This window comes from Rhineura floridana, chromosome 1 (genome assembly GCF_030035675.1).
Source record: "Rhineura floridana isolate rRhiFlo1 chromosome 1, rRhiFlo1.hap2, whole genome shotgun sequence".
Classification (NCBI taxonomy): domain Eukaryota; kingdom Metazoa; phylum Chordata; class Lepidosauria; order Squamata; family Rhineuridae; genus Rhineura; species Rhineura floridana.
The window spans coordinates 136,330,131-136,402,219 of record NC_084480.1 but is presented as its reverse complement, the minus strand read 5'-3'; the positions used below and the strand labels follow the sequence as shown (position 1 = coordinate 136,402,219).

Here is a 72,089-nt window from a genome sequence, read left to right as displayed (position 1 = left end):
TAAAGTAAATTTTGTTATTATGGCTAGATCTCGTCTATACCTTTTGACTGAAGATCTCAGAACTATCCCTTTCATCAGACTAACAGCCAAACTAGATATGACCATAGAGAGATGTCTTTAAACTATAACTTTTTGGGGGCCAGAAAATCAGCTTATAAATATAAACGTAGTTACAAATCTGTGTAAGCCTTCTGGATGATTTAGATTTTATCTTCTCTTAAAAATGACTTTATTGATTATTTAATTCTGTGTTTTTATTGTTATTTTGGATTTGAGGTTATTTTTTTAATTGTTTTTATGATATTGCCAAAACTTATCTGACCGTAAAGTTTTGCAAATAGTGGCAGCAAGGGGGTTGGCAATCCAGGTGGGAATGTGGCACTAGAGGGGAGGGAGGGTTTAACCCTTCCCTTTGGCCCATTCCTTATCTCCTCTCCCTGGCAAAGCTGTTACAGTATTTGCCTTGTTAGAGAAATGTGTGTTGCCTAATAGGTCAAATAGCAACTTGGTAGGGAAGGATAGGTTTTTTGGGAGAATATAATGAAGGGGAGGTGCTGTTAAACCCTTCCTCTCCCATGTCAGGGTCCTAATCTGGATACCCTCCTCTACCCAGCTGTTTACAAAAGTTCAGAGACCAAATAGCTATTTGTGCATCTCCATTGTTCACCTCTTGTTTTGACCTAACCCAGGGTGAAACTAGATGCAATGATGAGAGATCATTCTTTTTTTTCTTTTAAGGCTAAATGCAGCTGCTGCCCCCCCCCCCATGTAGACTGTGATGGTGGGGATAATATGATTACCAAAAACATGAGAGGTGAAAGGGTTGAACCATCCTTTCCCTAGTGCTGTGGTTCTCGATTTGGCCTGCAGAGGTGGGAGGGGGAAGGGACTCACAGTTGCCTACTGCTGGAGATCAACTCTCCCATTCTGCCTTTCTTTCTTTCTTAAGTTATATTTTCTGGATATTTCTCTGTTAGATTAATATTTCTTTTGAGTACGTTTCATGTTGTTATCTGTGAACTTTAAGTGATACAAAATAAAACTAATATTTAGAAATCGACTTCAATTGAGATGACTCTCAGAATAACTTTTTCCCTTCCAGCCCTCTAAGTACATGCGATTTTAATTGGGGTGCTAATCTTAGGTTGTTTGTTTGGCCCCATTTCTAATTGCTGTGTTTTGGGTAATTCATACATAAAAGCAGACTTCATTAGCAGACCAATGTAATGCAGTCCCATTAATTTCAGTGGCACTTAATTGCTGCATAATCACCCTAATTCAAAATTCTGCAAGGGTTCTTACACACAACTGTCTGCAGTGAAGGAGGTACCCCTGCTCTATGCGAACACTGAAGCTTTTGCATGTTTACTATAGCCTTGGAGCGGGGCTAACATGACTAAAAAAATTATACACCAATCCTAAAAAATTGCAACTAGTTTTGTCCTTTCTTCAAAAAAGAATAAAAATGAGAACAAAACTAGTTGGATATATGCTTTAAAAACAGCTGATGTCATTTTTTTTAATGCAAGCAAAATAAAAATTATTTTCTTCTGGGCTTGCATACATTAATTGTATAGCAACACTGATCCAGTAGATATGAATTCAGTAAAAATGTTTTTTGTTGCACAGGGATTTTTTTGTTAAAGTGGTGAGAAAATCTTCAGTTTGTGTGAAAGTGAGTCTATTAGATTTTTTTAAAGAACCGCCTAAAACAGCAATGATATTGAAAATTAAGTATTTATTCCACAGAGAAAACTTGAGAAAGGCTTCATTTGTGCCAGGGCTCAGCCCAGAACCTCTTTTCCGGATCAAGATATAGCGAAATGTGAAAGTAACAGAAAAATGCCTCTGAGCATGTACAATGTGCCTTTCAGTATGCCTTATGAAAAGTTGTAATCATTCCCCAGGCATCTGGAATTAGAGAGCAGGACTTCCAAGAATGAAGGTGTGGCTGGGTCAGTAAGATTTGAGCACCCATCCATTTAGAAGAGTTAACGGCTATCTTTGGAACCTGGATCCATTGTTTGTGATAGTGCAATATAGGAGAGTTGACTGTGACTGCTGTATGCTTTTATTGTATTTTTGTTATTATTTTAGCTAGACAGTCTATTTTAAAATGTTTTAATTGCATTAACTGTTGGGTAATTTAATTGCTTAATGAGTTTATTGTTGCTATTGATGTAGGCTGCTTTGAAAGGAAGGAGAAGCAGGGTACACATTTTTTTAATGCGTCTGCATTTCATCCATCACCACGGACCCACATATGCATTGCTAAGCATACCCATACATACCCTAGATGTGCTAAGATACCTTTTGTGGTTTGTTTGGTTTCATGACTATAGGCTTGATGCGAGTACGCAGAACGAAAGAAGGGAGGCAGTTTACTCTTTTCCTGCTGGGAAAATCTCATTCAGACTCTCTCACTCAAAATGGCGCCCTGGGAATTGTAGGACCAGATCAGGTGCATTGCTGGGTCTGTAGTTGCTTATGCATAGGTTTAGGGTGCTAGTTTCTTTCATAGAACTAGGTGGGGAAGTTCACTACATTTATTCCTTGGTTAGGAAAGATACGACTCGTAACAGAACGTTCATGCCTTCGCTTCCAATGAATCAATTGCCTTTTTGCCGCTGAAAGTTGTAACTGCCATCCTTTGCAACAGGCTTTGTTTTATAAAAAGTGATATTATTTATTTATGATTACAGTTGTATTGTGTTCTTCGTCTACAGGGAGCTCAGAGCAAGGAAAAAAAGGAAAAAATACACCAGGTATTCCAATCCACTACCTATTTATTGACGTCCAGGAATCTTTATGCCATCAGGGTTAAAATTACTTTATTAGCCTTAAGCATTGCATCTGTCAAAAGGCTCCATAATACTACTTACTTGGTAGTGCCTGACTGCTTAGGGTAGGCAGTTGGTTCCAGTTGATATAAATTTTGGATGCTTCTTGCAACAGTAGTCACTGTAATATCCTTTCCCAATCCTCTCCAGATGTTTTAGTCTACAACTCCCATCAGCCCCAAATAGCATAGGGCTGGGGCTGATCCTGATGGGAGTTGTTGTCCAAAACATCTAGAGAGCACTAGGTTGGGGCAGGCTGTGAAACCAGCGTTGAGAACTGCTGCTAGAAATGGTGTTTACTATCTTATGTTTGTAAGACATTTCTGTATATGTTTTAAAAGAGGTTTTTAGGTTACATTTTGAGCCTTACTAATTAGATGCAGCTGAAGCTCTGCTCACGGCTGGAGTTCGATTCCAACGGAAGGAGGAAGTCGAATCTCCGGTAAAAGGGGTCAAGGTCCACTCAGCCTTCCATCCATCCATGGTCGGTAAAATGAGTACCAGGTATATGCTGGGGGGTAAAGAAAGGCCGGGGAAGGAACTGGCAATCCCACCCCATATATACGGTCTGTCTAGTAAACGTCGCAAGACATCACCCTAAGAGTTGGAAATGACTCGCACTACAAGTGCAGGAACACCTTTACCTTTACCTCATTATTCAGAATATGTTTTTAATTTGGTTTTGTTAGATACATTTTTATTGATATATATGTTAATTCATTATAAGTTCTTGTAATTTTTCCCATAACCTTACTTGATAACTTTTAGATTACTAGAATGTATTATATATATATATATATATTTGCACTCAGTATCACATATTCAGGTTTTCCGTATCCAGTATATGAACAACATGTTCATATATTTATAGTGCCCTGGATTCCACTATGCATCCCAAAACGCATCACACTTGGAATGAAGCATATGGGCTCCTATTGGGAGGAAGGGCAGGATATAAATATAATCATTCAATCAATAAATAAAATAAAATAAAATTCCTTGTTATTGTTATTCTGCCCAGTGACTGCCCTTTCGGCTCTCCTTCAGGTAGCAAAATATCCGAGGCTGCTACTGGTTCTTTCTTTTGATTTACAATTGGTCTCAAGTTTCTATGTTACTTCATACAAAAGACAAGTTGGAACTTGTGAACATTTCTGAAGTGCAGGGAATTTGGACTCCGAGGAAGAGCACCCTTCAGTATGAATTGTTAAGCCAGGGGTGGGGAGCCTTTGGTGCTCCAGATGTTGCTGTATTACAACTCCCATCAGCCTCAGGAAGCATGGCCAATGGCTTGAGATGATGGAAGTTGTAGTTCAGCAACCTGTGGAGGGCCAAATCTGAGTGGCCAAAGATTCTCCACACTTGCTTTAAGGTGTAAAGTGGTTATCCCCTTCATAGCTTAAAAGAATCTTTGGGAGAAAGGTTGGGCTTAGTAGCCTTCAATGTTTTCAGACTAGGACATGCCTTTAAACCAAACATGCATTTGGGGACCCATTTCTTAATATTTTTCCATATATTTATACAGCTGTTGTGGCCTGGTAGTGGGTCCCTGTCAAAATCAATGGCTTAGAGTAGACCACTTGCTTCCTTTCAGCCTATCTGACTCCCATCTCTAGCCTGCTGAGGGCTCATGTCTGTATGCTGTTTTCTGCTGTAAGACTTCCCTGGCAGCAAGAGGGCAAGAGGCATGTGCACCCTTCATCTCCCACTAGATAAGATCTTTAATGGGGGCTGTACCATTGTTCCAAGACCCTGTTTGTGCATTTAAACCCTTGGAATGTCTGCATGTGGATATCCCACATAACTAACATATGGAATGAGTAGGGACTGCACCCCTGCTCGCTTTGCTTGTCAAGCCTGCCTACCCCTACCAACTCCCCTACCCATACACCTCGCCAAAGCTTCCCACCCCCTCCCTTTACTCCTGCCTACCTCCTTCTCCATTTCTCTCCTCTGCTAAATCTTCCCACCCCTCCCGCATCACACTATAGTTTGCAGCATCACCTGTCAGCAGCCATATGATGCAAACTGCAGCTGCGTGACTACAACAGTACAAATTTATGTATATAGGATATGTGTGCGTGCAAAAATCACAATATGCAGCCCTCTGTTCATCATATTATTAGAGTTTTTCTTGACAATTAAGCAGTACAAAATCTGTTAATAAAATAAATACATTTTGATATAAAGTATCTTTTACCCTCTTCGTTGTTTTGGGGACTCTTTGGGAATGTCCATCTCTTTGGTTGCTACTCATGCACAACACCACTATAGCTGGATCAGGGCCTTGATTTTTTCTTAACTCTTATTGAAGCTTAACACTGAAAATAGTAAAGGCAAGTTGACGCATGCATGTATGGCACTTGATTATGCTACACTTGTGTCTGGTTCACACATGCATATATGTCACTTGATCTGTCTGCAGTTGATTAGAGCATACACTCAATAACTGCTCAATGTGTGAACTGATTCCATTGAAAAGCATATTGTGTGGAGTGATATAGACAGTCTGTTTTATGGTATTTGATCTGCAGTGGCTCATTCATACCTGTGTCCCTAAATGCTGCAGTCATAAAATGGTGAACAAGCATGTACATGATAAGGACCAAATACAAATGTGAGTTATTGGCTTTCTTTAAATTGTACTTATTTGTAATTCCCTCTCCTTGTTCCCACTGGACAACACAGAAGTTCTTTCCTGGCCTATGAGTATTACTGCTGCTTGAGCAGCCGTTTATTGTGGAATGCTAGGCAGAAATGCAGCTTTGTGTAAGGAGTTGTTAGAGCTCCTACTACTTAAACAGCCTGAATAGAGTCACATAGACATGCTGCTCGAGCTCTGGTTATTGAAAAAGAGATTGACATTGGTATCTCCCTGCATTGGTTAATCTTTTGTATAGTAGCCTTTGGATGATCTATGTTAATCTTGTTCATTTTTGGCATTTGGTGAGGCTTTTGAGGTGATGCTCAGGATTCTCACTCTGGCTTCATTCTGCATTGCTGATAGTTTTTAAGAGGTGAAGGTGAATAACAGAGGCATTATTTCCCAATATATGCACATTAGGTTCTTTGTCCCACGGTTGACTTTGATTGAACAGGTCTTAGAAGCACCATATAATCTGGCAAAACACGTTTGACCGCAGGCAATAGTGATATGAGTGGGCAACAATCTACCATACAATTTCTACATTCTGGGAAAAACACATTATCTGTTTCTAGACTTTGTACTACTTCAAGAAGCCCTCCTGCCTGAGATGACATTATATACAGTCAAAGTACTTCAGCAAACATATGAGATCCCATCTTTTGGGTTCATTATCTGATATCTTTCACACAAGGGCACCTGGAGCTATTCAGTTCTAAAACATGTAAGCTTTTTGTCTGAATGAGTCATGCTTGCACGTAACACAGCAAAACCCTAAATCTTCACATTTCCATGTGGCTTGGTCGTTTTAAAAGGGGAAAGTATGAATATTAATGAGTATATCTTTATTGCTCAGAGCCATATACCATCACAATTTAATACAGATAGAAATACAAAATTCATATAGAAGTACAGATCATCTTAACATATTTCGTCAAACAAGCACACATACAAAAATGAACTAAAAATAATACTTTCCCTTCAAAACACAGGGCATACTGACACTCCACATAAATTAATATATGCATGCTACAAATACAATGGGGCAAAAGCACATCCCACACCCCATAGGTGACAAGTATGAAGTGCCCATATGGAACAAAGCTGTTAGTGCAGCTTCAAATAAGACCCAAAGCATGCAATGTGAAACGAGTCACTTTGGATCCTGGGTGTGAATCAAGTTTTATTGCCTTATTGAGAAATTATAGAATATTTACTCCAGAGTTTCACTTTGCAAGGCGAACCCAAGCAGTAGGACCAGATTCAAAATATGTAAGATAGCTTGCTGAGATTCAGTAGGAGACAGATATTTTGAGATGAAGCAAATTGACAAGAGCAGCAATCCTGTGGCACTTAACTTGCAGGAAAGCCCAACTGAATGCAGTGGAATTTGTGAGTAAACATGCGTAGTATTGGGCTGCATGTTGGGTGGCCTTAAATAAATAACCCCCCCCCCGAAACAGGAGACATCAACTCTTTAAAAAGGATTCCCAAGATGAATGCCGGGCTAGTGTTTGTTGATCTTGTACAAATGTCAGAGAGACAAGGATACATTTTTAAGCATGCCATCTAACAGAGGAACTCACAAAGCTCGCTATTTGCTCACAGGGCTTGTGCTGACAAAAGCAGAGAGCAAAAAAAAGGCAGAGGGGGCAGCTCTGGCTGTCCTTCTGCAAATATCACAGCTCCTATTAGAGTGATCTCCTAATGGGAGGCTAGTGACCTTTTGTCTAGTGGAGCAGTTCAGGTGCATATGAAGCATAAGCAAAACAGAGTGGGACATTTGTATTTGCACTCTAGATTTAAGCTATCTTATTGAATTATTTATTTTCTATTACTTTAAAAAAATAAAAACAACACAAAACAAAAATCCTAGTTTCACAAGGAATCTCCAAAACTGCACTGAATAAAAATTAAGAGGTCTATGCTATTTGTTGGTAGTAATCAGATGCAGTTGCCAAGCAAAGAAAAACTGAGTGATGTATATGACAAAATACGAACTAACCGCTTCTATTTTTTTTTTTAAAGCCGACACCAATTCATTTCATTTATGAATGGCTTCCTGTGAGGGATCTTGAAATGCTTTACAATACAATAAAACATACCTAAAACAATTACATACGTAAAAACAATTAAAACAGTTGCATAGCTAAGAACAATTTTTAAAATTACATATAAAAAAATTCAACAACAACATATATAAAATCAATTTGAAATCCAATACAGACAGCAACTGGGATTACAACCTCCATTTAGAAGTACTCCAAGCCATACGAAGTGCCTGCCTTTGGCAGGTGTCAATTGCTGTTGTGCAGACTGGCAGAGGGGCTGGGGTAGATAGGGAATTTAGTGGGCCCACCAGATCACCCCTGTGACTTTGTGCAAGTTGCTTAAATGTGGTGGTTGCAGTAGCACCACTTGCTTAGTTTCTGATTGTGTGCATGTGCATGCATCTGGGCTGGCTCAAAATGTTGTACTAGTCCCAGAATCCCATGTTGGGGGGCCTTCTGTTAAAAATATTTTTCTTCAAAATCATTGGGGATGATCAACACAAATCTTGGAGGTGGGGTTTTGACAAATTCTACTCTATGGCTGCAGTTCTGTTAGTCCTTTCATGATGTCCTTCACAATTTTATCCTCCTCTAGTTCTTAAGAATGACCAGAAAGATCTTCACCAACAGCAGGGAGAGGTGGAGACAACAGAATGTCAACACTGCATTTGCCAAGCTGAGGAAGCTTATTCCCACTCACCCTCCAGACAAAAAGCTCAGCAAGAATGAGACTCTTCGCTTAGCCATGAGGTACATCAACTTCCTTGTCAAAGTGCTTGGGGAGCAAGGCCTGCAGCAGCCAGGGATGAATCCACGGGGAAGGATACTAGGGCTGTTCCAGCCAAGTCCAAGTTTGGAAAGCATGGAAGAACTGACTCTCATTGAAGACTCTGAGGTCCCTTCTCCTAACACAAGCAGCAACGCCCCAGAGTGCTGGTCAGAGGCATCATCTCCATGATGAACCACCTATTGGGGTTCTAGTCCTCCTGGTAGTAATTTGATAGTTTTCCTTTATACAAGTTGTGGGTTGTCTGCCTATGTACAGTATTTATATGTATATATATAGCTCTTTTATCATGTGTATTTTGTGTAATGGTTTATTTGAAAGATGGACATTTTCAATACTTAAAAGAGGAATATTAAATCTCTGGAAGATAATTGGGATTGCAACAACCACTCGCCACAAAGAGCTTTGATTTTAAGGCCAGGGGTCTTTGACATGGCCCATAGAAAGCTACCAATGGACTATTGCTTGCCTTTACCATGGCACACTGGTGAAAGCCAGTGCTTTTTTTGGGTAGCATAATGATAATGTAAAAATGAGGTCCTGGAACTGATAGTTTGATAAACATGCTATGGGTGTCAGTACAAAATGGCTGCCAATGGCAGCAAAAAAAAAAGAGGCAATTGTACCAGTGAGTACCATCACACACACAAAAAGTACTGGTGAACACTGTTGGAGCCAGTAGCTGGTGGCTGAGCAACAATGTAACTCCCCAGTCCAATTCATACAATTATTGGGCTAATGAAGCCCTTCAAGTGATGGAATGGGCCTTCCCCCCCTGCCGGGAGTCTTGTAATGTGTGACATGAGGACTGTGTATGACTTCTGCCTTTTCTTAGAGGAACAAAAATACTTGAATTGGGCCACAGGATAGACAGCTATATGAGTGAAGTCTTAATGCCACACATTTCAGGAGGCTTGTGGTGGAAGGAAGGGCTATGTGCCCATTTCCTTACCACTGAGTAATGTATACTGAGGCCCTAATTGCCCATTTTTCTTCAGTTTCAATTGTTTTAAGAGTCAGGACAAATCTGTCCCTGAAGCGTAAAGTTGTTGCTTTTGGCAGCAAATTCCAGAGAGGCACAGTTTTCATGCCTTCAGTCTTTGTCTGTGTATTCCATTTGAAAACTGAGCCCTGGAACACAGGTTGCCATTTTAAAAAACGTTTTGTTTCAGGTGAAAAAAATACCTAAGGCTGGCACTAGCAACAGCTCCATTTCCTTGCCCTTCATCAGCCATACCAGTTATGTATTATCTTCATTACTAAGCTGTCTGCATCTTATTGCCAGTTAGTTTTTATTTTCTGTTTGCACATTATGTCAGAAATACAGTTAGATAAAATCCAACCCAAAAATATTTGGTGCATTTGCATAGTGGAAACACATGAGCGGGAGGGGATGGATCATGTCCAGTATGCCTGCTTCAGTTTTATTCAAAATTGCCAAAAGAAAGAAATTTAAAGTGGAGTTGCCTATTTAATTATTCAAATATTAGTATATTGAAATACTTGCATTCAGATGTGATTATTATTCAGAAAAAAAACTATTTAAATTGGTTTTGTACATATGGGAAAAATCTTAATTTTGGCTGTAATCGGAATGGAATAAGCATTATGTGTGTGTTTAAAAGTCCTCAGCATTAAATTTAACAAGGGGAACAAATCAAATTCCCAGAGAAGTGTTTCTTAATGGGAAGCACAGTTTAATTGAAGTACATCTGTTCCATTGCTTTTTATAAGGCAGCAGGTTGCGATTTGGATGTATCTGCAACAAAATGGAAATAAGGTCACATATATTTCACCTGCTCCCCAGAAGTTCATTGAAGGCATTGTTTCCCAAAATTTTAACTTACAGAACAATCCTAAGCATGTCTACTTAGAAGTAAGACCTATTCAATTCAGTGGCGTGTACTCCCAGGTAAGTGGAGTTTGGATTGTGGCCTGAGGTATTGGGTGGTATTCATTGCTAGTCCTATTCAGAGCAGACCTACTGAAATTAATAGACATGGCTAACTTAGGTTCATTAATTTCAATTATTTTTCAGAAACAGCAGCTATTTAAATTGGCTTTGTACATCTGGCTTTGTACATTTTTTTAATGGATTAAAACTGGAGATATAGTTCAGGGCCAAACCAGATGTGATGTTAACTATGTGACTATTTTTTTATTTACTAAAACAGCAGCTTTGGGAACCTTGAAGCAAATCAGAACTGCACTAATGGGGAAGAAAACTCTCCTTGGCACTAATGGCAGGTTTCTTTCTGGGGTAAATAGCAGCTTTTCAGATGTGGGGAGGTTGTGGCAATCCAGATTGGAATTGCAACAGTGGCAAAGGGTTAATGCTTCCCCACCCACAGTGGTCCCCTGTGCTTGCTACTTAGTAAACAAAAAATAAGTGCGCAAGCATTAACCACATAAGTAACATAACCTCTAATTTGGCCTTCATCTTGCATCCCAAAAGGTTAACTTTTCACAAAAAGAGTTAGAATCATCTGCCTATGGATGATCTCTGCCCCCTTCTCAGTATTTCTGCATGAGTGCCTAATCTGGGTGGCTTTCTGACAGGCTTTCAGGTGCAATGTGCAACCCGCTCTGAGGATGGCCGGTTTTGCTGCCACTCACATTTGCAGAGAGGGCAGTACAGTATAAACAGCCTCAGGATGAGGCTGACTGGAAGGAGGCAAGGCTGGGAGCAGTAAATTATACAAGAGGTGCAACAAGCAGCCTCCTCTATAGATGGGCACTTTGAACCCACACAGAAACCTTTGAGTATATAATTATGTTATTTCTCATGGCATAAATTTGTGTGCCCTGATGCATGCTATGGGAATGACTGAATGAAGGTGTTAACTCTTCCTCTGATGTCAATGAGATATCTAAGTATTTAATTCTTTTGAATCACATCTGCCTTTTTTTTTAAAGATAGCACACAACACTTAATGATCCTTAAGATACCCTTAAATGGGAGCTACCACTTGAAATAGAATGCTGGCAACCAATATTGTTTTCCCAATTAAAAAAACCAAACATTTAAAATCCTTATTTTGGCACAAACTCTATCACCTGCCTGCTTCTTGAGAAGTTGAAGATTCTGAGTGTTTCTCCCTTTCCTTTCTTTCACTGACTCACGAAATGCCTCAATTACTGCCTGTCTTGTTGATGTATTCTCTGTGCATACCTCATGTAACTGAAAAGCACTTCACGTCTTCACCCACTGCAAAGTGTAATTTGTTGATTACAAATGTAGCTGAAGTTGGGCATTTTCATTTCATTTATTTATTATCTAGTTGTATTTTATTGATTTTTGTTAAAAAAAATTGCTCATCTTCTCTATGAAGACGCTCACCTTCTTAACAAATATTTATAAAGTTTGAAAGCTTATTAGGGGGAAATCAATACATAATTTAATTTAATTTAACTTAATTTAATTCCAATATTTATATGCTGCTTTTCAGGGCAAAGCCCTCCAAAGGCAGCTGTCATAAACATTAAAAATAGTAAAACACATCTTATCACCACGACAAAACCTGAGAGAGGTAGTTTGAAGCAAAACTTTTTAAAGCCTGTTCAAAGGCTAATAACAATGGGTCCACATATTCTGTGGGAGGCAATTCTGCAAATAGGGGGCTACCAAGGAAAAAGCTCTGTCTCTAGTGCCTGGCAGCCTAATAGTTCTTGAAGGTGGGCCTATGAGATGTCCTCGGAGACTGATCTTGAGGCCCAGGCAGGCAGATTTACATGGGTGCAGGGCAGGCAGCCCTTTAAACAACCTGGTCCCAAACCACTCAGTTAGAGTTTCAAAGGTTGATATCAGCACATTAAATTGGCCCCAGAAACAAACAAGCAGCTATCAAAACTGGTTCAATATAGTCATTACATAATCCAAATGCCTGGCCCCAACAAGCATCCAGGTAGCGGCCTTCTGTCCTAGATGAAGTGTCTGAACCATTTTTAAAGACTGCCTTGTGTAAAATGCCCGACAATAGTCTAGTCTGGACATAACCAGGACATGGATCACTGAGGCAAGGTCTGCTTTCTCTAAAACAAGCCACAAAAATACAATTAAAAAACAATATGAATATTTAATGTAGACATGCTACAGACCACCTGAATGCAGCTCACGGATCACTGGTCCACAGACTACTGTTTGGGAACCCATGTTCTATATGACTTTTCCCAGCAGTTTCATGCAAATATTAAAAAGCGTAGGGGACAAGATGGAATCATGAGGTCATGGCTTTCCATGTGCCTGTGTTAAACTGTAGTGGAAGTCTATTGGGTGAAATTCTACTTTATGAAGGTGCTTCAAGGAAATAGACAAAAAAGGGCTTTGAGGCATTTGTACAGTGGTGAGGCTGCTGGGATTTGGACATCAAAGGTCTAATTTGAAACTTCAGCTCAGCCATTAAGTAATATTTGGCCTCCAGCAAATTACTTGTTTTAAGTACTGATAGTCACAGGGCTGCTGTGAGATTAAATGAAACGAAAGAGCTATGGTAATTACATTGTAATGCTTTATGTCTGTCTGCCTCTTCCCCAGCTCCAAATGTTTTTCAATGATTGCAAGTGGGAGTAAAATTATTAGAATTCAATAATACACATTAGCAATTACTGTTTCTTAATACTCCTTCTGTGGATCTGGACAGCCAATGTTCCTTCACTGCATAATGATGATGCTAGGGACCCACGTAGAGTGAGGTCATCTGAAGAGACTCTCAGTCGCTCCATTCTTGCCAAACCTTAGGGAAGCTACAACATGATCCAACGTGCTTGGAATTCCATTGATTGTTTTGAACCCTTTTAGACAGGATCCAGCCCTATCATACACCGATTTACTTGGAAGTAAGTCCCACTGAGCTGGAGACTAAGGTTGCAACCCTAACCAAGTCTAGAAGCAAGTCCATTCAAATTCAGTGGGACTTACTTCCAGGTACATGGGGTTAGAATTTCAGTATAAGACTTAAATATTGTGCTTAGGAACTAAGGATGAAATCCTTGGGGGTCAAACTAAGTCTGCAAATGTCTTTTGCATTATGGTAGAAAACAGTTATCTGAGTACATTGTAGTCACATCTTCAAGCTTTTTTAAATTATGGGGGCTAATTATGTATGAAAACATACTAATATATATGTGAGATTATCATATTTTCAGCTAAAAAGTTGCTTAAAATATGAAGGTGATGAAATAGTTCTGAAACTACCTCATGATAAATCCATCCTTGGTGCAACTTAACTAGTTGAAATAATTTTTCATTAGGTACCAAACTGACTATCTATGTTTCTGCTAGAACGTTTCATTTTTGCATTTATTCCTAGCATTTAAAAGCTTTTCCAAATACTCCAAACAAATGAAGATTTATTAATTCCTTGAGGCAGGTTCTTAATGTTAAGGTGGTTAAAGTTTTCATGTAGTAATATTTCTAAAACGTCCTGCCTAATTTTATAGAAAAGGGGTAAAAAGTATCTACTATTAATGTACAATTTGCGTTTGTAACTAGACTTATCTACCAAAGATTTATTTTGTCAGCACTTTTGTTTGTGATTTCCCTCTGTATAGCTATGAACAAATATGGTGTAACTGATTTCCTGTATGCTATACTATTTAATGGTTAATATATTAAGAAATAAATTTATGTACAAAACTGGTTATTTCATTTCATCTATTAAAAATGAAATGTTCCAACTGGGAAAAGATTTGTTCTTTGTTACACAAAAAGCGCACTGGTCTTCCCTCTTCTCTTAGTGGTAGGAACACCAGGAGTAGTTTCATAGGCTCAGTTTCTTTGCAAGGAAAGAGTACAGGAGCTTATGGTAACTTTTAAAATAAATTATTCACAAATGTACAGGTTGAACATATGGCAAGCAAGCACTCAGGTAGTACTAATCCAAACACAACATTAGTCCTGCAGCCCAATTTCCTAGGAACTGCTTTTGCCCACTAGAAACCCTGTAGCAACCTCTTCTAATAATCTCCAAACTCAAGTAGTTTGTTTTTTCCCAAATACTGTACAGATGAATTTAAGGTTGCAAGAAAGGAGTACTTTCATTCCCACCTAGGTGAGTAGACACAAATGAAATGGGCAAGAGTAGCCACCAGCTATCAATGCCCATTCTATTATCCATCAGCAACTGCCAGATTTAGAGACAGACATTTTGCATAACCAAAGAGCATTATTATGACATATTTGGATTCTTGGCAACACTAAAGTTGCAGCGTTTCATACATAACTATATTTCCCAAGCACCTGAGTAAAATCATAGTCCACAGAGAAGAGAGCAAGCGCTTTCTAACTTTTGAAAACTACCAGGGGTCTCAAATTTATTTATCAACATTTGTGTTTACCTCTTGGTTGTAAATAGAACCTCTAAGTGGTCCCCCCCCCAAAAAGCACATTATAATTGTCAGAAAAAGACAATTGAAAACAGGTATTTTAAAAAATTCAAAAATGCATGGGGAGCCTCTATGGATACAAAAGGTTTTCTTGCTGCAGAAGTTCACCATTCATAAATTGGAAGACAAAGGGAATAGTGAGCAGGGCAGGGAGATGAAAAACCCTATGCGTCTGGGACACAGGTCATTTCTACTAGATCTAGACCTTACCTAGCTGCAATAGCTGTAATTTTCAGGAGCAGCCATATATTTAGTAGCGTGTCTAGTGAAAGTATCCCATCCAAGCAGCTACAAAGCCAAGCCTGCTTAGATTAAGCATCATGTTCTTTCTGCCATTCTTTGGGCCAACAATGTGTATTGCTAGCAATAGATAGATTTTGTGTGTGTGTGTGTAATGGATTAGAATTCTACAAATGACAAATTCTGGAATGGGGCAACATCTCTGTCTATGTGTTTAGTTATATTAGCTGCGCTGTATAGCAGCTGTTTCTGATGTGTCTTTTAGCTAATTGTGTTTTGACAATATGCATAGGAAAGGTTTAGGGAAATACATTTATTTGAAGTATGTTAATGGTTAAACATTTTTATGAGGTGAGATTTTAACCCTGGCCTGGCCTTCTGTTGTAATACAATACTCAAATGAGTCCTAAAATGCATCCCATAGCTTAGCAGCAGAGCATCTGCCTTCGGTTCAACCACAGCATCTCCAGCTAGGGCTGGGAGAAAATCCTCCCTGCAGCCCTGGAGAGTTGCTGCCAGTCAGTGTAGACAGTACTGAGCTACATGGACCAATGAGTCTGATTCTGTATGGGGCAGCTGCCTGTGTTCCACCAGAACTGATACTTTTGAGGTAACTCTGGGTGACATGAACATTTACCTCAGTTACTGTGTGCCACAGTAGTTTACACTTCCCGCCTGTGCTAGAGTTACAGGAATGGTCATTCATAGCTTAATGGGAAAGTATATAGTTTGCATACATAATGTCTTGGCATTTCCTGATTAAAATAGGATCGCAATTCAGGACTGGGGAATATTCCTGCCTCAGACCTTGGGATGTCTCTGTCAGTTAAACTTGTCAATACATAGCTAGATAAACCAATGACCTAACTCAGAATGTATGAAACTGCCTTATACAATCTGTCAAAGGGTCATTAAGCAATGGACATGCATGTGTAAATCAGCTCTTGGTATTGCCCTTATGCATGTATGAACATGCCCTGATTAATATCCATAAAGCAAAGAAGTGTTGCATTGGAAATAATCCCATGGACCACCTGTAAAATCTTCTACAATAGAAATCCAGCATCATGAAATCAAAAGAAGATCTGTGTTATTAATTTATGAATCCAGGATGTCCTGTTCAAATACTGCAGTGGTGGATCAATCCATGCACTTCACATTAGCCTTTCACAGATTTTATTTTTGCCATAAGGGAATTGTCTGAGATGATCAAGTGAAGATATGGGGTAAACAGTTCTCATCTGATGCGTTCTTTCATCCTTTAACTATAAAAGGAAAGCCAGAGAATGGCCAGCTTAACTGCTGACCTGTGAGGTCAGGGATCATTTAAAAGTCACATTGTTAAATCCAAAGGCCAGAGAGATAAAGTGACTTTAAATTCATCCTCTTCCCATAGGCAAGATTGTATTTTTAAAAGAGCAGGTGCTAAGAAGGAAACTAAAGGGGAGGAGAGAAGGTAAGTAAAAATAAAAGCTTTAGGGTGCAATCCTAACCCTACTTACTTGGTAGTAAGCCCCATTGAATGCAATAGGACTTACTTCTAAGTAGACATGGTTATGAATGTGTTGTTACTATTGGATGTACGAATACATTTGACATGCTAATGTATTTCTGACAGGATGACCAAATGCAAAGGAGGATCCAGCTGTTGTACCTTTATTAGGCAAATGTTTTTCTCTCCTCCACATACGGTTGCCAGGTTCAGGGCCTGAGACTGATCCTGTATCTTTAGGAGAAGAGAAAGTCAGCCAAGTGCAGGTGTTCTTGCAACACTGTAATAGGAAAAACTACAAAGTGGAATTCTCCCTTCCCCTTGCACAACTTTTAAAGATACCTGGCGGGTCTTGATTCATGGCTCCACTCATCACAGTGGAACCCAAGCTGTGCAGATCTGTCCTAACTGTTGAGTAATGGAGTGTTAAGACATCAACTCATGTACTATCAGTCCCTGCTCAAGGCCCTTGCTGTGCTTTAAATCAGGGCTTGGGAACACTCTGGCCCTCCAGATGTTGTTGGACTCCAACTCCCATAGGCCCCAGTCAATGCAGCCGGTGGTCGGGAATGATGGGAGCTGTAGTTCAGGAATCCGTGGTCTATAGCTTCCCTACTCTTGCTTGAAGTTTAAGACTTTTACTTATTTTATTTATTAATGTTTATTTTCTAAACATTTCTATGGGCGTTTGGTGGCCAGGGATAGGGATGTATCAGGGTGCAGTTTATAATCTTGCAGTTTTATTATTTGTGATTATTTTATGATGCACAACTATTAACTGTAAAGTCTCCTGTTTGCCTTTGCATCTATGAACAACCAAATTTCCAAGCACCGGCTTCTGGCAGGAAGAACATAAGATACCTTTAAAAGTTGTGCAGGGGGAAGGGAGAATGTCACCTTGTGGTTTTCCCATTACAATGTTGCAAGAAAACCTGCACTTGGCTGAATTTTCTCTTCTCTTAAAGATACAGAATCATTCTCAGGCCCTGAGCCTGGCAACCCTAGGAAAGACCCATAACAGATCAGGGCTTCAGCAACTAGCCAACCTTACCAGCCTGAGGTGCCAGTCATGCCCCCACCGACCACCTGTTTGATTAGCCTTCATCATCATGCTGCAACAAGTCTGGAGATCCTCCTCATCACCCCTGCAGCTTTCCACATCCAATAAGCAAACTGGGTTGTCATGCAGAAACAGTTTCTGTGTGAGCTGTTGGACTAGCCAAGGTTTTCCAGAGCCAATAAAGGATCTTGCAAAAACTTGGGAGAAAAGGTTTTAAGCAGTCAGAGCCTTTCCATGCAAAGGAGCCATCTTAATTTATTGTGTATCCTCTGGGAATCAACATCATAACAGCACCCTGTCTCAGTTAGCCAGCGCTGGTAATCTTGCTGAGGAATTTCAGCACTAAGAGCTCCTTCCCTTCCTCTCCCACTCTATAGCGGAATAAGAGGATGGGATTAATTAGCAAAAAACTCTGGTAGTCATGCAAATCAGCTTTGCAAGTAGGGCTAACATGGGTAAATCTCACCAGTGAATTAAACAAAAGCCCCACCTAAGACTTTCTTCTAAGGATTTGAAGCTATGGTGGTTGCAATTGTTTTATTTTAAATAGGACCCAGTACTTTTAAGCCACCAGCTAACTAGTAATCTTCTTTGTAGCGGTAGCCCACATTACTTTGGTGCTTAAGGCAGAAAAAACAGTGAAGCACCCCAGAAAAATACAATAATAAATTAAGTAATTGGGAATTTGCTGCCTTTTCACAATACCTCCAGATTTGCTGCCTGAGGTGGGCTGGGTCGCCCTGTAGGTTTGGCATCACCTTCTTTGTATCTATCCTGTTAAATTTACAAAAGAAAGAAGTGGGGGAAGGCTACATATTTGAAAATGGAATAAAAAATAATGATGAAGAACTCCAGCAGGATTTGGGGGGAAAGAAAAAAAGCAAAGCCCCAGACACAATGATCGCCACCACTGGGGTTTGGGCATTTCTTATCACTCCCCGGCAGAGGCTCTAAAACCCTTATCTCGATAGACCAGATTACTTGCCTGATCTCCTCTCCATGCCAAGTAGATATCAAAGGGCCTGTTTTACCACTGTCAGCAATTTGCACATTCCCTCCTATCCAGATAAATCAATTAATGGGATGCAGGGTGATTCTTTCAGTCCCTCTTTCATTCAGACTGCCTTTATTTCTCTCTCTCCTCCACCCCCTCCCTCCCTCTGTTTTAATACCATCTAAGAGTCCTTAGTTAGAAGAGGACTTGTTCACCATGCAGGTGCAAAGCCTTCAGCGCTGCAGCCTAACACCAATAAACCCTTCTTGCCCTTCTCAGGGCTTTCCTTTGTTGCAATACTTTTTCTTTTCCTTATTTCCACCCCCCTTCCCCTTGTCCTTTTCAAATGTTCAGCACCATACAGCTAATCTGATTATGCTAATTTGTACTTCATGATCCCAAACACTGTAAGGAGATCCACAGAGGGTGCCCCGCACAGGGGCTGATGGGACAACGGTGGTGGCGACACAGGAGCACAGTGTGCCTGCGAGGCAGTCAACAATAAAACATCTTCGATCTTGGAAGACAAAGGGGAAGCCTATGAAGCTCTTGACAATTTAGAGTGTTCCGAGCAGGCTGGTGTTAACTTGGGTGGGAGAGGTGGAACCATCAATTCACAATGTGTGGCACAGTCTCTGTTTCCTGTTGCAAGTCCTTTTTCTTACTTAAATAGTAAGAATAAAAAGAGGTCTAATCCTTGCCAGTCTGCACCACAATTCTGAGCCAATAGCTGCTTATACAGCAGACAGGGTGATGCATTTCCTGAAGCAACGCATTCTCTCCTCCACACCAGCCACTGGTAAAATGAGCCAACATATACATCCAGTTGTCCTGTGAAACTTCTTTTTCTTGCATTTATATCTCACCTTTCTTCCATCATGGAAGCCAATACAACGTACACGTGTTTCCCAAGTGGCCACTTGTCTAGGTACTGATCAGACCCAGAGCTGCTTAGCTGAAGGACCTCAAGAGGACAAAGAATGGGTTAATAGCCTGGATGTTCTGCAGCCTGACCTGCAGCTGGAGAAAGAAGTTAATCAGGGCCTGGTGGATCTTGATGGTGGCCTCATGTGCCTTAAGATTGCCCCCCAGGACCATAAAACATATACATTGGGTTGTATCCACTGTTGCATGAGTGGTTTTGTACTTGTGCAACTGGACTTCTGCTTCCTGTCCCTGCTTCAAAGGGTCCCCCAACCCACCAGAGGATGACATTCCATTGCGCAAGTGGAACGGCAGGGTTGGATGCAACCCATTAATTATGGGTCTGCAGGCAAAAATGTGGCCAGCTATTTCAAATGAAAACGTAAATTTCAGCTTTCTTCATCTTGCAGTTCCTGGCCATGTGACTTATCTCTTTAGATATTAAGGGGAAAATGGAATTGGTGGTTCAGAAACAACACCCCTCCCAGTTTGAAACTCCCTGAGTCCTTATGAGCAAAGTGAACACATGCCGAATTTTGGCTTGGTTTGTAATGGCTCAATGCCCAATCCTCTCGTTGTCCTGTTTCCTTCGACTCGTCCCTTTCCCACCATTTCCAAACATACCAAGTGGAAAGAGGGGATAGAAAACTGGGCAAGCTTGTGAAAGTTGTCCCTTACAGAATGTGAGGGTGTAGAGTGTGAAGAAGGCTTCAAAGAATGCTTGGAGTTGCACTGCTGGTGTAAACGCTGGAAAGTGTAGATTTTTGTTCCTCCTGACTCTTGGACCAGGAACAACACAACTGTACTTCCCTGAGTAAAGTTAAAGAAATATATATATCAAAAGGTGGGGGCAACAGGATATTTTCACTCTTTCTGATATAGTTTGGAAGTGGATTTGCTTCCTGTGAATGTGCTTTGGAGTCACTTCTTAAATTGGAAAAGTGTATGGTGATTGAAATCATACTTCTCATTGGATTGAGGTACTATTTAAAGTATTGTAGATGAACTGTCAGACTTAATGCCCTTCATTAACACAAAAAGGTGTTTAGGGCAAACCTAAGACAGAAATATTGTTACATACCCAGGTGATAGATGATTCAAGCAGGTTTGTTAATTGGACGAGTACTCCATTAATGAAGTATTTCTTCCAAAAATATGTTTTCATATAAGGAGGAAGTTGCCCACTCAAAAGACCACAATCTAGGGCTTTGGGGTCCATCAATAAAAATCTCTGTTTACCATCAGAAGAAGGGATGGTGCAGAATCTTCCAATCTTCTGTCAAGTGACAGCTGTGATGTGCTTCCTGATTGGCTTGTCCCTCTTTAATACTCTATTTAAAAGCTTATCATTTGCAATGGGTTTTCGTAAGCTATGCTTCCTCCACTATCCAATTCCCTCTTTTCCTCCAGTACTTGTCTCTTGTTCTTTAGAGTGTAAGCCTGTGGGTAGGGCTTGTTTTCTACAATATCTTTTGTTATAACAATAACAAAAGAGTAGATTGCTGTAGGTATTATATAAATAAACAGACAACAGACACCCTATATACGCTTCTGGAATTGGTTCAGCTTTTGGTCCTGGACTGATCGCTTGCAGTTGCATTGCCTTTCCTACAGGACTCCCTTTGTGCCTTTTACAGCTACCTAGCCCAGCTGTAATTGACCTTGACTTCCCATCCACCCATGGCTATTCTTATGCTACTAACAGTAAGGCTATCAGAAAGCTGCTTCCTACTCAGCCAACTTGACCACAGGAACTGTGTTAAGTTATAATTATTGATAACAAAATGGAACACCGTATTCTGACCCAATCCTGGCCTGGTATGTGGGTGCATTCCTTCCTGATGGGCCAAATTTCTGATACAAAGTCAACTTAACTTGCAGTGCTTTTAGAACTGATGTTTCTGAACAGTTTACGGGAAAATAGAAAAGCCCCAGAGGAATGCCTGTTTGGGCCAAAATGCACTGGACATCAGTTGAAGTGCATTATTCTTCAGCATATTAGAGACTGGATCTCCTTTTTTTACTTTAATATTTTGCAAGAATGAATTTGAAGAGACAGATGTATGTTAATACGGACTAAATGTAATGACGATTTTGTCGGAATTTCTCTATTGAGTTGCGTAGCAGAGTTGCGTAGCAGAGTTGCGTAGCACTGTGGAACGGAGAGTACTGAGCGAGCTTAGTGTGTGTGTGTGTTTGAATCTTTGCTAAGATTCTACCTTCCCTGCAAGTTAGTCAGACAGAGACTTTAAGCTTTAAAATAAGAAACAACTACTTTATTCTGGAAGTACATGCTTGATAGGAAAGAGTTCTATATCTAGCTAACTAGCTATGCTGGAGTAACGAGCACTGGTCCCACTACTTGCCCTCATCCTGGTTGAGAGGGAGAGACAAAGAGAAGATGTCTGCTCCCCTCTTGAGAGAAAGAGAACACAGAGAAAGGCGGGAAGGAACTGGGATCAACATTCCTTTGCTTATCAGCCTAGCAGGAAGGGGAGAGACGGCAGAGGATCAAAGGGATAGGTATAGCCTCAACCAGCAAGAGGTCTAGCTCTCTAGCTATCCTTATTAACCCCATGCAGCCTCAACCCACCAAGTTGGAGTTGAACCTCATACATTCCAACAGATTTTGATGAGTTATAGCTCAAACAGAAAGCAAATTTATCAAAGAACGCAACTGTGAACATTCATTTCAGCAAATAACCATTCAGATGTGTTTTCTAAATATGAAGAAAATAAACCATACACATTTCTAGGGGCTGGTTACTCTTTGTGGGTCAGGTACTGATTCTGACTATATCTTACTTCTCCAAGCAGTACATTAAGCTCAGTGAACCATGGATATGACACATTCATTCTTTGTACACTATAGAACTGGTGCTGCCTACGATACCTTTGACAGTTTCTGTATGCCCTGGGTATCCGATATGTGTCAGTTGTGACTCTACTAGAACATTTTAAGGTTAAACAAATTGGGATCAAAACAAAACCATTGCTGAATTTTTTTAATGGGTTACCATCCATTCATAATTTTAATGGGCTGTTTGCATTTTGAAAGCTCTGTTATAGGGTTGCCAGGTTTAGGGCCTTAGACTGATCCTGTATCTTTAGAAGAAGAGAAAGTCAGTCAAGTGCAGGTGTTCTTGCAACACTGTAATGAGAAAAACTACAAGGTAGAATTCTCCCTTCCCCCTGCACACCTTTTAAAGATACAGAAGACCTTTTGGTTGCTAGGCCCGGCCTCCAAGAGGTCTTCTGTATCTTTAAAATTTGTGCAGGGGGAAGGGAGAATTCCACCTTGTGGTTTTTCTCATTAAAGTGTTGCAAGAACACCTGCACTTGGCTGACTTTCTCTCCTAAAGATACAGGATCAGTCTCAGGCCATGAACCTGGCAACCCTGGTTCATTATACAAGGCAGGACAATATTACCTTGGGCAGAATTTGTCCATATTTATTTTTTGTGGGGAAGGCAGCAGTATGTTCCTGAACAAATGGACATCAATCCTCCTTCCAATTTCAAAAACCTGTGTCTGAGAAGAAAAAAGGGATATCTAGAAGCAGCTTCTAGTTGGATGAACAGCAAACTTACTTTCCAAGGTTTGCAGCTAAGGAGAAAGTCATCTACAAGAAAAGTGAGAATCTGGATAACTTTGAAGAGATCCAAAAAGGCTTCCTGACCTCTCTGGGGATTCGAAAAGTATGTGGAGTACTTGGAGCAGCTGCCAGAGAATCTCAGGAAATACTTCCCTTTTTCTTCCCCCTCCCCGTCCTTTCTTCTGTCCACTTTACCCTTTAACTAAATTAAACACTTAATTTCGTTAAGTGTTATGTGATTTGGGCATCTTAAGGATGGGTCTCCAGGAGGGTGGAAAGACATTTGTAGAGTGTCCCAAGTTTCATGAGAAAGGGTTGGATGGTTTAAGGAAGGGAAAGGTTGTATTCATTTATCATTATTACATTTATATGCCACCTTTCTTCCAAGGACCTCAAGGTGGCATACATGGCTCTCCCCCCTCTCCATTTTATTCTCACAACAACCCTGTGAGGGAGGTCAGGCTGAGAGACGGTCGCTGGCCCCAGGTCAGCCAACGAGCTTCTTGGCTGAGTGGGGATATGAACCCTGGTTTCCCAGGTTCTATTCCTAACCACTATACCAAGTGTTTTGGAATGCAAGGTCTTTGAGTGTACTGGTCTGCCTGAAATAAAAAAACCACCATCAATAATAATAATAATCCAATTGCTATGGAAGCAAAAAATTATCCCCTTTGCAGTACTGTTCTTATCCATTAAGGGGCTTCAGGTTCATGTTCTAGGAAACAGAGATATCCCTCACATTGTTCTTTTCCTTACGAGTAAAACTGTGAACAAACTGTTCATGATACGTTGCTTCAACTTTGGTAGGATCAGCAAGGACCAGACATGATTTCTTTGCAGACCAAATTTGGTGCTGGGCTTCCAGTGCTTCACCTCTGTCTTAAACTAACCAATTCCTTCCTCTTCCCTGCACTTCCCAAACCTTTGAGCGGTAGAAATCAGGCTGAATTGTATTTACATTTTTTAGACAGGAATCTGATGCCACTCAGTGGGTAAGAAGCAGTATTGCAAAGAGCATAGAGCTTTGCTTCCACCCTTCCCATATGAGTACATCAGATATCATTTGATAGTTGAAGGACAGGCATGCATCAGAGTTAAATAATGGAAGGGGGAAAAGGGAGAACCCCATTTGCCATTGCTTTGTACAGGAAAAGGCAATGTGATAATTATTGGCTGATCCTCCAAAGCCCAGTACAATGCAGAGCTCAAATAAATTATTAAAAGGATTTCATGCCATTTGATTTCATTATTTAAAGATGTGTTTGTGGCCTACAAAGTAGTCCTCTTCAGGTGATCAATATTCATGTTAATGTAACATGCGAGGCAGGATTATGGGGATGAGCCCCCTTTTGTCATCCCTTTAATTGTCCTCAACTTTGAGGACCAATCTTATAAAGCACAAGGCCTCCTTTACTGGGGGAGACTCACTGAGCATTAGAACTCTGGGAAATTAGTGCTCTAAAACGTGTGTGTGTGTGAGCCTCCACAAGTATAGGCGGTTCCCCAGTTTAGAAGACTGCCCTCCAGCTTCTGGAGGGCGGCAGACATGGGTGGTGGTAGAGCTATTCACTCTTCCACACAGCCCCCGCTCACAGGTTAAGTTAAACTGAATACTGAACACTCGAAGAGGGCTAGTGACAGCAGATTGGTCAAGAAGTGGAGGAAAGACAGAGGGAGGGTGCAGCTCAGTGACTGGAGGAACATGGCCCCCATCTTCCACCCACCTAAAAAACCTCAAGTTACTCACCTTAAGGTCTAGCAGTTCTACTGTCACCTGACGGCTCTCCTGTCACTTGCCAAATCCCATAATTCTATTGTAAAAACCCAACTTAATACCTGTAGACTGATCCACAGTAGATTAAGAGTGGTGCTGTCATAACCATGTCAGCCATTTTTTGTGTGTGTGTGCATGAGAGTTATTGTCTGCTGCTGCTGGGCAAACTTTGTAGTACATTTTCTTGAAAACTAATAGCTACAACAACTATTCTTGTTCTTGTGCTATTGAGTATGCAACGGATGCAATTATAGGGCTGATACTAAAATCTCCATTCTATGAGAAATCCCCTACCTAGTCTGAGAGGGGCAATTCATGCAAGCAGCTAGTTTGTGGAGTCTGAGAGCTGTATCAATCTGGGCTGAGTTTGGCAGGTGATAAAGTAGTCACGCTACCACTTCACCACAAGTCCAGTTCCAGTTTATAACAACCCCAATTTACCAAGCTGCTGAAAACCAGCTAAACATAACTTTGGAGCAATGTGATAAATGTAACTTCAGAGGCATGCATGTAGAAGAACCAATTCTTTGACATGAATCCACACTCAATTTTCTATTTTTGGAAATAAAATTGTTTCATTTTAGCAGAGCTTGGAAAAGTTACTTTTTTGAACTACAACTCCCATCAGCCCCAGCCAGCTATGCTGGCTGGGGCTGATGGGAGTTGTAGTTCAAAAAAAGTAACTTTTCCAAGCTCTGCATTTTAGTGTATACTAGAATCCATTTTTTCCTTGACTTTCACGTGCCTTAATATGATGGCTGCACAAACAATGGCTTGCTTTAACATCTGCTTTGAAGAATTATCCTATAGTACACTCAGTTGACACTATACCAATATGATCAAATCCCCAGTAAACCGTAGTCATTACCTATTCTTTTATGTTCCTGATTAAGGGTGCAATCAAACTGCTATTTATGCTGGGCTGAGGTGAGTTGGATATGGTGGACTGCTGGCTGAACTGGCTGGGTCTTGGCTCAGCTGGGCTATGCCAGGATAAACCCCTCATCCTGGCTGAGCTGCGGCTGAGCTCTGACCCAGCCAGCTCAATCAGATGTCTGCTGGGGAAGCCCAACCTGGTGTAAGGGGAGCTGATGGAAGCTGGCAGAAGGCCTGAAAAGGGGGCATTCCAAGGGCATGTTGGAAGAGGGGTCTGGAGGGGACTTACACGATATTCACGATCTGTTTGGCTCCCTCCCACAGTCCTCCATCGTGGCAGCTGGTACACCAGGAGAATGGGTGGTGGAAGGAAACATCTATTTTCTTTCCTTCTGCTGTCTTTCCCTCCAAGAGGCCTCCAAACAGCAGCTGGATGTGGCGGCCCCTTCTGCCACCTCCACCTAAGCCAGCGTCGCTCCCAGTGGCCTCCGATAAGTTGGCTTGCTCTGTAAATGTCTCCCCTTAATACGATGCTTGTGACTTCTGGACATTGGAACTTAGAAATTTGCCACAAGCACTCACTGACAATTTAGCCTCATCTAAGTTTGAAGGCTGAGACAAAAATGCTAGAACATTCTGAAGGGGGGATATTAACCACTTTCCCCTTATATAAGTGAACTACAATGCCTCAAAGGAAGTGAGCAGAAGGATCTTGATCTATCTCCCCTTCACAGGCAAAACAGTTAACACACACATTACAGTAACTATGTACAGTACTGTTTTGTTTTTAACTTTTTATATATTTTTAATCTTTATTTTTTATTAACTATAAGTCACTTTGAGTGAGCACGTGTGTAGAAAAGCGACTAACAACTAACCAACCAAAACTAGGCAGAATTCTAGCTGGGCCCAACATTTATCATTCTTTGTTTTCATTCTTCCCATCCCCATTACCTTCCTTTGCCATATTCACGCAGTTTTGAAGGGTGCTGAAACTTTAAACTTTGAAACCAGCAAAAAATGGGTTTACTACCCTGATCCTGTGCATGTTTTCTCAGAAGTAAATCCCACTAAGTTCAGTGCGATTTACTCCTACCTCGTAAACGTGGAAAGGATTCCCAAATGCGCTGTTTCTCCCCTTACAATGCAAGCCACTTAAGGGCCATGACAAGTCCTCTAAAAATCCTTCCTTGTGTTCCCGCCCACCGCGTGAGAGCCCAGCCAATCGTCTTTCAGTCGAATGCGACGTTAAAGAGGGGAGGAGCCAGGCCGTTTTTGGTCTGTAGCGTGTGACTGGTCTTTACGTTCCTTCCGTGTAGATGGCGGTTTGTACATAACAAAACTATGCACGGGATATAATTTAAGCCCTTCGCGCGTGCTGCCAGACGCTATGATGAACGGGCCTGAAAAAGAGGGGGCGGAGAGTCCTTTCTAACTCCGCCCCCCTAGCCGCGACTCGCTTGTTTGGCTTTTGCCCCCCCCCCCCGCCTTTCCCGGTTCTTTTTAATCTGTTGTCAAGGTCAGCGCATGCGCGACAAAAGCTGCCGCGATGGCGTCTCTCTTGGAGCAGGTGTCGCTGCGCTTCTCCCGCTTGACCATGTTCCCCTTCTTTGACCTGGCGCATTACGCGGTCTCCGTGATGTCGCTGAAGGAACAGCGGGGTGAGTGAGGTGTACAGGGAAGGCGTCGCAGGCAGAGCTTGTTATCGGCTCTAATGGACGTGTGGAGGGATAACAGTGCCTCTTCCTGAGCATGTGCAGAGTGAATTCCCTCAATATTGGTTGACCGCAATTAGTCCTCTACCATCAGGAAGAGAGAGTTCTGCCAGGGCTTGCTCACTCCCATGCCGCTTTGCTGTTTTAGTTGTATGTTGCATACCGAGAGCTTGTGCTGAAGGGTGGCTCGCCAGTTTTCTAAATAAACACAAACCTCTTTTTTCCCGTGTCCCCTTGTCGGGACAAACAGAAGTGAGCGTTTCTTTTGCACGGTACATAATGAGTTTTTGAAATTTGTTTGCCGTAAGGTTTGGTGAGAGGCGCTAGCTTTGCTGGATGCCTTTAAAGCAGGGCTTCTTAACCGGTGGGCTTTGGGGACCTGGGTACAATAAATCAATGTCCAATGCAATAAAATTTATTTATGAGGGTTCATGGCTTTCATCAGGTTCTCAAAAAAGGTTGAGAACCACCACTTTGAAGATAGTTGGATTAGGTCAATTCAGGAAGAAGAGGTCTATCAATGACTAGTAGGCTTGATGGCTATATGGAGCCATCATATTCAGAGCCAAGGTACAACTGAAGACCTGTTTCTGAAGAACAATTCTTGTCTTCATATTTGGCTTGTGGGCTTTCAGTAGGCGTCTGCTTGGCCACTGTGGAAGAGGGATGCTGGACTAGAAACACCTTTGGTCTCATCCAGCAGGCTCTTGTGCTAGGTTCTTGAAAGTAATAATAGTGCTTCTGAGCATATACCAAGTTACTCTTGTTCCCTGCACCAAGGATGGGAAAACCTGTGACCCTCCAAATGATGTTGGATATTGGGACTCCCAATCCTGGTCATCCCTGACCATTTGTCATACTGACTGGGGCTGATGGGGTTTTGGTCCAACATCTGGAGGGGCACCTGCTTGAAGAAGGATGCCTCATACACTTTGAGACTGTAATCAGCACATGTATTAAGGCAAGTGGCTGCTAGAGCTTAAATTTGTGACAGGGCTCAGATTGTTCTAGAAACTTTTATTTATTAAACATGAACAGGTTTTCAGGGCGGCTACAAAAGTTAAAAGTAAAACCAATGAAAACAATAACATTGAACAACAACATACAGAAGTTTTAAAAGCCTGGGAGAAAGGATCTTTGCCTGATGTTGAAATGACACAAATGCTAATGGCTTAGTGCTTGAGCATGGAAAGCAACGTGCAGAGTGAATTCAGAGTACATGCAGAGTAGATTTTACCACCGTTACATATCAACGATCCTCCATGGTGCAGAGTGGTAAGCAGCGGTAATGCAGCCGAAGCTCTGCTCACGGCCGGAGTTCGATTCCAGCGGAAGGAGGAAGTTGAATCTCCGGTAAAAGGGGTTGAGGTCCACTCAGCCTTCCATCCATCCGTGGTCGGTAAAATGAGTACCCGGCATATGCTGGGGGGTAAAGAAAGGCCGGGAAAGGAACTGGCAATCCCACCCCATATATACGGTCTGCCTAGTAAACGTCGCAAGACGCCACCCTAAGAGTCGGAAACAACTTGCACTATAAGTGTGGGGACACCTTTACCTTTACATATCAATGAAGGGATTACAGTGAAGGCTTTTATTTTATTATGCCATGTTTTCTACAGTGATGGAATTCCAGGTAGTACATGCAGAGTCCCTTAGTAATCTATTCAGGCACTGACCAGATCCAGATCTGTTTGGCTTCAGCAAGGTTGCTGCATTGTGTGGCTTCAGGCCATGAATTACTCTACGGCAGAAGTTATGAGATTCTATAGTGCTTGAACTCTCTGTTCAGAACTATATCCTGTGCTTGAAACAGCTGAATATGCCACGTACACCCTGATCTTCTCCTTACCCCATAAACCTTGTGATCCTGTATACAAGGTCCCTTTCCATGAGTCCCTGTGTTACTGCTTTTGTCTTTGGTAACTGTGCCACTATGCGTCTGTCCTTGCTTTTCTTCAGTACTTTTGGTACACCTCAACCCCAGACTGATTTATTTAGGCAGACAAAAGGACTTCTTCACACAAATCATCATTAACTTATGGAACGGACTTCTACAAAATGTGGTGATGGTTACGAGCTTAGACAAATTCATGAAAGATAGGTCTGTCAGCATTTATTAACCATGGTTGTTAAATGGGATTTCCATAATCCGAGGCAGTCCGTTCCAGTGGTGCCCAAACGTCTTTCCCCGTGAACCGCTTGAAAATTGCAGAGGGTCTTGGTGCACCACTAAATGATTTTTCCTGCCTGTTGTAGTATTGTAATGCACTGTGCTTGATGATGTATGTTTTTTAATTGTATTTTTATTGCTTCTTTTATTTCTTATGTATTGTGTTGTATTGCAATTCAAATTCCATAAATTCAAATTGTAATACAATATAAGAAATAAAAGAAGCAGCACAAATACAACTGAAAAATCACAGTGAATATTTAATACCATGGGTGTGCCGTCTCCCACTTTCAATCACAAATCCACAAACATGCCGTAGACCACCAGAATGAAGCTTGTGGGCCACTGGTGGTCTCTGGACCACAATGTATTATTTATTTTATTTACTAGTCACTTCATACCCAGTGGTCTCTAGGCAACTTACAGCACATTTTAAAAACATGCAATATAGAATGAATTCAATAACATACAATATATAAAATTTAAAACCAAAACAAAAAGGACTAAGAGAGCATGCCAAAGGCCTGAATGAAAAGGAAGGTCTTTGGCTGGCATCTAAAGATGGATAGAGAAGGCACCAGGCGTGCTTCCCTGGGGAGAGCATTCCACAGCCAAGGGGCCACCACTGAAAATGCCTGTTCTCGTGTTGCCACCCCCTGAGCTCTCATGGAGAAGGCACATGAAGAAGGGATTCAGCTGATGAACACAGGGTCTGGGTCAGTTCATATGAGGAGAAGCAGTCCTTGAGATATTGAGGTCCTGAGCCACATAAGGCTTTATAGGTCAAACCCAGCACTTTGAATAGAGTCCGGAAACTAATTGGTGGCCAGTGCAACCGTGCCAGAATTAGTGTTAGATGTGTGGACTGACCTACCCCAGTCACCAATCTAGCTGCCAAATTCTGCACTAGCTGGAGTTTCCAAACTGTCTTCAAAGTCAGCCTCACCTGTGACACATTGCAGTAGTCTGACCTAGAGGTTATGAGAGTGTAGACCACAGAAGTTAGGCTATCCCTGTCTAGATGTGGGCGCAGCTGGGCTAGCAGTTGAAGCTGGTGGAAGACTCTTCTGGGAACCTCTGGTCTATTCTGAGGATAAACTGGGTGTGAATATCATCTTTATGCTCTTTTTTTAATTACTAGAGGCCTCTTGCTATTAGAAACAGACTGTTGGATGTGATGTACTTTTGATCTGGCCGGGCAGGGCTGTTCCTATGTAGCATTCATTAGGAAACTTGTTTGTGGGATTTGTTATCCCATTTATTATGTAGGCAGTGTGGCCACTAATGTCTCCTTTTGCAAAGTTGCACGGTAACTTCTAATGGCAATAGTGAACTTGTTCACAGATGGATTGGGGAATGAGTGACAGGTCTATCCATTGTTTGTATGATGTGGACAGTTTAGACATGTGTCTCTTTCATTTTATTTAAAGCTGCTCATTATTGGAAAAGGAAATCAGAAATCCTTGGGTAGAAAAAGCTCATGTTTATTAAAGAATCTTGCACTGATCCTTGCTGTTGGCCCTCAACACTTTTGAAATTATAGGGGATAGTTAACTGGTCATTCCTATATTTCATCTAAACCCAGTTTTTGCTTCATTAAAATTGTTGGCCATACCTGTTTTAGGCTGATCTCACCTTCTGCCCCCACCCACCTGTTAGTAAAGCCTTTAGTTGACCCTCTGTTCCTTGCCACAATGGACTGAAGCCCAAGCACAGTTATAAGATCAGGCTGACAGTATTTAGGGAGTTGGAAGTTCTGCCATGTCCTAACCTGAAAACATGGTAAGAATTTGTGGGGGTGGCAAAAGTAGGGACATGCCTGCAAGCGGTGACATCAGTATAGGCGTAAAGTTGTAAAGCAAGGGTCATATCATTGCTACATTTTTCCTGCAGCTTACTGATTTTTTTAAAAAGACATTCTTAGAGTATTTAGTAACAGTACACAGAAAGTGTTTGGTATGGAATTCTAAAATATATTTAGGCCAGGCTGAAGATCGGGGTGGGGGAAGCTTCTTCAGCTCTGCCCAATGGTTTGGACGTAAAGGGATTTTTGACTTTGAACAGCAAACTGTCATATTGTATCATCACAGACTACTTTTGAAAATGCACTCGGTTTCAAAAGTGGTTTTCCATATGGCATGGCAAGAATCACAAGCCCAGCAAAGCTGTCTTGGGCATACAATGGTAGTTTTATTGTTCTTTGGATTCCAGGCATTTTCAAACCTGCTAGTGAAGTTTTTGATAACTATTGTTACTATTTTATATGTTGTCTGTCGTTGTGGTTTTATGGTGCTGTATTGTTGTGTTCTTAATTCATTGTAAAACCCCTCTAGAATTGAGAAAAGGAGGATGGTATATAATAAATCTAGATCCTGGACCTTGAAATAATAAAGCTTCATACTCTTTCCTTATGTTGCTAGGGGATAATTCTGATGTTCTTCAAGCTTCTTCTGAGTTTGTGTAATTTTAATAAATCCGGGTATTTTATTGGGGTTTATTTTGTGTCTTTAGGGTGCTTTTTTGTATTGAGGTTTTATTTGGTTATAAGCTATTATGGGTGGAAATGTGGGCTATACATTTAATGAATCTCTTTGACTAGCACTTGTGAACAAGGTGGACAAATGGTAAAAGGAAGCTTCTTATGTGGTGGGGGCGGGGGAGAAAAAGAGAAATGAACAGGTGGATGTTGGAAGCAGTGATGTGCTTAATTCATTCCCTGCCCACCATTTCTCAAGTCCAAATTGCCTTCTATGCGACTTTACCTCAATGGTGGTGGAAATGTACCGCATTTACCTGTATTTTGCGGGAGCGGAGCTGCTATAGGCAATTTTCAGTGGGGAAATGATGCATGTGCGGCACATGCAGACTTACCTGCTCCTTTTCTGCTCAAAATTACCCCAGCTGCTTTTTTTCTCCTTTTAAAAACCCCCACCCCCACCCCAGAGTTGTGTGTGACATGTAGTTGGCCCCTTTGCAACCTTATCTTCACCACTTATTCAGCATATGTGAAAATTACTTGGCGCTGGCTAGAGCACACTCTGCATGCCTTCAAGATGCCTCATCATTGTTAGGGTAAACCTAAATGACAAGACAGGGTTCAAACTGATGCTACAAAACACTAAATATAGTTCATCCTTCCACCCACAATATAAATGCCAACTCCAGTGGCAAGTCATTGAAGCAGCAAACCTTAGTCCTGTGTCAGCATAGTAACAAAATACCAATATTATAATCATTAACTTGAATTTTTGAACCCACAAATAATTTGCAGTGTCACTTTCCTCTGCAGAAAAACAAACTGATGCCTCAGAGACGCCAGGGACATAGTTACAGCACATCTTATACTGGCTTCAGTATGTAGTAACTCCCCACCAAAGAATTATAGGAGTCAAATTTTGAGTGCAGGGCTGGCATCAGCACCTGATGGGCCCTTGCCATGGTACTAATGATGCCCCCCCATCAGGGTAGGGCCTAGCCCTTTTGTGGTAGCCATTGCAGGCCCATACCACCCAATTTTTTGCCCCTTATTTTTTTTGCCCCTATATTTATTACAGAAAAAAATCTCCCCCCTTCCTTGAACTGAACTTTTAGACTGGCTATGGGCTTGTTACCTTAGCGGTGGCTACCACTGCTGTTTGGGTGGCAGTTCCACACTCTACCAGATCCCTGGACATGCTTTAGTGGTAGATGGGTGGCACAGCACTTTTGAATGGGAGTTAAGCTTGGTTCTGATCTGTGGTGGCAGTCCTCTATCATAAATTACTCAAAATGCATTGCCCGGCCCATGTATCAATATAATATGGGTAGGACAACATAAATCTATAGATTTCATAGAAGTCAATAAATTTCATAGATGGGCTGGGAAATTACATTTTGGATCAACTTAAATTGGTGATGGCCACTGCAGATGGGAGCAGAGCGTGACTCCAGTTGAAAAGTAGCACTACTCCCTGGTGGGGAGGATGCAGCCAGTCAGACTTGTGAAGGGCTTTTCCAAGCTCCTGGTACCTTCAGCTGATGGCTAGTGCCAGGGCCTGTTTGAGTGAGCTGAGAACTCTGTTTATAGAACACCACTGCCCAGTTTCAGGATGAGTTTGCTGATTCTGTTATGGTCAGCTGCATATTGAAGATGGAGGCACTTTCTGTTAAGTTTTCAGTAATGTGATAGATGCAAACAGAACTGTATATCTCTGTTCTGTTAACTTTTCCTATTTATTTATTATTATTTGTTTATTAGAGTTATATCTCTCCGTTCCTCCCAGTAGGAGCCCAGGGTGGCAAGTATGCGTGTATAAATGCATAGTGTTATGAGTATGGGGGTTGGAATGGATGATTCCTGTGGGTCCCCTTCCAACCTCTGATTTGGAATCCTGTGCCTTGGAATGAGGAACTCACTCTGCTGGTCAGATGAGTCTCTTTTGTTAAGCTAATAGAGTGGCCAGGTAGGATAATGGGTCTATCAGTTGCCCAGCAATTGGTGAATGGGCCAGGAAGACCCTTTTGTTATTGAAACTCTTCAGGAGAGCATTCTCCCACCCCACCCCCCGGCTGCTAGGAGAGGCTTGTGTTTTTGAGTTGTGAGGAAGAATTGCTGGGGACTGGAGGCAGACAGAGAGGCTGGCTCTCTGCACCATGGCATTTGGGGTGCCTCCTGTAACACTGATGGGAAAACTGGATATTGGACTGCTGATGCCTTGAACCCCTCCATCCTAAGCTCAGGTTGGAATGTGTGTAAATAAACAAACTATATTTCATAAAGACACCACAGTCTCCGCTGACCTTCTTCCCAAAGGAAGCCAAACCCTGGATGAGCGCAGAGACCCCTGAAATCTCACTGCTCGGAGATTGGGGAGGCACGCAACAATATAATCCTAGTGTATGTGTATACATTTATCGAAAGGAAAAAAATATTCTGTAGTTATGAATGCTGTTGCGTTGTACTACTGATAATCTGTGGAAGTGGTATAGCTTGAAAAATAAGGGACTTCATTGTGGTGCAGCAGGTAGGGTGTTGGTCTTGGAATATGCTATCTTGTTTCTGCTGCGGAGACATAGCAAGTGGTAGTGGTTACATGTTAAGCAGTAGTTATGTTTGCGGTGGGCAAAGCAGTGTTACATTGGTCAAACACCTGTGTATTTATGTTGGGGAGATGCAGCCTAGTAACGGCTTCAAGATGTGGAAGCAGGTGTCGCATTTCATGGGTTTGCTATGGGAAACAGCAGAGTAACTTGTACATGCCTGTAGCAAATATGATTGCCAGGTCAAATGTGCAGTCTTCAGTTTCACTTCTCCATGTGTTGAAAGAGAAATAATAATGAGCTACTTGACAGCAATTAAACCCCAAAGTGTAAAGGATACTTCCTGTTTTAAAATGCAGTGATAGATAGTAGTGACCAGTTTGACCTGTAACCAAATGTTGTGGTGTGGACTGCTGCTGCTCTTTCCTCCTCCCTCCCCCACTCAAAAAAAAAGGCTGACCAGCTTTTGTGACCATTGAGCATGCTAATTCCTTCCTGGAGTCCTCACAGTATAGTTTTTTTCCTCTAAAGGGTTTTCTGAGCCCTCACCCAGAGTTTTTTTTAAAGGTTTCTTTTTGTACTTGTGCAGACTTTGGATTTTCACCTAGCCTGTAGAAACCTCCCTTTTGTAAATGGGTGGTAGTGTTTTAGCTGTATAAGCAATGGCACTCATAGCCTGAACATTGGTGTTGGGCTGTATCAAAGCGTTTCCATTAGCCACACTCAGAGGGGGAACAGGTTGAATTGCCTTTCAGTTGTAAAATCTTGTTGAAGCCAATTTTTTAAAAAAACGCACTCAAGCAGCTCCCACCGGGTTCTACAGGTTCTAAAAAGGGGTGGGTTTGAGTAGCATCATGTGTCCTGGTTTTCAGAAGAGAGAGGTGGAGATGCACTGGTGCTGAACAGTGAGTGTGTTCCTACCGAAGGAATGACAGAAGTTAGTTGACAGACTTGTAGTACTGGAATCCATTTCAGATGCGGCTTTCTCTCTTCTTTCATCTAGCACTTTGGTTTTTGAACTGCTGGTCCTATAAACCTCTGGGGTATATTCTGCAGTGCTTGAAGTTATCATCAAAAGAACTCGAGGTCTCCGAACAGGGAGCTGGATATTGACAGAATATCATTGCTGTGTGCTGAACTCCTATATGGACCATCAACTGTGGCCATGACAGTATTTGTGCAAACATGTCTTGTGTGCTGAGCCTTTGAAGCAAGAGAAAGGTGAGAGATATAGGCAAGAGCAGCCCTGTTGGATCAGACCAATTCCAGGTAGTCAAGCATCTGGTTTTCAACAGGGGCCAGCCAAATGCTGCTGGGAGACCTCCGAGCAGGGCATGAAAGTGAGACCCTGACCCAGCGCACTTGGCGTTCAGAGGTACACTGTGATTAAACCTGGAGCCTTCATTTGGATGTTGTTGACAGACTTACCCACTCTGAATTTCCCTAATCCCCTTTGGCCAAAAGGGCAGGCAAGCAACAAGCATCACGGGAAGGAAGCAAACTTGTGGAGAGGGCCAAAAGATGGAGTTAAGCAGGCAGCCAGAGGGGAAAAGGAAACCAGTAATCACGGGTGGTTGGGGCCCAGGGAGAGGAGCTCCAATTACAAAATATAAGCCAGTGAGCCACACTGAAGGGGGAGTTTATATGGAAGGGAGAATTTGTAGGGAAGGTTAGAGAGGAAGCAAAGGAGGGTGATTGACTCCAACTCCTATCATCCCTGATCATGAGACGACAAGGTTCACTAGAAAAGGCAATAATGCTGGGAAAAACAGAAGGGAGTAGAAAAAGAGGCAGGCCAAACAAGAGATGGATTGACTCCATAAAGGAAGCCACAGACCTGAACTTACAAGATCTGAACAGGGTGGTTCATGACAGATGCTCTTGGAGGTCGCTGATTCATAGGGTTGCCATAAGCCGTAATTGACCTGAAGGCACATAACAAACAACAACAATCACTGTAAAAGCCACCAGAAGCTGAGGAGGGCTGAGGCATGGGCCAGCCTGGCAAGACTTCCCAACTGGAAGTGGCAGGCCTCCAATGTCCTGTAGACTCCCAGAAGCAGAAGTTGCTGGAAGCCCATAAGGATGAGCTCTTGATCCCTTTGGCTTAGGATCATAGAATACTAGAGTTGGAAGGGGCCTGTAAGGCCATTGAGCCCAACCCCCCTGCTCAATGCAGGAATCCAACTTAAAGCATACCCAACAGGTGGCTGTCCACCTGCCTCTTGAAAGTCTTCCGTGTTGGAGACCCCACCACCTCCCTAGGTTTGATGGTGCAGCAGTACTTTTAACCGTGAGCTGAGCATAGGAGTAGCAGTAGTTTAGGATGAAGTTATCAGTGCTGCTTACACCTGTATAATTGTGGACAATAAAGTAACATTCTGGAAGTCTTGTGTTTCCTGACCTCTCTGGGAAGGCGAGATATTTCCTTGCTAGTGTTCTTGCTTGGAAAGAACAGGTGCAATTGATCAGTCCTTGTCTCTTAGCGGTGGGGTAGTCCAGAGTATCCTTCTCCTTGGGTATCAAAACATCTTTCTGAATGTCTCAGGTTTTTTTTAGTGGAAATCAAACTTATGAAATGTGTGCCTGACTTCTGACCTTCTCACAAATCTTTGTGAATATATCCTTGTGATATAGGACATTTGGACTTGATGTTCTTGTGCTCCTGACTTGTAATTAGGTAAAACTGATAGTTCATCCACATAATTATCTCTCTTGTCAAGCACACAATTAAGCTTAATTAAGTGCACCTTTAATGCTAGAGAGACGGTTGATGGGTTACATGTGAATTGAGCAGCGATCCTGTAATCTGAGCACTAACATTAGTGCCATGCAGTACAGATACTAATGCCTAAAGATTTATATTTGGATATTGCTGATACATACACAGTGTTTAAATTGGCTTTTAAAAAAAGTATTCTCAGAATTAAATTGCATATGCACCTACAGATATAACTGGATCCTTTTTTTGCAGATTATATTTGACTTTCACTTTTTTTAGTATGAATTAAAGGCAGTTAAAAGGAAATTAAAGGCCATTAGTGGCTTCTTAGGTTAGGATTGGGGAGGGTAGCTATGAGAGAACTAGGAAAGGTCCTCAAATGCAAAGATGTATCGCTGAACACCAAAGTCAGGATCATTCAGACCATGGTATTCCTGTTCTCTATGTATGGATGTGAAAGTTGGACAGTGAAAAAAGTGGATAAGAGAAAAATCAATTTATTTGAAATGTGGTGGTGGAGGAGAGCTTTGCAGGTACCATGGACCCCGAAAAAGACAAATAATTGGGTGTTAGAAGAAATTAAACCAGAACTATCATTAGAAGCTAAAATGATGAAACTAAGGTTATCGTACTTTGGACACATAATGAGAAGACATGATTGACTAGAAAAGACAATAATGCTGGGGAAAACAGAAGGGAGTAGAAAAAGAGGAAGGCCAAACAAGAGATGGATTGACTCCATAAAGGAAGCCACAGACCTGAACTTACAAGATCTGAACAGGGCGGTTCACGACAGATGCTATTGGAGGTCACTGATTGATAGGGTTGCCATAAGTCGAAATTGACTTGAAGGCACATAATGCACACAGTGGCTTCTTAGAATAACTTGTGGATTACTAAAATCAAATTATCTGATAATTGCTGTTTTCTCCTGTTAAACTTGGTTTCACACTCAGATTTTAACTTCCTTCCTTCCTTGTTTGCATACTCTTGGGAGGAAAACAAGATTTTCTTAATTTTCAAATAAGATTATGTTTGTGGTAGTAGCCTTTCTTGGAGAGAACTATAGCTCTGGTGGTGGCCCTTTTAAATGAAACCTTGTATGTGTTGTAGTGTGATGATAGTTTCATTCAGTGCTGTGCACTGAACGTTTAATTTTAACCTGGCCCATTCTAAATGACTCTCCTTTTTCCAAATTCAGTAAGACCCGGTAATTTTTGAGGAGTCTTCATACTTGGCACAATATTTGTCACGCCCAGTAAGTGCATCTTGAATGTAAACTGTTCAAACCAAGACGAGAATATTTTGTACTAGTCCACTGCAGAGACCCTCAGTGTAAGTCATTTGTGGCTTAAGGAGTGGTGGTGGATGCCAAACCTTTTCTACCTTGTGGTCTGGGGTTGGTTTTTCATGCCACAAGCAACCAGGCGAGAGGATGCTTAGAGGGTTGGCTTGGACCCCAATTCATAAGTCAGTGAAGGGGAAATAACTAAATGAAATCAATGGGAGTGGCAGCATAATCCTAAGCATGTTTACTCAGAAGTAAGTACTAAGTTCAGTGTGATTTACAGAGCAATCCAACTCAGGGGAAGCTGGCATAAGTTGTGTTGGAGCAAGAGAAACTGGAGTAAAGGTATGCCTCATCCAGTTGCCATTCAGGAGCCTTTGGGTTGGCTCAGCCAGGAGCTGCATGCAGGGACTAGGAAGTAAACGTCTGCTCTCCCAAAAACCCATGCTGAGGAGTAAGCCCTCTTCATTGACTTCTATTGCAATTATTTTCTTAGACTGACTTTTCCCCCAGCATAACTTTTGCCTGGATTGGAACCTGCAGGAGGGCTCCAAAGTTGGATGTGGCCTAAGTCACCTCACCTTGGCCCCTATCCTGACACACCCCAACACACCCCTTTTTCAGGTCATACGCCGGGACCACTTGTGCCGGACTTGGCTAAGCCGGCTGGGTCCTGGCTGAGCCAGGCCGAGGGACTTATGCCGGCCTAGCCGGGCTGAGCCAGGACCAGATGGAGATCCTACACATCCAACTCCCCTCAGCAAAGGCGCAAATGCAAGATGGATTGCGCCCTTACTCTCTCAAATTGTGTTTGGGATTGTTTATTCTGTATACTTTAGCTGCAGTTGGGCTGTGGATTTATTGGCTTGGACCCAAAGGTGCCCTGAGTGAGTGGAAAGACGCTTTTGCTTGTGCAAGGCACCCCCACCAAATCCTTATTTCCCTGTCCTGCTTCAGCTGCCTGTGCTGCAGCCACTGTCACTTGACCCTCAGCAGCAGCCTTCCGAGGGTGCAGGGGCTGTAATGTTGGGGGAGGGGAGCAAGAAAACCCCCCTGAAGCTTGAGCAGAATTCCACTAACACTTCTCTTGAGCCATGAGGTGCTGGTGGGTCCCAAGCAGTCTCAAGAAATCCCTTGTAGTCTGGAATGGGACTCTTATAATAATAATAATAATGATAATGATGATGATGATGATGATGATCATGCAAAATAGAAGAAAGCTCTTTAAAAAAAAATTGAATATGTTCTGGTTCTGGTTGATGTAGCGCTCTCATGTGATTCGCACAGCCAAGAAATGCCAAAATGGGTTTTAAGCGTTGTTTGTGAAAACAGCATATCAAGGGCGACAGCTACCATTAGTCATCCACAGAGGAGATGACTGCTTTCACGTCAAAGGCTATTTATTTCAGTAGGTCTGCTCTGAGAATAATTAATGCTGGGTCTGCCAAAGGGTTTGAAATGGCATCAAGAGTTTGTCCTGTCCTTAAGTTTCATGATCTTTTTTGTTTCAATTTGTTGTGAGGAAAATGGGAAGAAAAGTCAAGTTGGACTTTTATTCCCTAGTCATCCAGACAATGTAACAATGGAAGTCAGTGTAACATCTATCATAATTGCTTGGCCTTTCTTTATAAACTCTTTTCTTATAACCTTGAAAGTGTGTGTTTGTATACCTGCCTAGGAGAGCACTTCTTGCATCTGACAAACTGGTCTCCGGTCCTTGAAAGCGTATGCCACACTTTGTTACTAGTCTTTAAAGTGCTACAGGACTTGGATTTTACTATCACAGCTACCCTCTGGAATTTGTCAATCTACAAATATTCCTGTTGTCTTAATATCTTGCTGTTGCACTGTAATGTCAGTACTTTAGTTGTGCACTGTCTTCTGAGAGGAATGGCAACAGGACAATATGCACGTTCCAAAAACTGAGACTGATGAAGGCTTCTAAAGGTGCAATATTAAAGGTGCAACACTAAAGAAGGTGCTATGTTAAAGATACTACACCCCTTCCGCTGAAAGATTCCTGTTTGTTTTTATTGTGAAACTTTAATAGGACTTGGGAAAATTTAAAGAATGAGCAGCTCTAGGAACAGCTTTTGTAGTTGCTCTCCATGAACGCCGATTTTGGTGTAAGGCGTAATTGGGTGAAATACTTCCCATTTCCACAGTGAATTTTGAGAGTTCAGAAGACTGTGGAGAAATCCACCAGCTAGTTTCCTTCCAGGAAGCTTTGACATGAACTGAAGAGTTGCTTGAGGTTCTGTGCAAGACAGAGTTCTCCCCCTTGTTTTCTACGATACTTTACAATACAATTATGCCTGCGCAACTGCTTCTAAGTAAATTAAAGAGTTGTGTGTTGATCGGGGACTGCCTTCAGGTTTTTGTAGAGATTAAAGGCAAGACGTTTGAACTCTTTATTAACTGCTGTTTGTCTTTTGTACTGTTTCAGGAGCAGCTGAAGTATCTTACCGCAGCCCAATTGCATGTTGGTTTAGCGCTATGCTGTACTGTTTTGGTGGGTCCATGTTATCTTCGCTGATGCTTGCGGAGCCTCCAGTTGCATTTCTTGCCAACACCACAAGTGTCCTCCTTGCCTCCTCTGTCTGGTAAGCAGCTTTACAATGAAGTATATTGCCTAAAACTGAAGCTGTGCTCATCGTTTTGAAATGCAGCTTTCAGTCGCATGAATTGAAGTATTTAGGGCTGTTGTCTGATTAAAGGAGTCTAGGACAATTAATTGTTTGTGCAAATTTAATCTATTAAAATTTAAAAAGGCATATCAAGATTTTTTTGTGTGCCTGAGAGAAAAATGCCACTTCTAATTGGGTGCCTGCTATCAGTGGTTTTGTATTTTAAAATATATATGCTTTTCAATACAAGGGGCTGTCTGGGCAGAAAAAAGCTTTTATTTAATTTAACCAATTAATAAAACATTGCACCTGTAATTGCGGTGCAACACTTAGTTAATTTATAACTTTAGAAACCATGCAAATGCTAAAAATTGGGTGCTTATGTAGGCATGCGTAAAAAATGAAACCGTCAACTCACTATGCAATGACAGTGAAAAGGGTAAATTCCAGGTGAGGGACAATTAGGAAAGAAACTGAAAACAAGATGCCCAATATCATAATGCTTTGGTATTAATCCATGATGTAGCCTTATTTGGAATAGTGTGCCATCAGCCACCACTCCCTGTAAGCATAATCCCTGACCTTCCCCATGTTGAGCAGGAAGCTTTTACACTTGTTTTCTTCTCCTCCTCCATCCTATTCCCTCCTTCCTGCCCCTTCCCTCCTCCCCTTCCCTCCTCACTTCCTCCTCCATGGTCAGTTCTACATATCCTATGCATGATTGCATGGGAGTAAATGCCAATGAACTCAATAAACATGCAATGATCAGATCTGCCTTTCGCCCCCTTTCCCCTCCTTGTCCATCCTTCCTGCTCCTCCGTGGTCAGTGTCACCTTTTCTAAGCATGATTGCATGGGAGTAAATCCCACTGAACTCATGCTCAGAGATACCAAATTCTTCCGAGCTACACAGAAAGTGGATTGGACTGTGAAAGACCAACCCAAATGGTGTTTGCATTTTGACCAATTTGTAGGGCAGTACAATGTCTCAGAGAGGAGGTCAGGTCTCCTGCTCCCCTGGTGCATTCGCTATAGCTGCCCAATTTCCCCACTTTTAAAAGTTCGATAGAAAAATCTCTTGGCTATAGGTATGTTCTTAAACCACAAGGGTTTTTTGCCTATTGGTGGATGAAATAGTTGGCCGTAACCTCAACAGAGAAGCAAACTTGGGATTCAAGCCCATGTGTTTACAGTCGCCCAGACTTGCTTTAGAGTGCAAAAATCTGAAATTATAAAATGCATTCCAAGCCATGGCTTGATAAGCTATTACTTGACGTAGAAAGAAGCTGCAGCAAGATATAGTCGAAACTACTTCTGTGCATGCAGGGACTTCTGTACTGTTTTGAGACTTAAATCATGTCTTATTGTTGCAAACAGCCAAAATAAACTTCAATAATTACTCCATTTATTCAAAATTAAGATGAAGGAAAAATTAAATTTGTTGTCTTCTTGCCATTCTTGATAAGATAAGCTTGATTGCAGATTCATGCACTGTAATCTCTACTTTAAGATGTATATGTATTAGAATAAAGCAACACTTTCCCTAAAGAGTATAAGGGTTTTTCCCCCCCACAAGTTTTCGCTTCCTGGTCTGCCTGGTTGGTGTACTTGGGATGCAAAAATACTGACTCTGCACTACATACATGATAAACATGTGTTTTTCTTACACATAGATTATATCTATGTAGGAAAAGTGTAATGTGTGAAGTAGCTCTCATTTTGAAATTATGCATTAGTGATTGGACCTGTAGTCTCAATCCAGATCCCACTGACATTAATGAGACTGGCTGTTACCCAGCCAGATACTGCTCAGATAGCTCAGCATTAGAGGTTAATCTGCTGCTGGTTACCAATTGGTCTTCATTCATTGGCAATCACTTGTGGCCGAGTAAGATTGTCTTCCAGGGAAAGGTCTTTAACAGTGGGTCCGTAAGTGACTGTGGAGGCCAATTCTGGATCCTCACAGCCTCCTACAGTGAGGACATAGGTTTCCAGATGGAAGATGGTCATGATGAGGATTTGCTTGACGTGCCTTCCGCTTATCTCATTTGTCCCTTTTGCCCTGACTCGTGCTTCTTCAAAGTCCATAGCACGTTTGATAATGGCCGACCTCCAATTGGGATGCTCATGGGCCAAGGCTTCCCAGTTCTCGATGCTCATGTTACATTTTTTTAGATTAGCTTTGAGAATATCTTTAAACCTCTTTTGCTGTCCACTGATATTCTGTTTTCCATCCTTAAGTTGGGAGTAAACTAGCTGCTTTGGAAGACGGTAATCAGGCATTCAAACAACATGGCCGGTCCAGCGAATTTGATGTTGGAGGATCATTGTTTCAACACTGGTGGTCTTTGCTTCTTCCAATACGCTAACATTAGTCCACCTATCTTCCCAAGTAATTTCCAGAGGCAGCATTGGTGGATTCTTTCAAGAAGTTGGGAGTGGCGTTTATAGATGGTCCATGTTTCACAGGTGTACAGTAAGGTCGGTAGTTCAATGGCTTTTAAATAAGTATTTCAGTCTCCCTGCGAATATCCTGATCCTCAAACACTCTACGCTTCATTCGGGAGAATGTGGCACTCGCAGAGCTCAGATGATGCTGAATTTCAGCGTCAATGTCAGCTTTTACAGAGAGATGGTTGCCAAGATAAGAAAAGTGATCGACATTCTCCAGTGTTGCACCATTAAGCTGGATTGATGGTGCTACAGAGGGATTGGTTCGCACTTGCTGATGAAGCACTTTGGTTTTTTTTATGTTAAGCGAGAGGCTAAGCTTTCCATATGCTTCTGCAAAGACATTTAGGATAGTTTGAAGATCTTCCTCTGAATGTGCGGAGACTACATTATCATTGGCATATTGAAGTTCTATCACAGAGGTTGTAATTACCTTACTTTTTGCTTTCAGCCTACTGAGATTAAAAAGCTTTCCATCTGTTCGATATGTGATTTCCATGCCAATGGGAAGTTTCCCCTCAACAAGGTGTAGAATCGTGGTGATGAAAGTAGCAAATAAGGTCGGAGCAATGACACATCCCTGTTTGACACCTGATCCCACTTTGAATGGATCACTTTGAGAGCCATTGTTATCCAAAATTGTTGCCGTCATGTTGTCATGAAGGAGCCGCAAAATTTTCACAAATTTATCAGGGCATCCAATTTTCAGAAGGATGGTCCAGAGAGCAGTTCGATTTACAGTATCAAAGGCCTTAGTCAGATCGATAAACGCCATATACAGAGGTTGGTTTTGCTCCCTGCATTTTTCTTGAAGCTGTCATGCAGTGAAGATCATGTCCACTGTCCCCCTGGAAGGGCGGAAACCATTTTGGGATTCAGGGAGGATGTCTTCTGAGATAGGTAGGCGATTTGCGAGGATCCTTGCAAGGATTTTACCTGTGGTAGCTAGAAGAGAGATGCCTTGGTAGTTCCCACAATCTGTTCTATCACCCTTCTTGAAAAGAGTGATAATTATGGCATCCCTAAAGTCTTCTGGGATCTCCTCCCTCATCCAGATTTTTTCGATGAGCTTATGAAGTTGTTGTGTAAGTTCAGGCCCATCTTCTTTAAAGACTTCAGCAGGAATCCCATCAGGTCTACTAGCTTTGTTATTCTTCATTTGATTAATGGCTTTTCTGACTTCATCCAAATTAGGGGATACTGCAAGCTCATCTTTAATTTGCTGTTGCGGGATTTACGAGAAGACCTCATCAGCCACAATAGAGTTACGATTAAGGAGGTTGTGGTAATGCTCTTTCCAACGCAGTGCAATAGACTCTTTGTCCTTTAGAAGTTTGGTACCATCTATTGAACGTAAGGGATTTGTACCATAATTTGTTGGTCCGTAGATGGCCTTTGTGGCATTAAAAAAGCCCTGTGCATCATGAGCATCTTCAAAATGCTGGATTTCTTGAGCTTTTATCCACCAGGCGTTCTTAAGTTCTGTAGTTCTTCTTTGGACCTCAGCCTTTGCACTGGCATAGATGTTTTTTTTAGCAGCACAGTTAATGTCTTTTTGCCATATCTGGAAGGCTTTCCTTTTCTTGTCAGTGATAAGTTCAATCTCACTATCATTCTCATCAAACCAGTCCTGATGTTTCTTAGTTTGGTATCCAATAGTTTGTTCACATGCTGCAATAATGGAAGCCTTCAGTTTAATCCAGTGTTCCTCAATGTTTTCAGGGAGTTCCGTAGATAGATGTTTGTTTGTTTGTTTGTTTATTTATTTTATTTATATACCGCCCCATAGCCGAAGCTCTCTGGGCAGTTTACAGCAATTAAAAACATTAAAAACAAATATACAAATTTTAAAACACAAAAAACGATTTAAAAACACAATTTAAAAAATTGTAACACATAATCAAATAAATATTTCCTTAGTACAATCTTCCCTTTCTTTTTCCTTTTCATTTTACCATGGGAAGAGTTATTGGTCAGCCTGCAACTTCAGCATCCAGAAAACAAGCTTACATTTTGAGATGTTTCTTGAGAGCTGTTTGAAAGCAAGCTTGCTTAAGAGGATCTTGAAGGGCGTGGATGTTCATTTTACGCCTTGGTTTTCTTCCTTGGAGCCTATGTTGAGGAACAATATTAATGGCCATAGTGGATTGAATTAATCGGTGATCTGTCCAGCAGTCATCGGCACTCGTCATGGCCCTGGTGAGGAGTACATCACGACGATCTCTGGCACGGACAATTACGTAATCCAGGAGATGCCAGTGCTTCAGCCGAGGGTGCTTCCATGATGTTTTAAATTTATCTTTCTGGCGAAAGAGTGTGTTTGTAATAAGAAGATTATGCTCTGCACATTTAGTCAGAAGTAGAATTCCATTCAGGTTGCTATTGCCAACTCCTTCTTTCCCAATGGTTTCTGGTCATAAATCAAAATCACGCCCAACTCTTGCATTGAAATCGTCCAGGAGGATAATTTTGGCCTCCTTAGGTATCTCTGATCAGGTGGTGTCCAGCTGGGTATAAAAATTTTCCTTGATGTCTTCATTGGCATCTAATGTTGGTGCATAAGCACTTAGAATAGTTGCCTATTGGTTTTTGGTGAGTTTTAATCGGAGAGTTGAGAGTCATTCATTAATGCCTAGGAACTTCTGACAAGATCTTCACAAGATCATTTTTAATAGCAAAGCCTACTCCATGTATTCATCGTTCTTGTTCAGGCAGTCCTTTCCAGAAGAAGGTGTAACCTCCTTTTTCTTCCCTCAATTGTCCCTCTCCTACTCTTCGAGTTTGTTGGAGTGCTGCTGTGTCAATATTAAAACGTCTCAACTCCCTCGCAATGATGGCAGTCCTGCGTTCAGGACGTTCACTATCTGTATTGCCCAGCAATGTCCGTATATTCCACGTTCCAAAGTTCATTTGTCTTTTGCGACCGCTAAGTGGTGACCCCACTGGATGCAGTAATCCAGTCAGGGAGAGAGATGAGGCAGACTATGTTTAGGGCACCTTTTCTAGCCCCCTCCCCATATGGGGTGAGCAGAGTGGATCCTGAATAGGACTGCTCAGTTGTGGATACAGCTGCCGAACTACTCAACTTCCTCGGTCCTTGAGCCAGGATGACTGAATCTGTATCCAGCGCCCATGTGCCGGTCCATGACTAGGGGCTTCCGGATTTCACAGTCCTGCCCCTGTTGCCATCTGGCAATTGCCATGGGACTTATGGTTTGGTTTGGTTGGAAGATGCCTGTGCGTGAATTTGTTTTATGTGGGGAGATCGGTGCATGACGATCAACACACAATCTTGACAGAAAAAGGCTTTGATCCAATGGCATGGATACCACGACGATTGGAAGTCTTTTATCTGCTGCAGCCTTCATCCGCCTTCACAGCCGTTGTAACATACACATTGTTATCCTCCGCCTGTTCTGCCGTTGAGGACTTTCTTGGATCATTCTTTGTCTGGTTCCTCTCCCTTGACCTTACCGCTATGGGTGACCCTGCTGGGAGTACATGACTCCTGACGGCATCACTCATAGGGTTCATTGGAACACGCAAGCCCACTCACCACTTTTCAATCCTTCTGAAAACCTCTCCTCTCTCTTCCTCTGAAAAATGAAGTACAAAGAATTGGGTCAGAGAAGGTCCAGCCCCTTGATGTGTGAAGTGGTGTGGATGGGGAGGGGAGGGAAGTAGGTAATTTTTTCTACAACAAAAGGAAAACTGTGAAGATAATTATCAAATAAATCACAGAACAAACCAAGAACCGATGAGATAAGTGTTAAGTGCTTAGTTTTGTGATCAACCCTATTTACATCTGCTGATGTTTACATAATGCTTCTGAAGTCTAGAATCTAGGGAAATATATGAGCAAAGGCAATGTATGACTTCAATCAGCTTTAGCAACTGTCTGCTTAGGAATGTTGTATTAGCTATTAAAATACAGCAGACTTTAGAATGATGTAGGCTGCCTCAGAGTTGCATAAAATCTGAAATGAAACTTTTTGTTTCATTGAGTGAGCCATTACAGATTCTTCAATGGTTGTCAACTAGTGACATCTACTGGTACCTTTCGGAAACATCACTTAGACATTTGGCAAGAATCATACAGTACTATTTTCCCATGGACCAGGAGATTACATGGAATCAAAGCAGATGCAATTATGCACATGTATTGTTATGCATTTGCATGAAAAGAATGTGTGGCTCTCCTAAACTAATTGCATTTCTCTAAAGCAAAATCTCTTCAAAATCTCCGTTGAGCAATTGATAATTTATTGCAGATCTCTGGCCAGGAACTAATCCACGGGCCATTTTGAGAGAGGATAGAAAGTGGTGGTTCAAACTACCTTGTCTTATTTCCTAAATTGGCCTGTCAAACAGTTCTATAGCCACCGCTTCTTCCACATACCCCTATTGCTTCTGGATTGGCAGTTGGCATTGGGGTCTCCAGCTGCTGATTCTTGATGTAGACTTCAGCACAGGGTGTTAGAGAAACATCTGCTTCATAAGCAAAATATTTTGTGTTACACTGACCTGCCTAAAAAAAAAATACCCTTCTTGGATAAAATGTTTCCAAATAAGAGTTTTAAAAGGTATGCAGACCTTTCCCCGATGCAGCTGCCAGGGCAGGGGGACTGATTCAATTGTGTTAGAGCAGTCGGATGCCAAATTGAAACCCTGAATGTTTTTGGATAAAAGTCCCTGTTTTAAAATGTATGCATACTCTCCAAAGGGGAAAAGCAAGGTACATATAGTAGCCTCGTGGCTGCCAGCTTCCAGTAATAAACCAATCATCTGTAAGGAGTGAAGGCAAAAAATGCTTCTCTGAACTTCCATTGGCACATAAACAAGCTAAGAGAAAGCATCTGAGGAAGGATTATCCCTGTTGCATGCCAATGGAGAGAAATTGCTAACATCTGATGAATATGAAAGTAAGCCAGCGGCATCTCCGTCTACTTAGTGTATCTCAGCTGATACACTTGATTTTCAATCAAATTTGTCTGTGCAAGACAATGCCTCTAGTAAGAAAGTCTATAGGGATGGAGGCAAAAAGGATAGCTTATAGATGTGGCTGCAAAAAAGGCAAATGTTATATTAGGCTGCATTAACAGAAGTATAGTTTCCAAATCGTGTGAAGTACTAGTTCCCCTCTATTCAGCACTGGTTAGGTCTCATCTTGAATACTGCGTCCAGTTCTGGTCTCCGCACTTCAAGAAGGATGCAGACAAACTGGAACAGGTTCAGAGGAGGGCAACAAAGATGATCAGGGGACTGGAAACCAAGTCCTATGAGGAGAGACTGAAAGAACTGGGCATGTTTAGCCTGGAGAAGAGAAGACTGAGGGGAGATATGATAGCACTCTTCAAGTACATGAAAGGTTGTCACATAGAGGAGGGCCGGGATCTCTTCTCGGTCGTCTCAGAGTGTAGGACACGGAATAATGGGCTCAAGTTGCAGGAAGCAAGATTTCAACTGGACGTCAGGAAAACTTCCTAACTGAGAGCCATACAACAATGGAACCAATTACCTAGAGAGGTAGTGGGCTCTCCGACACTGGATGCATTCAAGAGGCAGCTGGACAGCCATCTGTTGGGAATGCTTTGATTTGGATTCCTGCATTGAATAAGGGGTTGGACTTGAAGGCCTTGTAGGCCCCTTCCGACTCTACTATTCTATGATTCTAGATGATCAGAAGACAGTGAGTAAAAGGCTGGCTATTCAGCCTTTTATTTGTAACTGTTCCACTCTTGTGCTGGGTGGAACAGTGTGGGGGAATATGTAGCTTTCAAGAAATGAATGGTGGGGAAAATTAATCAAAGTTGGAGAAAATGTTCGTGTAATTGCCTCTGGCCTTTTAGGTATGTACGGAGAGTTACTTATGCAATTACAATATCAGCAAATGTGCTATTTTGGGATCATAGTCCATTTCCTCAAAATATTGTGGCTTAAAAAAATTTAGCATTTGCACATTGGAAGCATCATATTAAGGGGATATTTGTGGACTATGCAGATGTGCATTTTTAATGCAGTGTACTTTTTAAAAACATCAGATCTTGATACGTTATGAAGAATAAGATGTAGATGTTTTTACAATAATTCAAAAATAAAATTAAAAAATTAAGTTACAAAAGGGGAAAAACAAGGAAAATTTCATTCCAGTTATAGTGTTTTTAAAAATTAAACAAAATCTATGGCCTCTTACTCATGTCAAGTGGTACAGCTTGAGGACGTTGACAAGGTGCTTGGACAGGTTCGTGCAACCACTTCTGTGCTGGATCCTTGCACTTCTTGGTTAATAAAAGCTAGCAGGGATGGAACAGCCGGCTGGGCCAGGAAAGTGATTAATGCCTCTTTGCGAGAGGGGGTGGTCCCTGGCTGCCTGAAAGAGGCGGTAGTGAGACCACTCCTGAAGAGACCCTCCCTGGCCCCAGAAAATCTTAATAACTATAGGCCAGTAGCAAATGTTCCATTCCTGGGCAAGGTCCTTGAATGAGTGGTGGCAGGCCAGCTCCAGACACTCTTGGATGAGACCGATTATTTGGATCCATTTCAGTCGGTTTTCAGGCCTGGTTTTGGCATGGAAATAGCCTTGGTCACCCTGTATGATGACCTCTGTCGGGAGAGAGACGGGGAGTGTGACACTGTTGATTCTCCTTGATCTCTCAGCTGCTTTCGATACCATCGAGCATCGTATCCTTCTGGGAAGACTGGCTGAGTTGGGAGTGGGAGGGACTGCATGGTGGTGGTTCCTCTCCTACTTGGAGGGTCGGCTCCAGAAGGTGGTGCTTGGGGAACATTGCTCGGCACCCTGGACTCTCCAGTATGAGATTCTGCAGGGGTCAGTTCTGTCCCCCATGCTGTTCAACATCTTCATGAAACTGTTGGGTGTGGTCATCTGGAGCTTTGGAGTGTGTTGCCATCAGTATGCTGATGACACACAGCTCTACTTCTCCTTTTCATCTTCTTCAGGTGAGGCTGTAATGTGCTGAACCGGTGCCTGGCTGCAACAGTGGACTGAATGAGGGCTAATAAACTGATAGTGGATGTCCAACCTGTCCTGGATGGGGTTGCACTCCCCCTGAAGGAGTGGTTCGTAGCTTGGGGGTTCTCCTAGAACCATCTATGTCACTTGAGGCTCAGGTAGCCTTGCTGGCACGGAGTGCCTTCTACCAACTTCAGTTGATGGCCCAGCTATGTCCCTATCTGGACAGGGATAACTTGGCTTCAGTTGTCCATGCTCTGGTAGCCTCCAAGTTAGATTACTGCAATGCGCTCTATGTGGGGCTGCCTTTGAAGACTGTTTGGAAAATGCAGCTTGTGCAAAATGCAGCGGCCAGATTGGTAACAGGGACCAGACAGTTTGAACATATAAAACTGATTCTGGCCCGCTTGCATTGGCTGCCTGTATGTTTCCGAGCTCGATTCAAGGTGCTGGTTTTAACCTAGAAAGCCTTATACAGCTTAGGACCACAACACCTGATAGAATGCCTCTCCCGACATGAACCCACCTGTACACTACGCTCCACATCTAAGGCCCTCCTCTGGGTGCCTACTCGGAGGGAAGCTCGGAGGATGGCAACAAGGGAGAGGGCCTTCTCAGTGGTGGCCCCCAAATTATGGAATGATGGTGACTGATGAGGTGCGCCTGGCACCAACACTGTTATCTTTCCAGAACCAGGTCAAGACTTCCCTTTTCTCCCAGTCATTTTAGCATGTGTTTTTAAATTGTGTTTTTAAATTGTTTTTGTGTTTTAAAATTTGTATATGTGTTTTTAATTGCTGTAAACTGCCCAGAGAGCTTCGGCTATGGGGCAGTATATAAATGTAAGGAATAAATAAAATAAATAAATGTCTAGCAAACTTACTCATTCAAATTAATTTGAGCGCATTGCAGATCCTTACCAAGTTAGTCAATTTCACTAAGTTGGTCAATTTCAGAACTCAAACTTTTGAAGCACTATAAACTTTCAGTGTAGAAATGCATCAACATTGTACTGGGAATGTTTCCAGACGTTTCTTGAGCCCTGTATTTGACAAGTTCACAATGTGGAAACCCAGTACAGTATGAAAATCATTTTCAGCTGACCTTGGTATTGATGTTAATTACTTTTGGCAGTCTTACTAAAGTTGTGCAGTGGTGTCATTGGTGGTACAAAAGCACAGTGTCTGTGTTGGATTAAACTAGCGCTGTGGTCTAATGCTATCATCACAGTGAATAAAATTGTGTTATTTTAGTAGTGCCGAACATGTAAGTCATTATCAAGCTGGACAAGAACCTGTCTAAAGATGGACCTTGTCTGGGTAGAGTTTGCCATTTTCTGATTCTGAGCTTGAAATAAGTCTAATCCCTTTGTAGCCAAAAGAGAACCCTCACAGGCAAATGGGATAACAAACTCTTTAGAAGAAGACTAACAAGGAAGAAAACGCATCCTAAAGAGCCCTACAGTACAATGAGTATTGAGTATGCTTATTGGACGTAGAATACTGGTGAGGGGAAAATAGAAAATCTGAGGAGGGGGAGTGGGATGGAGGATCCTGCTAGAGGGCATGATTGACTGGTTGGAAGCCTGAACAGAAGCATTGCAGGTTCCTCTTGTTGAACTTGAAATGCTGTGAACCTTTCTGCACGCGTGCGATAGCCTTCAAAGTTTCTGGATGAATGGTACAGAAGGCAGTTGGCTAACCCTTTGCCCAGAAAGCAAACATCCAAGCATCTATTTATCTATTAAACAGCATCTCTGCTGGTGCCCTGCTTGCATGCAGCATTATAAAACAACACATTCAAAAGAATGCTGGCAAGCTGAGCTCCAGGCTTCTTGTCCTGCAAACGACAGCATCTGCAATGAAACTAAACTACCGTTTAAAGGTGAATGTGCAGCGTGCTGCAACATGTTGCTGAAACCGTGGTTGCTTCGCTCCTTCTCTGCTCCCGCTGCTGGGAACTAAGGCATAGTTTGGCCAAGTGTTGTGTCTGAACTGTGCCTCACGGTTTGTTTCACTCCAAACAAACCATGAACTATAACCAAGGAGCATGGGAGGAGTGAATTGCCTTGTATTTCAGCAGTGTGCCTTAGATGCTGCATATTAACATTTAAAGCATTGTTTTATTTGAGGCCTATGTTTTAACCAGCTGACAGCCCTAATACTACAGCAATGATTTCTTAACATCTACATTTTAAAACAGTTCTGAGTTTGTTTCATTTTGTTAGCATGCTTCCATGACAAACATCTTGAAGTAGCTAAGGTTGAAACTTTTTTCCCCTCAATTTTTTTAGGTATCTTGTATTTTTTTGTCCGCATGATCTAGCCTACCGCTGTTTCTCTTTTCTACCTATACGACTGATGCTTGCAGGGATGAAGGAAGTGACTAGAACATGGAAAATAACCGGCGGAGTTGCTCATGCTCACAGCCACTACCACAATGCCTGGATGATAATGATAGTAGTTGGCTGGGCCAGAGGTAATGTGTAAAATCTCTTTTTTAAAAAAATTCCTCCTGTATTTCTGTGTAAAATCTCTCTACTTCCTCTTCAATTGTTGTTGGCCGTTGGAGCATAGACTTGTATGGTAGGTGAAAGCTGCACTGAAAATACTTGGAAGAAACAAATCACCAGGAATAGATGGCATACCAATGGAGTTGCTACAAGTTTCTGAGACTGAATCTGTCCAAACTTTGACAAAAATTTATCAACAAATATGGAAAACTAAACAATGGCCCACAGACTGGAAGCCTTCGATATGTGTTCCAATTCCAAAGAAAGGGGATCCCAGGGAATGCAGTAATTATTGAACTATTGCCTTGATATCCCATGCAAGTAAAGTAATGCTCAAGATTCTACAACAAAGGCTGTTACCATATATGGAGTGAGAAATGCCAGATGTCCAAATGGGATTTAGAAAAGGAAGAGGTACCAGAGATCATATTGCAAACATACGTTGGATAATGGAACAGCCAAGGAATTTTGGAAGAAAATCACCCTTGAAGGCACATAACTCAAACAGTAACCTTCATGAGATATTTACAGGACTGGGCTGTTCTCATTAGTTACATCCTCCGTGTCTGCCTCTAGAGTAGCAACAGGGAAGAGAGGAAGTCAACCCGGCTGTGAGCCAGATTTGAATCCTGGCTTGTGGTTGCTAACCCTTACTGAACAGATAATGTGCATGTTGCTATTGCTTTATAAGCAAGAAGAGACTTGTGTATTTCCTTAAGTCCAATAAGATATAGGAGTGTCTTCTTTTTGAAGCTTGTTGTGTTCTTACTAAATGAGGCAGTTCTGAATTCTGAAATCCAGAGTACCAAGTGGTGTTGGCTGATGCCTTCATACTTTTTTTTGTTAAGCTTTGACAAAATATGAATTATTTTTTTCCATGAAATATTAGAGCTTGCCCCTGACAATAGGGTGCTTTCGAAGGGGTCTCAAACTGAGGATCCAATTTCAATAACTGCAAAGTAGGTTATTACATTCATTCCTATAACTTGAAACCCAAGTTACAAGTAATGGGAACAGCTTTGCAGTTGTCCTCACTAAAAGCAGAATTGAGTGTCAGATCTTTTTGAACCAATTTTATGCATGTAATAATTTCTCATTGAATTATAGGAGCTGGTGGCGGCCTAATATCTAACTTTGAACAGTTAGTGAGAGGTGTATGGAAGCCTGAAACAAATGAACTGCTGAACATGTCCTAGTAAGTCAGTGAAAAGCACATAACAATTGGCAGAGTCCTGGGAATGTTCTTTCTTTGTATTGAAAGTAGCTCTGTACGAGTAGCTCTTCAGTAACATGACTTTTTAAACAATAAATTAGTGTGTTCCAAACTCTCTGCCTTGAGGGAATGCTGTCCATGCCAACTTGTTGCTGAGGAACCCAAAAAAATCTGCTATGAGCAGAATCGAGGTAGTCAGTCTGTTACAAGCAGGCCCCTGCCTCAGTTCTGCTCACACACCTGCAGTTCCCTCCACCTGTTGCTGTTTCCCTGTCCCTTGAGCAGTGGTGTTGTCAGGGCAGCACCTTGAGACAGACATCCAGGGTCCCACTCAGCAGAATGAGCAGGAGGGTCCCACAAACACAGCAGAGCTTGCTTATCTCATTTGGAAGTAAGTGAAGTAATACACATTCCCATCTGAAGAGGAGAGCCCCCAATAAAATGATTAAGAGTCTAAGGCTGCAATCCTAATCATCTCTGCTCAGAAGTCTGTTGAATTCAAGGGGGCTTACTACCAGGTAAGTGGGATTAGGATTGCACCTTAAATTACCAAACTGCACTGCAGTGGAAGCTCATTATAATGCTTCTCACTTGGATTCAGATATATCACTGGTATGACTGTGTCCCCCAAATACAATATACAGTACAGACATTTGTACAGTACATATCTTTTAACTCATAAGATCAAAAAATGAGGTAGGTTCCCATCCTTCCAAACAACTTTCCCCACTTCATTGCCTGTGTAGGAACTGGCTTTAAACCTTAATGGTGAGCCTGAGCTGAAATGCTACTGGGGAAGGTTTCTCCACTTATATCAGCCTCACTTTCAAGTTTACTTTTTCTGTTCGTTTTACCTTATTCTTCATCCTCGGTGTTGCTTTCCCTGGTGAGCCCTTCTGTTTGCTTCCCTGGGTGCTTTTGATCCATTTTTTTTCCTGTCAGATTTTAATTTTTCTTCTGACTTCCTCCCGCCCCAATTTCTCGCCCTTTTCCCTTCCTGGCAGCTTTTTTTCTAGGGATCGTTTATCAGTTAAGCCTTTTTCTCAGTATTGGTTACTTCTTAAGTCCTTTCAATTATTGTCTGTGGAGTTTAATTTGTTAACTTGTTCTTCTCTCAGCGTTACCCACTTCCCGCTTCTTCCGTTCTGCTGTGCCCCACAGCCACAGCTGTTCAAATGCTTTCAGGGGAGTTTTCATCATAATGTGGAACCCCTATAGTGCAGGTGCATCCTTTGTCCCCACCCCGCCTTATAATGACCTTTTACTGTACTGCCTATTAAGATAGGGGGCTTCATCTTGGGGGAGGGCCTGAGGAGAACAAGGCAACAGAGAGCTGGCGTTCTCCTCCTCCCTGTTGGACTGTTGGGTCCATAAGGATGTTGACAGCATCTTCTTCCACTGGGACTAGTGCTGGGGGCTGCTACATAGTCAAACTTATGCCCCATGCCGTAACACTTAAATGAAGCCACTAGAAGTCATAAGTATGCTGATGATGCCCACCTGTGTCTTTTCTCTTCCTCCAGTCCCAGTGAGGTGATGAAATCCCAGAGCTTGGAAAAGTTACTTTTTTAAACTACAACTCCCATCAGCCCCAGCCAGCATGGCCACTGGATTGGGCTGATGGGAGTTGTAGTTCAAAAAAGTAACTTTTCCAAGCTCTGTGAAATCCTTGAATTATTACCTAGAAGGGGTAATGGGCAGGATGTGGGCTAATAAATAAAAGCTCAGTCTATTTTTGTTTCCTTTTATGACTTCATATCTTGGTTAGTAAGCAGGGAATAAGAGCTCAATCCTATGCGTGTCTACTCAGAGCATGAGTTCAATGGGACTTGCTCCCAGATGAGTATAGGATTGTAGCCTAAATCGCAGTTTCCAAGTTTGGATGTACTTGGGAAAACTGGAATTCAAGCAAAACGCAAAAGCTGCCATGTGAGCTTAGGATGGGGGAGCGAGTGTATGGGTCTAATGCTTATCCAGAACTCCATCTGAACTGGTCCGTTCTTTAACCTGCTGTAAGTGTCTAGTGTTAAAGTGGGGTATAAATACAAACAAAAAATCCTTGGCAAGTGTATTCAGCAGATTCACAGGGAGCAAGAGTGTTGGGAATAGCAAAATCCTTTCCCCATCCCACCTACAGATGCTTGGGATTACCAGGTGTGTGGGGAGTAGGACAGGCAAGTTGAGCCATAGCAGCACTGACCTCAAGTGTGATCTGTTACCCATTCCTTACGCAAGAGAAATTCCATTGATCACTCATCAAGGTGAAAAATAAAGTTAAACACTGGACTTACCTACTAAACTGCCCCCCCCAAACACTGACATGGGATAGTTTTGTCTACATCAGAGGTGATGAACCTGTAGTCTTCCAGATGTTGTTGGACACCATCTCCCATCAGCACCACTCAGCATGGCCACTGGTCAGGGATGATGGGAGTTGTAGTCTCACATCATCTGGAGGGCCACATGTTCTGCATCCCGAGTCTACATGAACAGGAATCTTGCTAAGAGTCCCTGCAGTGTACCAGCTCTGCCTTTTTACTGAAGCATCCACAAGCACCCTGCCAGTCACAGTGACGGACGCTTCACTAGTGTCTGACAAAACGTCAACTTCAAAACAGTGACTAAAATTCATCGGGAATGAAAAGTTCAGGTTTTGTGGGGATGCAAGAGCCTGCTTCGAAGACAAGCTGCATTAGTATGCTGTATGAAGCATCCTTCTGGCGCATGGGGAATACTGCTTCAGTTACAGCTTTCAGCTCAGGTTTGCAGAAGCTAAATTGGGAATGTTAAATCACTCCCAATTTAACTTCTGCCATAGGAAGTACAGAAAGAGCTAAAGCAGGCTGGCAGGCCCCAGTTGCCGCTCCAAAGGGGAAACGAGCTCACAGTGGGCATTTTAAAAGTCCTTTTGCCCTTCCTCTGGGACTTCCTGGCAGGGTTTTTTTTTTGGCAGAAATGATTATTTTGAAAACAGGGTTGCGACTTCTAGTGTGATAAATGCAGCAGGGGTGCCAAAGCACTTGGGCCCCCTGCTTCCTTTCCACTATCCTAGGTAATAAAGAATGACAGGAGAGAAACTCAGAAATGTCAGCGGAGCCCTTGCCAAAAGTTGTTTTTTGTCTCTTCTCCCTCTTAACCTCCCTGCCCAGCTTTCATTGTGGTATAAGCTGTCTTTTTCTTTTTTTTTGGTGTGTGTGACCTAAATCCTTCAGCTATGATGAAAAATATGTTTGTCAATTTAATGCACCACAGATACTTTTTTCTCTCTTAAAACTAAGGAATAGCAGCGCTTTAAATTTTAAAGCAGCAAATTAAAGCTAATGAAAAGAGAAGTGTTTGCAAGGAGCCACTCTTGTGACAAAATCATGGAATTGAAAACTTAGTAAGACTTTAAAAATGGTTTTCTGGTACTGCACTATGCAGCGTAGTGCTGGATTAGACATACAGTGCTTTGCAAAAGTACTCAGACCCCTGACCAATGCTCCATACTACTGAATTACAGTTGGTATGTAGTTATTTTGTTCTGTATGATATTTTATTTTGAAACACTGAAACTCAAAATCAGTAAGGTGACATTGGTTTTATGTTGGGAAATGTTTGTAAGAAACATAAAAAACTGAAACGTTGCTTGCATAAGTATTCAACCGCTGCGCTGTCGAAGGTCCCAGTTTACCCAGATGAAAGAAATTGCCCTGTTGAGGACACAGTTACCTTACCATTGGCCTCCACCTGTGAACCATTAAAGTTGCTGTCACATTGTCAGGATAAAACCCCCACTGTTGAAGGATCACTAGTCAGGCTGTGGATCTGAAGGAAAGAGCAAAGAACATTCTACAGAAGTGACAGATAATATAATACAAATGCATAGATTAGGAAAAGGGTACAAAATAATATCCAAGTGTTTGGATATCCCAGTGACCACAGTTGGATCAGGATAATCAGGAAGTGGAAGCTGCATCACATCACTCAGGCACTGCCAAGAAAAGGCTGTCCCTTAAAACTCAGCGCTCAAACAAGAAGGAGACTTGTGAGAGAAGCCACAGAGAGGCCAACAATCACTTTGATGGAGCTACAGAGTTCAGTGGCTGGGAGTGGAGTAATTCTGCACCAGTCAACCATATCAAGAGCTCTGCATAACACTGGCTGGTATGGGAGGGTGGCAAGAAAGAAGCCGTTACTCAAAAAGTACTATCTGAAAGGATGTCTGGAGTTTGCCACAAAGCATGAGAGTGCCCCAGCTGCGATGTGGGAAAAGGTTTTGTGGTTACATGAGACCAAGATAGAGTTTTTTGGCCAAAACTCAAAGCACTATGTGTGGTGCAAACCTAACACTGCCCATGCCTCAAGACACACCATCCCTACAGTAAAGTATGGAGGTGGTAGCATCATGCTGTGTGGATGCTTCTCATCAGCAGGGACTGGGCATCTTGTTAAAATTGAAGGAAGAATTGATGGAGCAAAATACAGGGAAATACCGCAAGAGAACCTGCTTCAGTCCACTAAAAAACTGAAGCTTGGGAGGAACTTCACTTTTCAGCAGGACAATGATCCCAAGCACAAGGCCAAAACAACATTAGAGTGGCTTAAGAACAAAAAGGTGAATGTCCTACAGTGGCCCAGTCAAAGTCTGGATCTCAATCCAATTGAGAATCTGTGTCACTCTTTGAAAATTGCGGTCCACAAGTGACATCCAACCAACCTGAAGGACCTGGAGCGAATCTGCCAAGAAGAATGGGCCAAAATTCCTCCGACACTGTGTGCAAAGTTGGTACATACCTACTCCAAAAGACTTAAAGCTGCTGTTGCAGCGACAGGTGGCTCTACCAAATATTAATGTCTGTATGATGAATACTTATGCAAGCAACATGTTTCAGTTTGTTTCTTACAAACATTTCTCAACATAAAACCAATGTCACAATAATTGATTTCAGTGTTTCAAATTAAAATATCATACAGAATGAAATTACAATGTACCATTTGTAATTTAGTAATGTGAGAGCATTGGTCAGGAATCTGATTACTTTTGGAAGGCACTGTAACTCCTAAGCCAAAGGTGGGGATTTTTTTTTAGTGGGAGGGCTGAATTCCTTCCTTGGGAACTGTCACACGCCTATGGTGAGCAGGACCAGAGGTTAACGCAGTGCACTGAATGTGACTTCCACTTTTGTACAAAGAGCTACACCTCCTCCTCTCCATCCAGGCAAGCGAGACGCATTGTCACAGTTCAAAAACACATCCCAGCTAGGCAAAAACACTCGAGGAGGCCGTGGGGTACAGCCAGTGAGAGGTGTGGCTTGGGTAAAGGTGAGTCCAAAGGGCCAGGTAGGGAGGCCTGCAGGGCCTCATTCTGCTCCCAGGCCTGAAGTTCCCCAACCCTGCTCTAAGCCACAGTTTTAGACATTTTTGAGCAGAATATGACATGCCTTTAGCAAGGGACCTATTTTATAGGGAAGTGTCAGGGATCCCCCCAGGTAAATGAAGGTGAAGACAAAAACATTCAAGAACTAGACACTTTTATGTCCCGCAGAGGAGTGGAACTTTGGTCTGTTACAATCTGCAACCATGAACTCACTGATTGACTTCTGGCAAGCTTTTATCGGCTTGGCATGCCCGTCGGCAATATTGTCAGGCTACCTCACAAACCTTGTGAAGTGCTTTAAAACACTCAAAGTACTGTATAAATGCCAAATGGAGGTGGTGGTAAAGATTCAAGAAAAACAGGTGCACCATAGGAAATACAGAAATCCTCATGTTGAATAAAATCCAAATCTGTATCTTATTAGAAATTATGTCTCAGTTCTTATATGTTGTAGCACTTTCAGTTTTATTATAGATTTTTCAGTTGTTCAGTTGTTTGTCCTTTAACAACTCAACCAATTTAATTGAGCTGTTAAATTTTAAGTAAACTCGTGTTTCTGGGATTCGTGTTCTGGTGTTTGCTTTTAAAGTCCTTAAAAGTCTAGGGCTTTGGTGTCTTAGCAAATGCATCTTCCCGTATGAATCTCTGTAATGTTTAAGATCAGCCAGCAGGGAAGCCCTGTTTTCAAGTTTGTACACATTTGTAAGCCACTCTTTCATAAGAAGCAGAACCTTTTCTGTTAGTACATGGGTTCACAGGCTGTTCACTAAGCTTTCTCTCCTATGGCATTCTGCAAACAACAGATGACAGCGTGGTTTTGTTGTCTTTTCAGGAGCTGGCTTTACTTTTGAACTATAGCTATGATGCTTTTCTAGTTTTTAATTGCTGTTTACTTGCTGTATCTGATTTTGTACACTGCTTTAAGTGCATTACCAGAAAAGAGGTATAGAAATCATACCAATCATATATATCTTAATATAGGTGATTTTATAAAAAGTCACTAGAGGAAAGTTAAAACAACAACTTAATAAGGGGAAGCTATCACACATCGTTAGAAGGGATGCCCATTTTTAATATTTTCCTTTCATTCATTCTTACTGCAACACACCAAAGCCAAAAGAGCCTTAAAAATGAAACAACCATACCCCTAACTTGAAACCACCCAATTGAAACGGAACCCTCTCAACGAGCTGGCCAAAACTTTAGCTGATGGATTTACTGATTAAAAGTTTTTTCAGCCCCGTTAGATAACCTAAATGCCTCTGGAGTGGTGATGGTGGGAATTATTTACAAATAAAAAAATGTTAATAGCAATGTTCAGAGATTTGTGAACTCCTTATTGTAGGGGGAGAGGGGGATTGAGAAATATGCCTCACTTTTGTGTTTTGTGTCTTTTTTTTAAATTCAGTCCTGTGAAAGTAAGCTTGGTAGGAGCTGTACTCTTCACAATGCAGCATACCTTTTATCTTCCAGTAGCAAAACCCAACCTCATGTTGTTTTACACCATCTTCTTGGTAGTCAACAAGGTAAGAATTTTGAGAGTTCTTGGTGCTTGAAGATGTATTGATATGAGTAACTATAGGTACTCTAAAAATGTATAGACTGTTCTGTTTTTTTTCTTCTGCATCTTTTATCTACTTGTTTTTGTTAAGATTTGCTACCTGCCCTTCACCAGAAGATCCCAGGGTCAATCACAATAATATATAAAATACAATATTAAAAACAGTTTAAAACCATTTTCATTCACAACACGAGAGAATCCTAAGAGTATATATCTCAAGTAGAGATGTGAAGGCCTGGAAAATGTTGAAGGAAAATTGTGGGGTTTTTAGGAAAAAACTAGAAAATGTTGGGGTAAAATGTTGGGGGCATTTCCCCCATTTTTCTGTTCTTTTTCCTGGGTCTTCGCATCTCTAATCTCAAGTGTCAAAGGCCAGGATAAAGAGGTGCATTTTCAGCATTTGCTGAAAACTGTATTGCCATATGCCCCTCTGTAGGGAGGGAATTCCACAACTTAGGGGCTGCCACAGAGAATGCCCTCTCCCAGGCTACCCCTTGAACCTCTGATGGTGGTAGAACTACCAAAGCCCCCCATGCCGATCCCAACACCCAAGATGGTGTGTAGGGAAGGAGGCAGTCTTTCAGATAATTGGAGCCTAAGTCATTTAGGACTTAAAACACTTATATTAACGGTTCCAGTAATTCATCTTCATATACTAGATATGATTGCTTTAAAACCACACAAAATCAGTACTGTGATCTTGGCCTTTTTCTGAAGTTTGTTCCTGAATAAACTTTTCGACCTCTGATAACTAACAATTCAAATACAAAGTTGCCACCCTGGGCTCCTGGGAGGAAAGGTGGGATATAAATTTAATAAATAATTAAAGTTCTGTGGTCACTTTTAAAACAGAGGTGGTGAACTGTTGGTCCACGGGTCTGGTTTAGCCCCCTCTAAGCCTTTCTTGGCCCTCTAATACCCACCAGTTTTGTCAGCAGCGGTGAAAAGCAACATGTGTCCAACCTAAGAACTGCTTTCAGGAAAGAGCAAGCGAGCCAATGAGAACCAAAAGGCATTGGTAGAGAAAACATTGGAACAGGTCAGAATACTCTGGAAAAAGGAAGCAGCAATCTGATTTGCTATTCAGGAAACATTGGAGCAGATTGGACTACTCCTTCTTGTTTGGAGTAGGAGGAAGAGAGCAGGAAGGCAGTAGAGCAGGGGTCAATGAACAGACATGCAAGTGTGTGTGCACATTGTGAGTGCATTGTTGTCTGTGTGGGATGGCCACACCCATTGCTTGCTTTGGCTACGCCCATTGCTGACATTCGCCAACAAGGAATGCGGCTGTCGGCCTATGGAATTTTAGTCACCCCTCTTTTAAAGCATTCTGAAATTCAGTGGTGAACATTTTTGAATGGTAGTGATATGTAATTTATCCACATCTATCCTCTAAAAAGCCCAAAGAACAGAAGGGGACCCTCCAGGAATGTTGGAGAAATATTCATTTCCATAAACTGATGAGACACTTAATTTGAAGTTTAGTCCTCACACTACTGTGTGACTGGCCATTATATTTCCACCCACTGTCAACCCTGACTGCAGTTTCTCATGGCTAACATGCCGATGACAACCCCAGTGCCCCTGTCAGGTCTACATGTGATATTTATTAACTACCTGATGGGATGGTGAGTGGCTGGATGGGAAGGAATAAGCTGAAGCTGAACCCTGACAAAACTGAGGTACTGTTTGTGGGAGACAAGGGAAGGTTGCGGGATGTTGACCTGGTGCTTAATGGGGTACAATTGCCCCTGAAAGACCAGGTCCGCAGCCTGGGGGTCATTCTTGACTCCCAGCTGTCCATGGAGGCTCAGGTCTCGGCTGTGAGCCGGGCGGCGCTGTATCAACTCCATCTGATACGGAGGCTGTGCCCCTACCTTCCCAACCATCTGCTCCAATCTGTGGTACATGCCCTGGTTTCCTCTCGCCTAGACTACTGTAATGCGCTCTTCGTGGGGTTACCCTTGAAAACGGTACAGAAGCTGCAACTGGTACAGAATGCGGTGGCTTGCCTGATTAAAGGCAGCCGCCGGTGAGATCACATCACTCCAGTGCTGAAGGAGTTGCACTGGTTACCGGTTGTTTTCTGGGCCCAATTCGAGGTGTTGGTTCTGACCTTTAAAACCCTATACGGTTTCGGCCCAGTCTATCTGAAGGAGCACCTCCAACATCATCGGGGATGCTGCTCAACAAGATCAGCCTCAGAAGGCCTTCTCTCTATCCCACCAGTTAAAACAGCTAGACTGATGAGGACTAGGGAGCGGGCTTTTTCAATTGTGGCCCCCACCCTGTGGAACTCCTTCCGAAATGATCTCCGCCATGCCCCCTCTATGATGAGCTTCTGCCGGGCCTTGAAGACCTGGCTCTTTAGGCAGGCTTTTGGGGTGGGTTAGTTTTTATTATTATTGTTGAGATTTTTAATGTTTTAATGTATTTGTATGTTTTTATTTTGTACGTTGCCCAGAGTGGCTGGACAGCCAGCCAGATGGGCAACTAATAAATTTAATAAATAAACAAATAAATAAATTTTAGTGGCAAGGCCTGCTGAAGATTTGGCTAAGTTCACGATATTTAGGAATATGCCAATATTGAGCCTTGCCTTCAAAATCTGCTCTAGGGGGTTGGAGGTGCACGGGAGGCTGGAGGGGGTGGGGAGAGAAGACAAACAGGAAGTCCTAGTATTGCACAAGCAGGCAGGCATCACTGGATTGTCACTGTAGGGCTGTATTATTTATTCTGTTTTTTGTTTTACTGTCGCAAACTGCTTTGAGCTGCCAGGAAAAGCAGTATCAAAGTGTGTTATTTTTAGACATGCAAAGACACCAGTTCTACCATACAGAAAGAAAATACCTAGTTTAGCTCTGTCCAGTCTCATTGCAGAGCTGATGCCCTTCTTGTGCTTTTTGTTGCAGGCACTCATGATGCTAAAGGAATGTGCATCTTCTCCGTTTGCTTCATTTGAGAAGGTGCTGGGTATCCTCCTCTTTGGTCAGCAGGCAGCTTCTCCGAAAGCTAAGAGTGAGGCCAAGGTACCTTACAACGGTGCCTCCTCAGACTATGATCATACTACTTCAGGAGAGACGGGTGACAGTGTTAAGAAAAGGCATGCAAAGAAATCTGAATAAAAGTATAGAAAGTGATGTGGATGGCCGACACTGGCTTGTTTGTGTGAGCCCATAAACATGTAACTTTTTCCCCCTAATGATGTGAAATGACAATTGTGTATAAGGAAATTCATATAGCAAATGGTTTGCTGCAACATGGTAAAAGGTTTCCTGTGCAAGCTCCCAGTTTGGTGAAGCTCTTGCAGGCTACACTGCCCATGAACTTTTTGTACTATTGACAACTCCTGCAACTGCCATGTGGCTCTATGTAGCCTCTGAATTTTTTTTTTGTAAACAAGAATTGGTTTTTGAAAGAGATGCATCATGTTAAATTTTTTCTATCAAATGTAACTGAAAAAATAAGAGATTATATTGTGATTTTACTTGTACAAGGAATTTTTATTGTGGTTTTAAATACGTTTTCTAGTAAGAAAACAATACTAACTTTTTAAAAGCTTGATTAAATATTTTCTAGCACTAGCCAAATGCGATTGTTGGAATTGACTATTTTTGTTGATTATAACTTATTTGGGAGATGATCCAGCAGAGTTGAGCATATTAAAATCCAATGGGTGAGATTTAAGAATGCACATTTAGGACTTCATTTTTGGCTAAATTGTACCCTGATGTTTTCATTTCACAGCAGGGGGCTACTCTCCCAATATTTCAATACACTAGATTTTAATCTAGTTGAGCAGCATAAACCATCTTTGTGAAAAGATAATGTATTCAATAACTGAAAGAAACAATGGTTTGTGCTATCAAACCTCCTAAGAAACCAGCTTAAGCTTCTAACAACAACAAAAAATCTTGATAATACTGCTTGCCAAATTGTCTTGCAGACACAAATTTGTAAGTTTTCACACTTGACTGTAATCACAAGTAGTTTTATAGTTTTCACAAAATTTTTCATACTAGGTTTTCAAATCTTTCTACGTTTAGTCACTGGAACCACTTGGCTATTAAATGGTTTGTAAACATGAGATTCTCTCTTCCTTGCTGGGTTTAAGGGACAATGAAACTGATTGAAACTCAAATTCATATAGGTTGTGGGGTTTTTTGAGTGTATTTTTCAATCAAGACAGACAATGTAGTAAGAACGCAGACTCCTCTAAAATATCTGTAATTTTATTTAAATAGAAATTGCATTCTAGACAGGTTTCCCCATCTAATTTGGCATCTCAGCTTGTCTAATGCTACCTAGGTGTAGAGCTAGGTTTGTGCAACATACCAAGCTAAGTATATCAGCCATGTATAGCTGCTGATCAGGGGCCTGTTAAACCAGGTGTTTCTGTGGCCTGCCTGGGATGGAAAAACCAGGATGGAATTGCCAATTACCTGGCAGGAAATAAAAGTAGGAAGGGACCACTTGCGGGGAGCTCCCCTTCCTTTTCCCCTCAGTTGCCTGCTAGGCCAGAATACATGGCTGGTGTCTGTGCTTGGCATGGTGGGTTAGAAGTTGTGTAGCCGTGCTTTAGAATTATATCCAGCTAAGTCATACTCAGAGTAGAACCACTGAAATCAATGGACATAAGTAGCGTACCTTTCTTGATTTCCATGGGTCAGCTCTGGATATGACTAACATTGAATATTGCCCTCTTTAGGTAAGGAGGTTGTGACTTCAAATGTTTTTCTTTTATAAGTAGCTCTGTGTGTGTGTGTGTTTGTGAGAGAGACAGAGAGAGAGAGAGGATTTTTTTTAAAAGGAAGTTTCATTCCTCCCCCCTACATCTTTCAATGCTAAATTTTCCTCTTAAGTGGTTTGTTCTGGGAGATTGTAATTAGAGTATCCAGAAAATTTACTGGACTCTTGAGTGTCCATGTAACATTATACTGAGTTTTGTTATCAGGCAGCTGAAAAGTACTTGAGGCAAACACCATTAAGCAATGTGCTTCCAACATTTTATGACTTTTTTGTGTGCACTGGTAAAGTCACTGACGTCTTTTGTATGACTGGACCGAACAAGCATCTGGATGCTATTTGCTACTAGATTTGTGTACTGCATTTGGTGCTGTTGACGACAACAACCTCACAGTAATTGCACTGTAGTTCTTACTGCACAAAATTGGTGAGAAAATGTATTTTAAAATTACTGTTGCGATATTTACAGTTGTTAGCCAGAAAATGGCCTGCTTTGTATTTGGATACACTATGTGTTTTAAATCCCTGCTATTAAAAAAAATGGAAACAGTTTGTCTTGGTGCTGTTAGCAGTGTGATGGGCAAATACTGAGCAAAACAAATATGTTTTCTTGCTCCATAGGAACTTTGGCATGTTCTCATTAAAACACTAGAATTGTTCTGCAATTTTGTTGTATAGCATTTCAATGTGTTTCTACTAGTTCAGGTATGAGGTTTGCTGCCCTTGGGCTCCTTGGGAGGAAGGGCGGTATGTAAATTGAATTAATAATATTAATGAAAATAATGTGTCTGAATCTTCTTTCATTCCCTTTGGCTACAACCTAATACCTGACAAAGGCATTCAACATTGAGTGCCACACTAGAGAAACACCCCCACTACCATTCCACACGCAATTAAGCTTGTTTAACCCTGTCTTGGGATAGTGGAGAGGAACTCTAAATGTTTCTTCCTTGTGCCTTTTAAACATAACCCTCCTGCCCTAGCCAAAAGCCCTGTAGCAATCTGATAGTAAGGTCAAACCAGACCCCAGTTAGGTTGCTCTTTGTTTCAGACCATGAGGTGCACGTGACTCCAATTTCATGTAAAAATATTAAACTCTTATTATTTTATAGTCTAAAGGATATTTGTAATGCAGGTATGTTATCTGGTCTGTAAGGACTCCGGTGAGAATTCCTGTGAGGCTTCACAAATAAGATTCCTTTACTCTTGGGATTGCTAATGTGATGCTTTCCAGAGGTGATTGGGTGACAACCCCACCACTTATCATGGCCGTGCTGCCTGAGGCTGATAGGAGTTCTAGTTCCAACATCTGGAGGGGCTACCTGTCTTGCCCACACTTCAGTCCTATAAATCTTTTCTCAGAAGCCAGACCCACTTTTCAATAGGGCTTAGTCTCCAATAACCGTGGTTAGGATTGCAACTTTGTTTACATGTCCCTTCAAGTGAAAACCTCCTGGGTAGTGCAAATAAAACAGTAATGAATTGTCAGCGCCTTATTGTCTTAAATTCTTCACCGACATAAAAGTAGCTTGGATATACTGTATATGCAGTGCGTCACTTGTATTCCATCAATTGTAACTGGTGTGTAATGGATCCCAGTGCCATTTTAGGGAAACCCTGATATGAAGAAAACACGCAGGTAAGTAACAAGAGGGAAGGTGAATTGTAATGGCCCAGAAAAAATTTACTCCGTTATGGCATGAGAATGCATAGGAGGGTTTAAAGCTCGAACCAGTTTTGATTCTTATGAACTACTTAGCACCAGGGCTGGGCTGGGCAATTGTTTTTTTGTTGGAGGCCCCATGCTGACTGGGGGTGGGACCAAAGCCAGTGTTGGGTGCAACCAGCCCCTTTCCTGCCCAGTCCGCTACCAGAGGAGGAACAGATCTTGCACCTGAAATTTGAGAAATTGCTTGCAGACAACTTTTGAAATGAGGGCCAAGGCCACACGTCTTAGCTGTTTCTGGGCCAGCTGTGCACGCACATGACGTAGAAAATACGAGAGGGATGGCCAGACTGAAGGAAGACAGCTCAGACTGTTCATTTCTTGCTTGAATAGGTGTTACACAGACATAAGTCTGGCTGTTTTCAACAACGTTGCCCCCTTGCCCTTCCAAGGCTTTCCTGTCTGGAGGCAATTGCATTTTTTCCCTCTCCAGTGAGTCACAGCTGGTATGAGACAGCATGTTCTGGGGGAGCGAGAAGTGGTTGCTTTGATTGGTAGAGCCAAGCTCATCGAGAGCTTTGAACATCAGGGCAGAATCTTTGAGCTTGAGCTCTTGTGTTCCGAGGTGAGTGGAAAAGAGAAGAATTCTGCAAGGTTATGCTCATGCTGGCCTGTCGTACTGAGCAGCCAAGTTATTGTGTGTTTGTACTTGATCTGTTTCAGGCTGTGGCATCATTCCTAGTAGTAGTGCACTCTTTTAGTTCTCTCCAGTAATGGTGTAGCAACTTGGGAATTGAAGCTAGTGTCATCTGCCCTACTAATGTCCTTTTTGCTTTCTCTAGACCACCTGCAAGCATTCCATCAATCCCAAGATGGTTTCAATGAGCAACGCTAAGAATGCTTTTTATAGTTTTCCTAGTCCATCGCTATTGACTGTCAACAGGATACAGAAAGCAGAACAGAGCAATGTTGTTTTTTTAAAGTGGGTGCATTCTGAGATCGGTCTGCTTTGTGTTTTAATTTACATGCTGGGCCAGTCCTTCCATGGGATAGGAGGAGGGAGCAGGCTTTTGGTGCTATTAAAGGACAGCAAACTTTCAATGACATTTTTCTTACCAGGGAGTTGCCATCAGCAGCAAAATGCTTTGACCTCTATTTACAAAATAGTAAGAGCAGTACTTTTGTGACACACTCCCAAGTGCTCAAAAGTGCTACACACACACTCCTTCAGCAATCCCCACAACAGGTGAGGATCACAGTCCCCGTGTTACAGATTGTGTGTGTTGTGTGAGGCAGAATAACAGGAGGCCCAGCGCCGCCCAGCAAGTGCCTGAGACAAGTCTTCGGAAGGGCTTTAGCTGTGGTAGAGCATCTGCTTTGCGTGTAAAAGGACTCATGTTCAATCCCCGGCATTGCCTGGTAGGGATGGGAGAGACCCATCTGAATCTGATGAGCTGCTGCCAGTCAGTGTAGACAATACTGAGCTAGAGGACCAGTGGGCAGACATGTGTAATATACCTTCCTGTGTTTCCGAGACTTGAATTGGGAGTTCCTGGATCATGGTACACACCACATAGTCAGGTAAGACTGAGTTTTCTATTGCACATGTTGGAAAATGGCAGTCTTGTTTTTGGTGCCACTTGTGAAAATGCCTGTAGTTAAGCGATTTTTTTTGGTAAACTGCTTAGAGCAGTATATAAATGTGAAATAAGGATTAGCTTAAGTAGAGATCTCAAAATGAAATGAAACAAATATGACAAGTCTTACTCTTCAAGGGGCCCATACCTGCCAAAGGAACAAAACACTTTGCTTTTGCACACAACTTGCATGACTGGCAATGGCCCTTCTGTGTGAACACCTGTGCGACTTCTCCATGAAGTTAGTACCAGGTGTTCAACTGGGTAACCTTTCCTCCTCCTGCCCCACCTCATGATATTCTGTGTGTATGAATAGGAAGGAGATGCCACAAGCCACAGGCTTGCCTGCTCTTCTGGCATAAACAGAAAGGAGCTGCTGTAAGCCTCAGGCTTGTACTCTCTTCCGCCGCCGCCACCACCACCCCTTAGCTGGGAGGAGGTTTTTGGCAGAGTCGAGTTCCACTTTCCACAAAATCTGGCAGCTTGTTCTGTGCTCGGGTCAGGTTTCAAAGCCAACTTCAAACCATGGCATATGAAACAGGCATATTTAACTGATCGGATTTTGTTTTAAAGCATGATCCCGGCTTCATAAGGAATGACAAGCCAGGTTTAGTGGAAAGTGAAACAACCCTGCCAATGTTGGCCTCCCGGTGGTGGTGGTGGGGATTGGTGGGAAGACTGTGAGTACAAAACTCACCATGGCTCCTTGCTCCATGGTTTAGTGTTATGTGCAAACATAGGCTGTAGCAACTGTTGTGGTTAGATTGGCATGACTATACAAAGGAGCATCAGTAACATTCTTTTATAATATTTTTCTAGGTTCAATGTATCTTCTCTAATGCAATACTTCAGTGTTTCCCAAGCTTTTGATATCGGGCACATTTTACTCCTGCTCAGCAAGATCATTGGGCTGTCTCCAACATAACCTTGAGCAAGTCTCCCATCAGTGCAAGGATTTCTACTTGGCATAATGGGACTTCCCCTCCCTATGCACCCCTTAAATATGTTCTAGGGCAGACTTTCCCAACTAGTGGGCCACCAGATGTTGTTGGACCACAACTCCCATCAGCCTCAGCCAGCGTTGCCAATAGTCAGGAAAGATGGGAATTGTGGTCCAACAACATCTGGTGTTTTAACAATCCTTCCCACGGAACTCTGGGAATTGTAGAACATAAGAATCTGCTGGATCAGGCAAATGGCCCATCTAACACCAGAGGGGAATAGGGGACTCCAGCAGCTGACTGTCCAAAAGCAGCTCTTGCCCTGTTCTTCCCATCACTTGGGAAAGGAGGAATGTGACATGTATAATCCAGGGTTAGAAAACAAATCGCCCTTTTCTGAAATGAGAGGGAATGGATAGTACCTGTGAAACCCACTTTGCAGTATTTCCATTGGATAACATTTGGTGGCAAGGAATTTTGCCACCTCCTTCAACCTAGTACAAATTTCTAGAGGACTAACCTTGCCCTGTTTATACAAATCTGAGGTTTGCCATGATGATGGTTAATTGTCTCTGCTTTCCCTGCCAGTTGGGGATGAAGCAGCACTGGCAACAAAAGCGACGAGTGCACACCATTCAGATTTTTTACTGATCTGGAACCAGCCTCTTATGTAAGCAGCATCATGTGCAGACAAAAACAATGACTGTTGAGGGGGAGTGTTCATGAGCTGCCAGAGAGATTTGGACGCTTTTCTTCACGTTCCAACAGAAACGAGAACTGGGCATCCAAATCCTTTTGGCAAGACTTGAGCATCTCGGGCTGAAGGCCAGAGATGGAAACCTGAGCATTCACCCCCACCGCTGGCTGTAACCCCACGTCACACCTCTGCGATACTGAGCCCAGTGCTAGTCCCCCCATGCACACGCACCCCGGGCCTCATGGAGGATAGCTGCAAGAACTTGGCCCTTCCCAGGATCAGGCTCTGCCATTTGTCAGCGTGCCAGCCTTTAATGGCAGACTATAAAAGGTGAGGGGGCCAGCTCGAGAATGACTTTAGAGCCTATTGTGTAAAAATGCATGTCTTAAGGATGTCTTTTATTTCTCCATTCACAAGGCTGCCTTTGAGTTCTCGTGTTTAGTCTCATAAGCAAACTGTTTAGAGCTTTTTTCCAGCATGTATTTATAAGCCCATATGGGCATGCTGAGGATCCAGCTGGAGGGATGGCCTTGCCTGCAGGAGTGGCTCCTTTCTCATTCCTTCACATGATTATCTCACTGAGAAGGCTTTGGAGTACAGCAGAATTTGGGTGGTGTAGTGGCGGTGGGGATGCTCAAGCAAATTCGCCCAGGCTGACTGTGCTTCTGAAACGTCAAGCTGTGTAACAAATTTATACTTGCCCTAATTTAATTTGTATAGGATGCTGTTGGATTTAGGCTTTAAGGAAGCAGTCAATCAGATGTCATGGTTCACTGGCAAGATACGGCATCTGTAGTCCCACTGCCATACAAAGGTATTACATTTTTAAATCGCCCTTTCTCCATGCTTGGGACAGCCTACATGACACTCCCATCCCTCACCTTGCTTTAGGCAGCATTGGGTAAATCTGTCGATTTTGGGGGGGGGGGGTTCTCATTTTTTCATTCAGTTGTCAACATTTCCACATCAGTTTGCATTTTTTAAGTCCTCATGAAAATTTATCAGCTAATTTCTCTTGTATCGGTGGTTTCCAAACATTTTCCCTCTAAGGACCACTTGAAAATTGCCGAGAGCCCTGGTGGACCACTTAATGATTTTTCTGTATGCTGGGTTAGATGCTGTATGATTCTTA

General features: G+C 42.1%; 2 protein-coding genes across 5 annotated transcripts in view; both read left to right on the top strand.

The window, feature by feature from the left end:
• Positions 1–8,643, top strand: part of TAL2 (TAL bHLH transcription factor 2) — a 14,379-nt gene extending 5,736 nt beyond the window's left edge. For 2 of the 3 annotated variants that reach the window (XM_061619828.1, XM_061619750.1), the window contains exons 2-3: positions 2,727–2,765; positions 8,131–8,643. In XM_061619828.1, the coding sequence (XP_061475812.1) occupies positions 8,140–8,493 (354 nt within the window). In that variant the 5' untranslated portion in view covers positions 2,727–2,765; positions 8,131–8,139 and the 3' untranslated portion in view covers positions 8,494–8,643. Of the gene's footprint in view, positions 1–2,726; positions 2,766–3,293; positions 3,345–8,130 lie in introns of those variants that run through there. The other variant, XM_061619917.1, reaches the window with a different exon arrangement.
• Positions 8,644–26,954: 18,311 nt separating this feature from the next.
• On the top strand, positions 26,955–67,450 carry TMEM38B (transmembrane protein 38B). 2 transcript variants are annotated; one of them, XM_061633032.1, is made up of 6 exons: positions 26,955–27,322; positions 41,022–41,178; positions 52,919–53,103; positions 54,245–54,332; positions 61,118–61,235; positions 64,183–67,449. In XM_061633032.1, exons 1-6 carry the CDS (start codon positions 27,211–27,213, stop codon positions 64,393–64,395), a joined length of 873 nt encoding a protein of 290 aa, XP_061489016.1. In that variant the 5' UTR covers positions 26,955–27,210; the 3' UTR covers positions 64,396–67,449. The 2 variants fall into 2 exon arrangements, with proteins under 2 accessions (XP_061489016.1, XP_061489027.1); XM_061633043.1 differs by lacking the exon at positions 26,955–27,322 and adding an exon at positions 35,597–35,786 and having other exon boundaries at positions 64,183–67,450.
• Positions 67,451–72,089: the final 4,639 nt, after the last annotated feature.

Coding starts and splice junctions, on each gene's coding strand:
- TMEM38B (XM_061633032.1), top strand. CDS start 27,211: ATGGCGTCTCTCTTGGAGCAGGTGTCGCTGCGCTTCTCCCGCTTGACC. Junction 27,323..41,021: donor GTCGCTGAAGGAACAGCGGG/GTGAGTGAGGTG, acceptor GTACTGTTTCAG/GAGCAGCTGAAGTATCTTAC. Junction 61,236..64,182: donor TCTTCTTGGTAGTCAACAAG/GTAAGAATTTTG, acceptor TTTTTGTTGCAG/GCACTCATGATGCTAAAGGA.